Source organism: Canis lupus, chromosome 36, assembly GCF_048164855.1.
Source record: "Canis lupus baileyi chromosome 36, mCanLup2.hap1, whole genome shotgun sequence".
Taxonomy (NCBI): Eukaryota; Metazoa; Chordata; class Mammalia; order Carnivora; family Canidae; genus Canis; species Canis lupus.
The window spans coordinates 15459900-15531988 of record NC_132873.1 but is presented as its reverse complement, the minus strand read 5'-3'; the positions used below and the strand labels follow the sequence as shown (position 1 = coordinate 15531988).

Genomic DNA, 72089 nt, shown 5'->3' with positions numbered 1-72089 from the left:
CTGATTTTTTCCAGAACTTAACTGTGAAGGAAAGAAAAGAGCAGGAGCAAGAACTGGGTGCACAGGGTTGAGGAGTGATGCTTTATTTTTCGTAATAGAGTCATGGCTATTCCATGATTTGTATAAGACTACAATAGGGCTTGGGAAATGTTACTTTAAATTATGATTCCTTGGCATATTGAATATTTTAAGCTAAAGGAGTTTGAGAAAACAGCAGAAGCAGGAAGGTCACTCTGACCTTCTCGCCACTAGTCTCCCCTGCAAGAGATTGTAAGACCCTCATTTAAGAAGCACCCTATACCTAGAGGGAGGGAACATCCTTATCTGCAAAGACAAAGAGATACCAAAAAGAATCTTAACAAACAGGTCTTGGTAATTTTCCCCAGTTTAGTGCACTTCCTCCAAACTCTCTGACCTATCGTATTTCTACATGACTGCCTACTCTTCAACCTGAGCATAAAAATACTCAGGGCTAACTGTTTCCTCAGATCCTCATTTCCTTATGAAGGCTTCCATGTCACATAAAATGTGTATTTAAGAAATTTGTCTGCTTTCTTTTTGTTAACTTTTCTTTGTGTCACTTTAATATTCAGATCCAGCTAGGGACCCCAACGGGGTTGAGGAAAATTTGTTCCTTCCCTACAGCGATTGTATTGAATTGTGACATCCTTCTCCCACGCAGGTATTTACCGACACCCACGGATTCACAGAGGACTTAAGATCCTCCTGGGAGATCTTGAGCTGTATCCACAATGGGGATTCAGATTATACTGATACATCTCCCAAATGGTATTTGATTGGAGAGGGGGGAGCAGAGACTGGAATATTTGACAGGACTGCCTTTGAGAGAACTCTAAGAGTTACATTCTGAATTAGTCATTTACATAGAAAAGAGTGTGCAAGGCACCACGTGATATACTGGTGCTAGTGTCCACACTGAGAACATTGGCAGGCAGAACCATCAGCAGTACTCTGCACCCCAGCATGGAGCCCTAGCTCAGCGGAGGTGAGGCCAGCAATTAGACATATTGCAAATTCAGCTGGAATCTTCAGAGGCTGCTGAGCTGGAGACAACAGTGCCAATAGCTCTCCAGCAGTGGATGATAGAACCTCGACACAGGGGCGGGGAGTGGGCTGGGAGCGGCAACAGCAACGAACACAGCTTTTTCATGAATATTATAAGATCCCCCTTCCTTCTGGGGATCTCAGATATACTGGAGGCAGAGGTGGGTGGAAGTTGGGATTAGAATAGTGGTAAGGTGCAGGAAAACATTTGTGAAATATTTTTTTTTTAACCTGGTACAATTTGAGTTCAATCGTGAAGCTGATGAAAACTGAGAGCATTTGGGTTGCATAATATTTTTACTTATTTGTAATTTACTTTTTGTGTCATAGAAACTTATATATGTTTATTAGCTGTGTTTGAGTAATTAGGAGGAAGAGCTTGAACATAAAAGAATGTAAGTGAGGTAGGAAATAAACCAGTTTGTCAAGATCCTGGTCCCAGAATCTGGGGTAATGGTGGAGAGATAGGATCTATAAAAGGGCACCTTCTCTACAGAATCGGGGGGAGGAGTTGCAGTGGAAATGGATTTGTAAACATGGATTGGACTTCCTCAGTGCTAGCAGGGGCTGTCTTGTCTGGGGAGAGATAAGGAAGACAAGAGTGGACTGGGGTTCTTGAGGAAAGCCAATGAAGGCTTAACTACTCCTTGTGGGGAATTGTGGTTGACTAGACAACTATAAAATAAATTCTGAGTGGTGCCAAGGGCCCCACTGGAGTTGAAGACCATGAATTTTAAGTGACATAGCCTCGCTCAACCCCATAAGTCTTTAGGTTGGGTGGGCTTCCGTGGTACTCTGAATTTCCATATGATAATTACTTATCATACTATGGTGTAGTTGTTGAACTTCCCTGCTCCATAGAGGGGACTCTTTTCTTATTTTCTTATTCTCACTTTTGTATTCTTTTCTGAGTCTAGTATAGTTTCTTCTACTGTTTTCAATGCATAGCAGGTGCTCAACAAATATTAGCTGAATAAGCACCAGCAATATGGCCACTGTGAGATTTCTCCCATCACTCTAAGATGCCAGGATAGTGAAGCAAAAGAGATGGATGGTGTAAATGGTCCAGAGTGAATAGAAAATTTTCAGGTGGGTGGTAGGAGGGTGTAAAGATGTTAAGGGTGCTGGCAAAAGCCTTGTTGACACATGCTTCGTGAGGATTGAGTTGGACAGGATTTGAGAGGTGGTGCAGGCCAAGGTGAGGGAGAGGTCTGGGGTGAGGCCATGGGAGTGGAGTGTTTATGGCAATCATTAGAGCTGGAGCAGGGCTGAGATGTGACCTTGGCAGGTCCAAATGTGCTCCTGGCCTTGTATTCTACTTCTCAGTGCATTCCTCACAAACTAGTGGGAACCTCCCACCACCAAGAATAAGGAGGAGGAAAAAGTTTAAACAACAAACAGACCCTACTTGAAAAAACAGATTTGTGAGTGGGAGAAGAAAACAGACACTGGAACTTGATTTTTAAGTGACAATCTTGACCTTCAATTCTTACAGAGAATTTTTCTTTCAAGTAGTTGATGTGAGATTTACCAAGTCATGTCATTGAAATTTGCAAATCTTGTAGCCTTGAGTAGTATTATTATCCTGGTTTTGAAAGCTGGGACCATTCCTGAGTCACCCTTGTAGGTCCTGGGCCCAAGATATGGGGGGTATTGTTCAGTAGTCTGACACTGACCTAAAGTCTATCCTCAGGCCTTGCATTCAATTACTGTACTAATAATTAGAACCTATTTCTACTGACATCCCAATCAGTTAAGTTTACTTGTCTGTTTTTTGACCTAAGAGTTTCCCTTTCTAGCCTACAGATACTCTGTTTAGGTAATACCAGGCAGGGCAACAAGAAAAGGTTTGTACAGATTTTGGAACTTTATGAGTGAGGAACACTCACAGGTTCTGGAAGACTGCATTAAGAACGAATGTCTGCTGGGATATAAAACTTCACATCACTCTAACATCTTCTGGACATCTTCTCTGTGGAAAACCCTGAGCAAAGGGAAAATACGTACTCTTCTCCCTCTCAAAAAGTTGGAGAATGGTGGGTATGACACAATTAACTACAAAGGAAGCAGAATTATGGAGGAGCCAGAGGGAAAAAAAAAGGCCATGGAAATTAACAGAGAAAGAAACAGTGCTCTGCGGTACATAAAGGGCCTTCATTAATTACACTATTATAAATAAACAACTTTTATAAGTTGCATATTACTAATATATTTTATATTGATGAATAGTAAAATTGTAATAAAATTATGGTATTAAATTATATAAAGAAAAGTTAGTTCGTAGAATGCCATAGCAATTCCACAGAATATAACTAATACATTATATGAAATTAATACTTGAAGATCAAGAAGCAATGCAGCAGTTGAGAATGGAGTTATTAAATGATAAAGGATGTCACAATTGAATATTAATATGGAGGAAAATAATTTAAATCCATGCCTCATCCCTAAAATTTCATTAAGTTCCAAATGAATTAGTGGGTTAAATTGTATCACAATCAGAAGAAAATAAAAGAGTCTATTTCTCCCACCTATGAAGAAGAGATATGTGTGTGTTAAGTTATACACTTTATATCATTTAATAGAATAAATCTAGGAAATATGATGTATTTCTCTTAGAATGAAAAAATTATAAGACCAACTTATAATACAAACTTATGGTTAAAAATAAATTTTATATATGTATAAAATGATAGCCATTTATTTAGTGCCCGAGTCCTTGGTAACTTGGACTGGCTCACTGCTCCTTCTGCTGGTCTCTGATGGCTTATTCAGGCATCGGGGGTCAGTTAGGTGGTCTGGCCTCTAAGGGTTGGCTAGCTGTTGGCTGATGCAATGGGACACCTGCCTCCATCATCTGAAAGGCTCATGGAGGTTTGTTCATGTGTGGCAGATGGGTCTCAAGCGCAGCCAGAGGGCAAACCCCAATGCACAAGTGCTTTACATGTCTCTGCTTGCATCGCATTGGCTACTGTTCGATGAGCCAGAAGAATCACATGGTCAGTCCCAGAGTCCATGTGGAAGGGCATCGCCAAAGTGTGTGGGATGAGCAAAGGGGCAGAGTGTGGCAATTTTTATAATCTACCCCACATCATAATTGGCAAAGGAGACTGGCAGCTCCACCACAGAGAACAGCAAATCATTATGTGGAAACTTTACAGCATACTAGTGATTAACAAAACACACATTAACGTTGGCTTCTGGCCTTTATTTTGTAGAGGTGGAACCTGAGGCGCAAAGCTTTGTTAAGATGGTGCAGAAGATGACTTCCCAACCTGCTGACCATAAAAGGTCTTTGATGCCAAGTCTAGCAGTAAAGGGAAAATCTGGGTTCAAACTCAGCTCCAGCATTTTCTATTGTTATAACTTGCGTAATATCACTAAGCCTCAGTTTCATCTCTATAAAATTAGGAAAATTTACCTACTATATAGATTATGAGGATCAAATGAAATCATGTGAAACTATTCTGCAAGGATCCTGGTATCTACTCAGTTCTTGCCTCCTCCTTCCATTTTCTATGATGTAATCTTATAGAAGCAGCAACAAAGGAAAGCAAAACAAGAAAAGCTCAAACAAGCAAATAAATAGATAAGCCTAAGGGGCCAAGAAGAAACTCTACATTTGTAAGTAACTGATGACTGTTTATACAGTTATTAATTCATTAATTATTGAGAGCTCTTTCTGGGCCTGGCCCCATGGTAGGCAATGGAAATACACTCCTGCCCTCATCGATAGTCTAATGGCAGAGACGACAATAACCAAAACATCACATCAGTAAGTATGAAATTGTGGCCTTAGTTACTGCTGTTAAAGGACTCTTGATTAGTGCTAATAGGAGAGCATGTAATTGGAAGAGATAGCCCAATTGGGAGTGGGAGGGGGCCAAGAAAGACCTCCTTGAGAAATGAATGGGTTGGGGTATGAAGGGGACAGTGATGGTTATCTAAACCAAGGTAGGGTCATTGGAAAGGGTCAAATCACATGGTCCTTGGAAATGACAAGTAATTATCTTAATCCTTAAAGCAATGTGAAGTTAGGGAAAGGTGTAAAGAAATTTGGGATTTGAAAAGCTTTCTCTGGAATCAGAGTAGAGAACAGATCAGAGAGTGGCTGCAGGCAGGTAAATTAAAAGACTATGGCAGGAGTCTTGTAATTTATAATTTAGTTCAATTTTCCATAAAATAATTGTAGACCTATTCATTCTACTTTGATAAGTCCTAAGGAAATATACCCCCAATACTTGTACATTCATCAGAAGTGATCAGTGACTAACACTAGACTAATAACAATACATTTCAGAATGAATAAAGTTAACTAAATGAGTTTTAGGCAGCCAAGTCAGTGTTAAAATTCATAGATCTTTTTAATGACCAATAGGTCATAATTTTTTGGTCATTATCAATTTTAAAAATTATCTTTCCTTCCCAGCTTGGCCAACTTGATGATAACAACTTTCCAAGCAATATTGGAAGTTTGACCTCCTTATTAGTAAAATTTGTACAGACATCTCAAAAGTCCGGATTACTCCAGATAAAGTTTGGATTTGGGCTTTACCTTGGCTCCAGTTATTTGAAGATACCATGAGCCAAATTAATCTCGCACAAATTCCTAATTAACTGAAGCTTTTTACTTGATCTTCAAGTAACCCTTCTAACTGCCCTTAAAAGGAATAGACCATAAAAATACTGAATGTTGTCAGAAAAAGTTGTGAAAAGCTCTGTAACGGACCACAAAGATTATGGGGCATCTACAATAATAAAAACTAGACAGGGTCTAGGGCACTGTTTGTGGTTATCTGTTTTTCATTGTTTTTGATATATTTACAGATCTGTACATTGTAAAAAAATAAATAACAATCCAAATGATTCTTGTGCATAGAGGTACCATTGAATAGTGTTCAGTGAAAAGAAGTGACTAATTTTGCATCTTTTGTAAATTCATTTCAGCATTCCTGATGTTTCTCGGACTTCTCCTCTGAACAGGTTCTAACTTCTTATTGTCTTTCTCATTAATTCATGCAGTAAATAGAGTCTTTAACCTGCATTCGTTTTATATGAAAGTCTCGATTTTACATTAAAAAAAATTGTCCTTATTCAGTGTCTAGTTTAGGTGTCCTTCGCATTGAGCTGGAGGGCTGAGAGACACACAATTTGACACCCACAAAACAGTTGCAAGCTACACCTAATGGACCAGCAGGGGGTGAGGTGGGGTGGGGTTTGAAGTAAGTAGATTTTACAATAAAGACTTCTGGTTGCCTCTAGATTTGAGAAAAGAGGGAGATTAGGGCTGGAGTAGCTAAAAAAGATTGCAGAGAAAATATAGGATTTCAGGGCTAGGGCTTCAGAAAACCCAGAAAAGATGGAAGATAGAACTTGCTGTGATAAGATAGAGAGGAAATCAGCATGGTCGGTTCAGAGAGATGTGCTCTTTGACAAGGCCTGGATAGAAGAAATGCCCAGGTGGCTCTGTTGGTTAAGCATCTGACTCTTGATTTCAGCTCAGGTTGTGATCTCAGGATCCTGAGATTGAACCCTGTGTCAGGCTCTGCACCCAGCCTGATTCTCTCTCCCTTTTCCTCTACCCCTCCCCCACTGCTCCCACTTTCTGTCGAAGGAAGGAAGGAAGGAAGGAAGGAAGGAAGGAAGGAAGGAAGGAAGGAAGAAAGAAAGAAAGAAAGAAAGAAAGAAAGAAAGAAAGAAAGAAAGAAAGAAAGGAAGAAAGGAAGGAAGGAAGAAGGAAGAAAAAAGGAAGAAAGAAAAAAGGAAGAAAGAACAAAAAAAGGAAGAAAGAAAGAAGATAATCAAGGCGAAATTTTGTTCGGCATCTACTACGTACAAAGCAATGGGTGCCAGAGATTCTCAAGCCTGACTACCCATTAGAATTACCTACGGGAATATAAAAATGCTGCTGCCCAGGCCCCATGATCAGCGATTTGAATGTAATTGGTCTGGGAAGGGAGATGCCAGGGAAAACCCTCCAGATGATTCTAAAATGAAACCAAGTTAGTGAACTACTGTGCTATGCGATTCACAAATGTCCTTTGATTTAATTGTAACCATTCTAGTAACTCCCTAAGAGAGGTATTTTCATGCTGGTGTTCTAGAGGGGGGAACAAAGGCTCAGAGAGACTTGGTGATTTGCCTCAAGAGGCTGCCAAGAGACTGAGGGAAATCCTGATTAGTGGTGGGTGGTTTGTGGAGAATGCTCCAGGTGGAGAGAAACGCAAGTGGAGCAGTAACATAGCATTCCTGTAGGGTATTAAGGAAATGTTCATAGAAGCAAATAGGACCCACAATAAACAAATGAATATAAAGGTAACAAATGTGACTCATTTGGGGAGTCTTATGAAAGTGGGGAGTCTGGGTTGGAGACTCAGCCTTTCTGATCTTGCCTGGGAGATGCTGATGATGCTGGTCCCCAGTGCACATTCTGTTTTTTTTTTCAAAGATTTATTTATTTGAGAGAGAGAGAGAGAGAGAGAGAGAGTATGTGCACAAGTGTGGGGAGGGGCAGAGGGAGAGAGTCTTCAAGCAGACTTCCCACTGAGCTCAGTGCCTGGTACAACACGCAGGGCTCAATCTCAAGACCGTAAGATCACGAAAGACTTGAACCCAAAGCAAGAGTCTAATGCTCAACTAACTGAGCTACCCAGATGCCCCCACATTCTGATTTTTAACTTCGGGTTTTGGATACTGGAATAATCTTGTGCTGAACTTGGCAATGCAGGTTTCTGTGACTCAGTCTTCTTTTCTGTATTTGGGGTCAATAATTGATCCTACTGATAGTGGGGGTCAAGAAAGAATTCTTGAGACATCCTCAGTTCAAAAAGGTGGTTTTATTAAATCATGAGGATGGGACCTGAGAGCAGAAAGAGCTGCCCTGGGATTGTGACAGGTGTCTGATTTTATACTTTCAGCTTGGGAGGGGGGTTAGAGGTAGAGATAAAGGAAATTTCCAAAGGAATTTGGAAATTAGAGTAAATTCACAGGATCCTGGGGGGTTGGGATAACGTTAAGCTAAGATTGCCTTTGCCTGTAGCAACGCATCAATGTAGAGGCAACTGAGTTCCTAGAGGCAGATCCCTCTACCTATTTCAAGCACTTGTCAATGGGCTGTAAGCAGTAAGAAAATTTAATTTTTTCCTTTATCTTTGTTTCCCACATCACTACTATGTGAAGGTTGTTTATGCATTAAAGCCCTCCATCCAGGATGTAGTAAACACTCCATAAACTTTCATTATAACTCTGTAATTTGCTTTAACTTTTAAAAGACTTCCCATTAGAGCAACATGGCATCCTTCTAGGGGTTAAGGAAATGCTAATAGAAGCAAGAAGGACACAGAAAAGTTAGGGTAAGGAATATGCACCCCCCTCTTTGCTGACATTATTTCCACCTATGAAAATAACGAGTATGTGTCTTGTGAAATTGGGTGGCCTAAGTGTACAAGTGTAGAACCGAACTTTTAAAAATGTATTTGGGTTTATTAAACTCCATAGTAGTTTCAATAACTGCTTTTTGTATAAAACGGATCTCAATACATGAAATAAAGTAGGAGTCTTACTTCTGTCTTTTTATTTTAGACACATGGTAGAATTCATGAGAATCCAAATATAGGAATTACATTAAATTAGGGATATTTTATATTAGAAGTCAACTACGCTGGAAAATGTTCTTAGGTCATAAACAGAAAGCTATGATAATATAGATTATATAAGTAGATTTTAGTAGCTAAGATACCGCTCATTTTCAACAGATGCTCATTTTCAAAAATCTGTTTTTCTAATGTATGTAAAGCTGAGAAGCCCCTCCACACTTTGCCCTCCCTGTAGAAAAATTCTTTAGAGAACTTTATGTTAAGAAATTTCATGGTGAAGGAGAAAACAGTTCTACATTTTACTGTCTGGGAGTTTGGGTTCTCTCTTATAGCATATAGTATGGTTATCGTACTGGAATAATCTTGTGCTGAACTATAAGCTGGTTACAGATCCTTGTTATTAGCGTCAACGATAATTACACCATATATCTTTGACAGTTTTTACAATCTTCACAAGGTTTTCACATACATTATTTCATGTAATATGTTCCACAGCTCTGAGTGGGAGGGCAGACAGTTACAATTGTTTATGAAGGAAGACAGGTGAGGTTTGCCCCAAATTACATAGCTGATAAATGAGGAAACAAAATTTAGAACTGAAGGCTTCTAATTTTTAACCCAGTGCTCTGTACATGACCCATCTAGTATTGTATGGAGATTCTGACAGTGAACGTAATAATCTGTAATAATCTGTAGTGCTTTTGTTACATATCGTCAACAGAAATGCAAAGGTGTAGGGCAATGAACCTGGGGGAAAATCCAGAGAACAGAAGAAAGCCTGTTCTAATTGTGTTGCCTTTCTATTAGACATACATATATGTATATTTCAATATATATGCATCTATATTTTACATTTTTCGAGATATAATGGACATATAACATTGTTTAAGATACACAACATGTTGACTCGATGCTCTTCTATATTGTAAACTGATGACCACAGTAGCATTAGCTTCACCATGTCACATAATTGCCATTTCTTTTTTTGTAGTGAGAGCATGTAAGATTTACTCTTTTACTGTATTATATGCAGTATTATTAACTGAAATGACCATGCTATATATGATAACCCCAGAATCTATTCATTTCTCTTTTTTTAAGATTTTATTTATTTATTCATGAGAGACACACACAGAGAGAGGGGCAAAGACATAGGCAGAGGGAGAAGCAGCCTCCATGTAGGAAGCCCAATGTGGGACTCGATCCTGGGACTCTGGGATCACGCCCTGAGCCAAAGGCAGACGCTCAATCGCTGAGCCATCCAGGCGTCCCAATCTATTCATTTCTGACTTAAGTTTGTACCCTTTGACCAACATCTCCCCATTTCCCCCACCTCCCTTCCTCTGGTAATCTTCCTTCCCTCTTTTTCTATGAGTTTGACTCTTTGTTTAGATTTCATATATGTGATATCAAACAGTATTTACCTTTATCTGACTTACTTTATTTAGCATAATGCTCTCATGGTCCATCCATGTTGTCACAAGTGCCAGGATTTCCTTCTCTCTCACAGACACATCTTTTGCCTTTTTTTTTTTATACCCGAGAAATCAGTGGAAGCAGGTTGCAAGATGATAATCCTTTTTACCAAGTTTTCTGGAGTGATGATCCAGAGTGATGAACCAAGTGTTTTTGGTTTTTAAAGATTTTTATCTATCCTTTCATGAGAGACACAGAGAGAGGCAGAGACATAGGCAAAGGGAGAAGCAGGCTCTTCACAGGGAGCCTGATGCGGAACCCTAGGACCCCGGGATAACCACCTGAGCCAAAGGCGGATGCTCTACACTGAGCCCCCGCCCCCCCCCCCCCCCCCCCCGGGGTGTCCCTTGTTTTTGTTTTTTAAATTAGTTGGTGGTTAATGCTGAATGAGATAGTATCCAGCTGGGAAAGAGATGGAAAAGCATCAGAAGGGCTAATTCCCAAGGTAATTGCCCTATCACAGTTTGGTTCTATGCCCACCCCTCACCTAGGCAGGCAGGTGGCTGGAATTTCTGGAGGAAATCCAAGCTCCTCTCTGGGATGTCTTCTTTCTCCTTGCCCTCCCACTTCCATAGTTGGCACTTGAGAGCATATATTTCCTCCCTTTTCCTCTTCCTTCCCATGATGATCTAAATAGGAGATACTTCAGTACAAGGGAAAGAACAAAGTTGATCATGTCCACAAAAAGATTGAAGACCCTACCCTACAGTACTGTGAACACATTAGACAGGGCAAGTAAGCAGTGAGATAGAAAACACTTCTTCTTCTTTTTTTCTTTTTTTTCAAGCCAATTAGTATAGTGTGCTATTTAGCTAGCACGTAACTTTCTGTAGTTTGCTGGCTTTGTTTTGGAAGCTTGCTAAGGATTGGCTGTGTAGGATTGCCCCTGTTCTTCTGAACTTCAGTTTGGTTTCTGCATCTAATTATCCACAAAGTCCAGAAAGATCCCTTTGACTCAAAAACAGTTGTATTCATTTATTTTCATTTGTCCTGGAGGCTGGTTGATCTGGTGTTGGCTGGATCATCTGAGAAGTGGGTGCCAAGATCAACTTAGAAGTGGAAGAGATTTACAGGGGGCAATCATTGTGAAAGTTAAAAGGGAGGGGAAGCAGAAGAAGGCAAGGAGAGCCTTCGGAGCACGATACAGATCTGACAGCTGTGAAAAGTGAAGGGGAAGAAAGGAGGATTGGTTATGGAGAGCCTCTGACTATGGTGCCTCTCCAAGAAGATTGCTACTAGAGGAATCCTGCACAGGTAGAGTGGTGATCCCTTGCACCACTTGCGTGCTCAGTCATTGGTTAGGGGATGTGTCTTATGTAGCACTTAGTCGCAGCTTTAATGCTGAGTCAGGTTCTGAAAGTACTCACAGCCAGAGCTTGGCAGCAATTTTTCTCTTGAAAGCAGATCTCAACAGGGTATAACCATAGCTAACCTCAGCTGGGGGAAGGGAAGCAGATGGTCACAGAAAACTAAATGCCTTGGTGCGTAAGTGAGAGGCTAGATCTAGCCAATGGACTTATGCCATCTGTCAATAGCATGCATATAGATTCATGGATCCATCCCTCCACTCATGCATCCACACATCCACGCATCCATGCATCCACCTGACCACCCATCCACTCATTTATTGCTTAGATGATAGCAGTATTTTCTCAAGCTTCTGTCAGAACTAGAATGTATCCTTGGTGCTGCCATAGAAACCAAATCTGGATTTTGCTTCTTCTGCTATTAAGGCCATAATCTCTGAATGACAACGGGCTTGTGTCTCCACCCAAATCTGCCTGCATCCCTGCTTGTGACCATAAGTCAACCTATTATCCATCTGAGACTAATCCCTTAAACACACCCTAATTTTTGCCTGACTGACATGCCTCTTTCTTGCATCCTACTGATACTTTGTTCCACTGGATGGCCTATTACTCATGTTCTAGCCCTTTGACTCAGTCATAAAAGTCAGATCACCTGGCATAAAAGGAACATGGCAAGCGATGAGTTTCACTGCAATATCCATGGGTTCAGAATCAGTGAGAAAAATTAAGGAACAGCAGAGATGGTGAGCTGGCTTGGCTTCATACCTTCCAATTTTTAGGTCACTCAAGTTGTTTACTTTTGAAATGAACCTGGCCTCTGTTAATAATATTTCATAGAGCCTCTTTCCAATTCATATGGCAACCAGCCATAAGAAATCATGGGCTTCATTTTGAGAGCACATTATTTTGGAGGATGAAGATGGTGGAAATGTCCAGGGTTTGGCATGTAAAAAAAGAGGTTGATTTTTTAAAGAAACATTTCTGCTAATTGGAATGTAATCTTCCTCTGAATCAGTATGTCCCTAAGGTTCTTTCATCTCGTTTATCCTATTACTTATTCTATCAGGGAACATGGGTCTCACCATAATAGCAACCAATTCCCATTTCTTTCCTAGAACAATGTTTATTTTTTGGCAAGTCTTCTCTCATGTGGGCTTAAAGAACCACATGTGTTTGTAGGCATGCTATCAAGTAGTTTAAAGAACATAAAACTTGTGGTAATATTTTTAGGAGTAAATTTTATCGTTATGGCTTTAAAACACAATCAAATAAAAACAAGAATTCCATTAGTAGTTGAATATTGTAATAATAGAGTTGAGGATAAATTTTACTATTATAGGAACTATAAAACAGCAATAATAAAAAACACTATTATTGTGAATAAATTGTTTGAGATGACTAACTAGAAAGCTATAAAACACAACGATAAGGAATAATCTAATCACCAGGAAAGATGTGATAATAATTCATCCTTTTAGTGAGGAGTCCTTGGTTCCAGTTCATTGGCCCTGGGTGCTCTAGGTTACTGTTTTCATTCCATAAGGTTGCAGAAAGATAATCTTTGACCAGTGAGTTGGCAGGAAACCACATATTGCAGTGCAATTGGACATGGGGATTGAGGAAAATCCAATTATCAGTGACTGTTAGGAAAACCCTGTGCAGCAATGTCAAATGTTCTCACAACATACTTTAAAAAATTATTTGCAGGTTTCTACTAACAATTTTATGTATTGTTTGTACATTTGCATGTTTTTCTTATTTTTATTTATGTTCTTTTGCTTCAGAATAACTGCATGGAATTATATATCTATTGGAGAGGGAAGCCTATTCTAATCTTGCTTTTTATTTGAATTACTCATGCATCTCTCTGTCCTGAGTCCATCTTGGTCCAATTCCAAATAGGAGAATGGGAAAAAACCACCCTCAACTCCTCAGTTCCAGTCTCCCTCTGTGGAACTCAAAGCCCCATTAAAACCTTTGCTTCAGACCTAGTATGACTGAGGTGACTGCTCTGACCCTGCATGTGAGTGAGAAGAGTGTCATGGTGTTGCATTTTACCTCTCATCCTGAACGTCATCAAAATTTGAATTCAAGATTTCTGAATTGATGATATCCTAAAGGGATGATGGAAGATCATCACGCTGAAGTTGCTATTATGGTGAGACCATGTTCTCTGATGATTGAGTTTTCTATACTCACTGCCTCCACTTTCTCACTTGGCTTTCCTTCTTTAACCAGCTCCAATCAGGCTTTTGTCTCTGCCACATGTTGACTGAAATTGCTCTTTTCAAGGTCTCCAGGAACCTCTCTATCCTGCTGGATAAGATTGCTAGTTCTCAGTCCTCATCTGACTCCACTTCTGAACAACATTTGGCCCAGCTGGTAACTCCCACTTTCTTAAAATGCTTTTCTCACTTGGCTTCTAGGACACAACAGTCTCGCAGTTTTCCACCTACTTCCCTGGCTGTTCTTTCTTAATTTCCGTTGCTGGATTCCTCTCTTGTACCAGGACCTCTAAATGTTAGACCAGCCCAAGGCTCAATTTTTGTTATTGCCTTCTCGATCTATATTCACACCCTAGATGAGCTCCTCGTGTGGCTTCAAACACCATCTTTTACAAGCTGGAATCACAAATTTATGTACCTCACCCCAACTTCCCTCAGCTCCAGCTTGCCATAGTTGCTGCCCATTTGACAATCCCCTCGATATCTAATAAGCATCTCAAACCTATAAGAGCCAAATATAATTCTTGAATTTTCCTCTCCTCAAATCTCATCCTCCCTCAATTTTCCTCATCTCATAAAAAATCACCACTATTCACTCTCTTTCATGGCCCCAAAGTCTAGGAATTGTCCTTGAGTTTCCTAATTCCTTCACATTTCACAATTATTCCATAAGGAAATTTGTTAGAGCTGCTTCTAAAATAAGCTCCCAGTGTGCCCATTTGTACCGTCACTACGTCTGAGGCCCCAACATCTTTGCCTTGGAATGCTGTGGTATCCTCCCAGCTGGCCTTTCTGTTTCCATTCTGTCCGTCTCTTGCCTACACTCTATGCAGCAGTCAGACAAATTATTTAAAATATAAAACCAAAATCTTTTCAGTGATTTCTTAAAATAATATTCAAAGTCCATACTATGGTCTGTGGTCTCTACAAGATCTATCCCATTGCCTATTTCCTTGACCTCGTCTTCCATTACTCTCGCAGTCCCACTTTACTCAAACACTGACTTTCTTCTAGTTCATTAATGGGACCAAGTTCATTTCTTCCCTGAGACCTCTACATATGCTACTCCCTTTACCTAGCACACCTTTCCTATAACCTTTTTCATGAGCCATATCATTTTAGAACTTAACTTGAAAATCATCTTAAATAAATCAGAACAAACCTCTCCATCTCAATATAGTCTTGGCTCATGATCATCTCTATCTTCTTATTTTGATTTCCTTTACTTGAAATTGTATTATTTATTTGTATACCTGTTTATTGTTCTCTCAACTCTATTTTGAGTTCCATAAAGCAGAGACATGGTCTGCCTCATTCATCTCTGTGTGCTTTCATCTTTGTACTATTGCCTGGGATATAGTGGGTACTTGTTACATTTTTATATGAGTGAATGGATGAATGAATGAATGAGTGGATACAGAGCAAAGGATTTAGACTGAGCCCCCAAATGCCAAGGACTCCGTTTAAGTCCTCTATTTCTCTGCACTAAAGCTTGCCTTGCTCAGTTAGACTTTTAGCAATGATCTTAACTTGAGCTTTTACTTTTTGGTAGTCATGTTTGAGATTTAGGCATATCTGAGTTTGTCTGAAAACATGATGGGGTATCTGAGAGAGTCCTTTATGTGAGAGTACTGTGTGGGGAAATCCACTTGGAAGAGGATTTAAAAGGTTTTCACTGCTCAGATTTGGAAAGACCTGAATTTGTTTAAGAAGCTGGTGATGTGATCTCTCAGAAGAAGAGAAGGCATTTGACTCAAAATAAAGCTTTAAGAGGGGAGTGGAAATCCTAACACTAACCATGCCTACCATATCTGGGGCAGAAGACATAAAATCCTCTATGCCCAGAGAACCCATAGGGAGGGAGGGTGAACAGCAGGAATAATGATCTCCTAAGTACAGGTGACGGGGATTCCTCAATGAGGACTTCACATTGGGAAGAAACTTCTTTCTGGATCTGTGGAACCAAGAGCTTGTATAAATTTGGTTTTCAAGGATAAAGGAAAAACCCAATGGTAGTGTTTACTGCTATATAAGAAAAAAGCTATTTGAGGACATGATAGAGTTAATAAACAACTGCTCACATAGAATTCTGCTGAGACATCCATTAACTGACTTACCTTATCTTGATTGTGTGAGCCTCTGCCTTTATGCGTTCTCAGAGATGCTTGATCCATTGACCTACAGGAGAAAGCCTAGGATTTTCTAGTTCTCTCTGCAGAAGATGAAGCCTCTGCTTGGGACCCTTTGTCTTTTGGGGATCCTGATTCCTGAGGGGCTGGGATATGATGGGTGAGTGTGAAATGGGAAGAGGGACTGACTCTCTTGACTTAGATGGTCTAAATAGAAAGCTTTTTTCAAGATCATACACACTGCCTACTCATACACACTGCCATGAGATGAGAATAATAAAGTCTGTGGAAGTTTTATTATTCAACACTACTCTAATAATCTTTGAATAAATGAATAAATATCTAATAAACATTTTCCAGCACAAAATATGATAAATACCAGTAGATATGTCATATTTTATGATTGAAAAAAGGAAATGATAATGAAAATTCTATATCCTTCATTTACAGTTTCACAATTGGTAAATCAGATTATTCTAATTTTTGAAAAAAAACGTTTAAAGCGTTTAAAATTTCACCAAGATCTAGTTACTGCTAATATTTTTGGATAGATAGATAATTATGTATTCAGTACTACTGCCAGAATTTTTGAGTTAAATTATATTGTAGGAATTTTCCTATGACATTCATAATACATTTAAAACATATTGCAACCACGAATAATATTCCATCATTGCTACCCTGTGGGGCATATGGTTGATTTCTACTTTGCCATTTTTACAAATAATGCCATAGTTAGCATCCAACCACATGAAAGTTTTTTGCAAATCTTTATTTCCCTAATATAATTTAGAAGAGGAATCCCTGGGTCAGAAGCTGAGAAAAATGTGAGAATCTTGCTATGCATGGCTAAATTGCCCCCTAAAAAAGTTGCATCAGTTTACATGTGAAAATACTCAGTTGATTTACTTTGCATTTTGTTGATTTCTAATAAAGTTAAATGTTTTGTCTTGATTATTACTCATTGTATTAGTTTATAAAATGTCTGCTTTTATTATTTGCTTATGTTTGTGTTCTTTCCTATTCATGATGCAGAACTTCTCTAAATATATAATATATATTGAATTCTGTGTGTGTGTATGGTATAGTTTTCATATAAAATGTATATTTTCCTTTGTTCACACATGGTTCATCCTGTTCATTTGATATATATCACCAAACATGCGTGGTTCTTTTGCTTTATAGTTAAAAGAATCTTGCAACAAACTTTCGTAGACTAGGGAAATTTACTCTGATTGTTGCCCCGGATGAATGGTGCAACCTCAGCTTATCTTTTAGCTTGATAGTCTGATTTCAAATATAGAAAGAGAGCCCACGATCTCCATGGCACTAAAATCTGGTTGGACATTGCCATCTAATGTTTTTCATCAGTTTGCTTGGTTTCATATAGATACTGCATTTATCTTTCCGAGATTATTTACAAACTAGAGACAAAGACTTACATATATATTGCAGGGCTTTGATGGGGAAAAAGAATCACCTTGCTTAGAAGTTATCAAGAGCCTTAAAACTTACACATTTGTTTGAAGTAGTAAGTATCCCTGTCTCTGGAAACTTATTTTGAGAAAATAAACTAAATATGGAAAGAGTTTTATGTGCTGAGATGTAGTTTTATTTGTAACATAAATATTATGTAAAATATTATAATGTTTGGAAATGACTTTAATGTCCCACACTAGGTTATGTAAATGTTTACATGTGATATATGACAATGGAATATTATTTATTAGAATAATGATTATGAAAAAATGTTGATAGCATGAGAAAAGGCATGTTTTATGTTAAAAACAATGCAGAATAGAAAATGTAATAAGATACTTAGAAAAATAAAAGGAAAAATATGTACCAAAATGGTCATTGTTATAATTGGTAGTGATTTCCCCCCTTTTTCTTCAACTATTTTTCATTTTGTGAATATTCTTTAATGAAGATTTTTAAAAAATGTTTTTCAAACCCAGGTTAGCTTATGGAAGTGATGTGGCTCAGGCAGTGGAACTCAGACAGGATGGCTTCCATTGGATAACTAAAGTGCAGCTTCTGACTGCACTTGGGGAAAACATTTAAAATCTGCTAGTCTTGGTCCTTAGTGGTTGTTTGCATCTTCATTATTATTTACTAATAGAAAATATGTCCATTTTTAAATGGCTCTGACCAACGCAAAACATAGGTTACTTGTCATTTTTGATACTCTATCCATTACATATGACATAATAATAGTCTAGAAAACCTATGATTAACAAAGATTATGAGTTTTGTAATCTTTCTTTTCAGCATTTAGGGAGGTGGACTCATATATATTGCACACTCCCAATGAAAGTGTAAATCTGTAGAATGAGCTGGGATTTAGCAATATGAACCAAATGCCTTGAAAATACTCATTATCTTTGGCCCACTAATTCTCCTTCTTGGAATGTAACTCAAGGAAATAGACATGAGCACAAAGATTTATGCAAAAAGTCATTAACTCCAGAATTATTTACAATAGCAAAAAACCAAAAGAGGAAATAGATTTAATATCCAGCATAGATGACAATGTTTAATAAATGATGCTATGTAATATATACCTACTGTCAAATATTATGCAGTCATTAAAATTAATGTTTATAAAACCTTTTCATTGATTTGAGGGAATGTTTCTGGTATAATATGCAATACAAGGAAGTGAATACAAAATTATATGTAGACATAATCTGCACTATGTTTAAGAAAAAGTATGCACAGATAAAAGGCTGATGTGAAATATGCCAAAATATCAATAATGACTCAGGGAGGTGGGATTATTGAAGATTATTCCTTCCTTCTCTTTTCTATTTTTTCCCCTCCATACCTTCTAAATTTTCCATGATACGTGTATGTTAATTTTAGAAGAAGGAAAAAAGTTTGAAAATACATTACTATCATGAAATATTCATATAACTGTATCCTTCCTACGTATTGAAAATACAAAATTTGCCTCAGTGTTCATTAGATTTTTGCCTCTTTATACATTCCAATCAAAATTCCACTAGACTATCTTAGATCTACAGTGTTTATTAATAATGTACCCAAGGATAATTTTCTCTGTTAAACATTTTACGAATTCCTATTCAAAAAGAATACACAAAGTACAATAATCTTTTCATTTGATTGGTGAGATGAGACTGGTGATAATTTGGGGGATTAGCTAGCTTTTCCTACCTCTGCATGCATTATGCATTACCCAAGACATTGCCTAGAAACAAGGAATTGCCTTTTCTAAGTATATGGTTTAAACATTGCTTGAACTAAGTATTTGGGTTTCTGAGATTTAAGTATTGTCTTTAATCTCATGTAAAAATGATAAGCATTCTTAATAGCAGAGATTTTCACTCAGATCCCATACAGTTCTCTTTTTTTGCATGTTACATGGACCTCGTCATCCAATACTGGGCATGTTATATGGACCTCGTCATCCAATGCTCACACATTTGGCAGATATTAGCAGGGGGAAAACCAAGTATTGGTTCTTGAGGGTATCCAGTTACCGTTAGTTTCTTCCATTCTATATTGTGGAATTGCCAGAGAATACCAACCCAACTGAAACAGGAATTCACTGGGACCAGCCCTGCTTTTTGTGTAATTCACTTTCTTACTCCACTGAGTAGGTAACTATGATAAATAAAGATGCAAACATTTGCTGAACTATATGAAGGATGGAACAGAGTCGCTCTGAATAGCCACCATCTCTGTCTCAAAAGTGTTGTAAAAAGCCTCTCTGATAATCGCATTTCTGGGCAGGACAGGACAGGCAGGACAGCCAATGTGAGGAAGGATGAAGGGATGGCTGAAAAGATGTCCTTCTCAGTTGCTTCATTTCTTCTCCTCTCTCCTTTCTGAAAGAAGCATTGGAATTGTTTTCTTTATTGTGTGACTTTATAATGCTGATACTTATTTTGCTTTCTTTTAGTCCAAATCATAGCTGGACAATTTTTTAAATGGGCTAATATTTTATGCTGATTCTCTAAGGTATAATTAAAGCATAATTTAGCCTATATAACAAAATCTTCAGAACAAAACAACAACCCGAGATAATAAAATTTATCTTAAGGGTTTTTGTCAGGATTAAATAAGTGTATATATCAAGTTTTTTTCCTTTTTTTTTTTTTTTTTAATGATAGTCACAGAGAGAGAGAGGCAGAGACATAGGCAGAGGGAGAAGCAGGCCCCATGCACCGGGAGCCTGATGTGGGATTCGATCCTGGGTCTCCAGGATCATGCCCTGGGCCAAAGGCAGGCGCCAAACCGCTGCGCCACCCAGGGATCCCTATATCAAGTTTTTTGAACAGTGCTGGCATGCATGATTACTAGGACAATGTTGGTTGCTATTACTGACTGCACTTGAGCTAGGAATTCTCCATCCCTATCTTCAGAACACTTAGTGTACCATTTAATTGGTAGTCAATCAGGCAATTTTCATATCGCACTTTATGCCTTATTATTTAATGGCTGAGTTATTTTGTTTTTCATGTATTTATTTATATCTATTCCCTTAAGTAGATTTTAAATTCTGTAAGAAAGAAATCTACTTTTCCACTACTATTATCTATTACTAATTTTGCCTATAGTACCAAGAGTACCAACCCCTTGGGTTACTGAATGGATTAAATAAGATGAAACTATAAATGCTTTTATCAGTTCCTAGCATATAGCACTCAATAAAGGTTAACTGGTATCATAAAAAATATATATTTTCTGATTATTTGATAAAGACATGAACTATGCTCCTGAAAATTTATATGTAGATTAAATTTTTATTAAAGACACCAACGGTTGTACATATTTTCTTTTTAAATGATTAGATGTTTTGTCAATCAGCCTCAACATACTGCTTCCACCAGTATGTGTATTTTATACTAGAATTGCTCTCTCTGAATGAAGCACTCTTGCTTATTTACAAAAAAATTAAATGAATGATAATTATTAGAAATAAATCCCTGAATAACATGGAGAAACATATTGTTACTCAACTATTATATTTTAAATAACATTTGCTTCTTTTAATCTCCTTCTAAAATTCAATTTCATTATTTTAACTGATTATTTAAACAATCTTTTCTCATGAGATTTTCATTCGAACAAGGTACATAAGGTAAAATTCATTCAACGATGTAATAAAAACATTTACAATTTTGAGGGTAAAGAACTTATTAAATCAAGAATAACATTTCTTATTAATATTAGTAATTTTTATAAATATTAGCAGCAATTAAAAATAATAAATGTAGTTCCAAGTTTAAAGTCATGGAATTGTGTAGGGAAATTGATTTCTATTATAGTGGTACATGGTGCTAAATGAACCAAATTAAAAAACTAAAATCTAGTCAATACATTTACTGGAGTTATGTAGCTATAAATGGAACTTGAGTTTTTTTTTTTTTTTTTTAATTTTTATTTATTTATGATAGTCACACAGAGAGAGAGAGAGAGAGGCAGAGACACAGGCAGAGGGAGAAGCAGGCTCCATGCACCGAGAGCCCGATGTGGGATTCGATCCCGGGTCTCCAGGATCGCGCCCTGGGCCAAAGGCAGGCGCCAAACCGCTGCGCCACCCAGGGATCCCTGGAACTTGAGTTTTAATTAATTCTATCAAAATATTTTGTGGTTTGGTATTGTTTGAAGACAATTCCACTTAGGTGACTAAATTATTCTCCATACAATTTATTTTAAACTATTGTAACTGAATAGTGTTTTGCTTTGCTTTGTTTTGAACTCCTGGTGTGTCTTAACACTTATTAAGTATTAACTAGGTGTCAGAATTGTGCTAACACTGTAACATGGATTAATTTATTTAATCTTTGTATGAATCTTTTGGAAAGGTATGGTTATTCCCATTTTACAGATAGGAAATGAAGGTTTAAGGAAAGAGAAGATATAATATCACAAATGTTCAGGGAGGAAAAATGAGAAAATAGATAAAAGTCATTGAAACATTAATTCAATCTCTGACACATATCCTTGCAATGCAAGGTCACTATCCAAATGTTCACGCCACAGCTTCTCCAAAGGCTCACATCCTGCTGCTATTAACATAGTAATCACTCCATACATATTTCTTGGGTAAATGAATTATCAGCTAGTATGTGCTAATAATGAAACTATAATCCTAGTTCTTGACTAAATAAAGCCTTTTAGCTAGGGAACTAAAACATTCATCAAACATTTGTGTAGCATAGAGAGAAGGTACTAACTGTATGACTTACTGGCTCTGTGACTGTTTGCAAGTTACTTAATTGCTCTTGGCCTCAGTTTCCTAATTTATAAAACATGGATGATGATGCTTCACAAGGTTGTAATGAGAATGAATTATATAAGGCACATTAATATGTTATCTTAAGTGCTGACACAATATCTGGCATAGAGGAGAGGAGTTGAATAGTTTTAGTTAACTATTTGCTGGGATGCCTGGGTGACATAGTCAGTTGGATATCTGTCTCTTGGTTTGAGCTCAGGTCTGATCTCAAGGTCATGGGATCGAGCCCACTATGGGGCTCCACGTTCAGTGCAGACTCTGCTTGGGTTTCTTTCTCCCTCTCCCTCTGCGCCTCGCCTCCACTCTCTGTCTCCCTCTCTAAATAAATTTAATTAATTAATTTAATTAATAAATAAAATAAACTGTCAAAAGATAATAGACAAGAGGAATGGAATAGTTTTATTAAACTATCAAAAGATAAACAATAAGTAGACAATCTGAATAGGCCTATATCTATTAAAGAGATAAATTTCTTTATATAATTCTTTTTTAAAAAAAAGATTTTATTTATTTAATTCATGAGAGAGAGGAAGGCAGAGACACAGGCAGAGAGAGAAGCAGGCTCCATGCAGGGAGCCTGATGTGGGATTTGATCCTGGGACTCCAGGATCATGCCCTGGGCGGAAGGCAGGTGCCAAACCGCTGAGCCACCCAGGGATCCCTCTTTATATAATTCTTAATAATTAATAACCTTCCAAAAAAGAAAGCATCAAGCCTAGGTGGGGTCTTTGATGAATTCTACCAAACATTTAAAGAAGAAATTATACTAATTCTCTACAATCTCTATCAGAAGATAGAAACAGAGGGAATACTTCCTGATGTCTATGAAGTCAGCATTATCCTAATACGAGAATCAGAAAAAATAAAATGTATGAAAAACACAAAACAAAACTACAGATCAATATCTTACATGAACACAGACATAAAAACCCACAACAAAATATTAGCAAACTGGGGATGCCTGGGTAGCTCAGCAGTTTAGCACCTGCCTTCCACCCAGGGCATGATCCTGAAGTCCTGGGATCAAGTCCCACATCTGGCCTGTGTATGTATGGAGCCTGCTTCTCCCTCTGCCTCTCTTTCTCTCTGTAAATAAATAAATAAATAAATAAATAAATAAATAAATAAATAAATAAATAAATAAAGTCTTTAAGAAAAATTAGCAAACTGAATCAACAATACATAAAAATAATTATACACCACAACCACCAACTGAAATTTATCCTAGGTATGCAAAGCTGGTTTCACAGTTGATAATCAACTAATATACTCCATCACATCAATAGGCAAAAAATAAGAAGTCACATGATACAGAATCAATAGATACAGCAAAAGCATTTGACAAACACTAACACCCATTCATGATAAAAACAGTGAATTAGGAATAGAGGGGAACTTCCTCAATATCGAAAGGAGCAGATACAAAAAAATCTACAGTTAACTTCACACTTAATGGTGAAAAACTAGAAACATTCCTGCTAAGATCAGAAATAAGGCAAGGATGTCCACTCTCACAACTGCTTTTGAACATCGCACTGGAAGTATTTAGATGAATAATGGAGATAGAAGGTACACAGATTGGGAAGGAAGAAATAAAACTGTCTATGTTCACAGATGACATGACCATCTATGTAGAAAATATGAAATAATTGACAAAAAACTTAAATTAATAAGTAATTATAGTAAGGCTATAAGACACTACAAAATTCAATTGCTTTTCTATATACTAGCAATGAGCAAGGGAAGTTTTAAATTAAAAACATATTATTATTTATATTATCACCCCCCAAAATAAATACTTGTGTGTAAATCTAACAAAATATGTACAAGCTCTATTTGAGAAAACTATAAAACTCTAATGAAAGATATCAAAGGAGAACTAAATAAACGGAGAACTGTTTCATATTAATAGATAGGAAAGCTACAGTAATCAAGACACTGTGGTATTGATGAAAGAAAAGACAAATAGATTAATGGAACAGAATAGAAAGTCGAGAAATAGACCTCCATGAATATAATTAATTGATTTTTGACAAAAGAACAAAAATAACACAATAAAGCAAAATACTCTTTACAACAAATGGTACTGGAACAACTGGACATCCACATGCAAAAAAAAAAAATCTAGACACAGACCTTACACTCTTCATAAAAATTAACTCAAATTAGACTATAGACCTAAATATAAAACTCAAAACTCAAAACCCCTAGAGGTTAATATAGGAGAAAACCTAGATGACCTTGGATATAGCAATGACTTTCTTAATACAACACTAAAAACACAATCCATGAAAGATAATTGATAGCTTGGATTTCATTAAAGTTAAAAACTTCTGCTCTGCAAAAGACTATGTCAAGAGAACGAGAAGACAAGACAAGCCAAAAACTGGGAGAAAATATTTGCAAAAGACACATCTGATACAGGACTGTTGTGTTTTTTTTTAAGATTTTTTATTTATTTATTCATGAGAGACAGAGAGAGAGAGAGAGAGAGAGAGAGAGGCAGAGACACAGGCAGAGGGAGAAGCAGGCACCCACATCGAGTCTGATGTGGGACTCGATCACGAGTCTCCAGGATCACCCTGGGCCAAAGGCAGGCACTAAACTGCTGAGCCACCCAGGGATCCCCAGGACTGTTGTTTAAAATAAGCAAAGAACCCTTAAAATTCAGTAATAAGAAAATGAATAACCTGAATCAAAAATGGGCAAAACGCCAGGACATACACCTTACCAAAGAAGATATACCCATGGCAAGTAAACCTACAAGATGATGTTCAACATCATATGTTATTAGGGAACTGCAAGTGAAAAACAGTGCTATACCACTACACACCTATTAGAACGGCCAAAATCCAGAACAGGGACAATGCCAATGCTGATAAGGAAGTGGAGCAACAGGCATCCTCATGTGTTGCTGGTGGGAATACGGAATAGTACAGGCACTTTGGAAGACAGTTTCTTGGACGGTGGTTTCTTAGAAAACTAAACACCCTCTTACCACGTGACCCAGTAATCATGTTTCTTGGTATTTACCCAAATGAACTGGTAGCTTATGCCCACACAAAGCCCTGCACACAGATGTTTATAGTATCTTTATTTATAATTGCCACTTAAGCAATTAAGATGCCCTTTAGTGGGTGAATGGATAAATAAACTGTGGTACTTCCACACAATGAAATATTGTGCAACTCTAAGAAGAAATGAGCTAGTAAGCCATGAAAAGACATGGAGAGATGCTAAATGCATGTTACCAAGGAAAGAAGCCAATCTGAAAGGCTACTCACTGTATGATTCCAGCTACATGACATTCTGGAAAAGACAAAACAATGGGAACGGTAAAAATATCAGTGGTTGCCAGTGGCGGGTGGGTGGTGGGTGGGAATGGACAGACAGAGCACAGAGGATTTTTAGGACAGTGTCACTGTGCTCTGTGATACTACAATGGTGGATGCATGTCATTATATATTTGTTTGAACTCATAGAAGGACTAGTCCAACAGTGGACTTTGTAAATACGTAAACTATGTAAACTATGGACTTCGGTAAATAAAGATATGTCTGCCAATGTAGGTTCATTGAATCCAACAAATGTTCCACTATGGTGTAGGATATTGGTTGTGGGAGAGGTTGTATGTGGAGTGGGACATTTTATATATATATAAAATATATTTACATACAAAATATATTTTATATATATACAAAATTTGTGTTTGTATATTTATATCATATATATTATACATAATATGTTTAATAAAAGTAATTATATCTTGCCATTTGCATATGGGTAGACCCAGAGGGTACAATGTTAAGTAAGTCAGACAGAAAAAGACAAATACCATGTGATTTCACTCATGTAGAATTTAAGAAACCAAATGAACAAAGAAAAAAAAAGAAACACAAAAACAGACTCAAATACAAAGAACAAGCTGATGGCTGCTAGACAGGAGGTGGGGGGATGGGTGAAATAGATAAAGGGGATTAAGAGCACACTTAGCATGAGCACTGAGAGATGAATAACATTGTTGAATCACTATAATGTACACCCAGAACTGATCAATAACACTGTATGCTAATCATACTTTAGTAACATTTAAAAAAATAATTTAAAAAATATTGTAGGCTCTTCAATCAGGCTGTCCATTATTGTCAGTTATTGTCAGTCCCAATAACGCTTTCCCTGTGACTCGATTTCTTCATCTCTGAAATGGGGGTAATGAGAATACCTATCTGTGTTTTCAAGAGAAGTAAATGATATTTAAATTGCTTGAGTGTCTTGTAATACATTTCGGTTCAGTAAATCTTAGCTATTATTTCTTTTACACATTTAAAAACATGTTTATCTACAACATCTTACTGAATTATCCCAGCTTCCCTGCAAGATTGGAATGGCTGTCCTTGCCTCACTCTACAGATGAAGAAACTATACTTTGGGGGGAGACTCAATGGTTGACCCACGTCTCACAGTCAGTAAGTCACAGCAAGAAGACTCTAACAGTGACTTTTCTCCTCCAAATCCTGTTCACAGTGCTTTCTACCACCTTTTTCATCAGCTTTCCACTCCTCGTGGTATTCTAGTTTCTTCACTCCTTTGAGTCTGACTTTCTTTGGCAGATCCCTAGCACAACCCAGACGTGAGGTTGTGGAAGAGACAGGGAGCCCGTGGCAGAGCCTGGACACCTATTCCTATACCAGATATCACCCTATGGAGGAGGTAAGGGAGGACACATGGAGTTTGGGGGTGGCCACAGTCTACTGTAGGAGGGGCGAGGGATGATTCACCGGTTAATATCCATTAGGCTAGAGAGTTTCAAAATGTGAGGTTGAGATTCGCCTGTGCATTGAGTTCAAGGGATGGCAGAAAATCATCTTTTGATCCCCACCATCGAAGCTATAAATCCTGTCATATGAAATAAAAAGGCAAACCACAAGGAAAAGGAGGTAAAGAATCCTCTAGCCAGTTTTGCTCATGTGAACGTGGACTAAAATTAATCCTTACTCTTGTTTGTCAAGTACTTAGCCGGTTTCAGCAGGCAAGGCCAATGTAACACATGTGGGTGTGGGACATGGAGTGGAGAGGTCTCGTGATTTAATCACATTTAGCTGAAAATGTGGCATTTCTTGTAGGATGCAAAGGATGCAGGCAGTAATTCTTAAGAGGGGAAGATTTCTTTTAAAGAAATACTCATATTGCTACTAAAATGAGTTTGGTTGTTTTTGAAACTGGATACAGTAGAAAAAAAATTAGCTACTATATATGCATATTTGTGGGGGGTGTGTGTGTGATTTTATGCAAAGCTTTTTTTGAAGTGTAAATTTCTAAACATAGAATTTTTGGGTTAAAGGATAAGCACATCTACATTTTTATATAAATGCACAAGTTGCCTTCCAAATAGGCTTTACCATTTATTCCCTCAACATTTGGGAGTATATTAATATTTTCCAGAATTTTTTCAAAGAATGCAAGAATGAATTTACACATTCTTCTGAAACATTAACCTCCCCCCACCCCCAAGTACTGGAGATTCTAAAAATTTGAACAAGGTCCAGGAAGGCCTATGGAAAGCTAATGCTCTAATATCAGAGATAGGTCACACCTGGCTTGGCTACTTGCTCTATGACCTTGACCAAGGCACTTAACCTCTATGATCCTTGGTTTCCTCACCTGTGGAACAGGAAATCAGTACTGATCTTGTAGCTTTTCTGTGAAAGTAAATGAAATACCCTAGAGTACTTCTGACTAAACAATAGGTAAATAATTGCTGCTGTTACACTGCTGTTTGTAGCCCTCCCAGGGCTTATGGCACCTTCATCTAGCTCAATGCATCAAGAAGCATGCACAATACCCCTGTGAGAAGTTGTCATTCTCTTCTGTTGACAGAACTGAATTGAAAATACTCCACTGACATATTATTACTGTTACAATAGTGCATTTTATCTTACAGATATTCCATGCTAAGATGAATGTCAATCAAAACACTAAGATTTTCAAATAGAATATGTATTATCCCAAATTAATTATGGTTATTTACCATAACTCTTATTGTAAAGGTATTTCTACTCTACAGAAACTGAGTTGTAGGACTATCCTGTCACATGCTGATGACTATCATAATATATCTTATGTTTATGAATTCTCTCAGTCCACTCACCACTACAGAATCCCACATTATTTACTTATGGATGAAGGCATCAGACCCTTCCTTTCCAAGCATGGCATAAGACTTGTAATTAAATCAACATCCATTCAGATCTCCTCAAATGGATCAAAAATTATTAATTTGGAATTGATTTAGAAACTTCTATTGGCATGTTCTGTGAAGGGCATTTCCAGTTCTTCTCTAATCTTGGCTCCGTGGGCATTAGCAAAGGATATTGTTGGGGCCCAAAAGGATCCACCCAAATCAGCCTGACCTGAAACTGCTGGCATGATTGGCTGCCACATGGAAATCTAGAGGTGTGTGGCCATTTGAAGGATGTGTTATTGGATGATGTTTCTGAAGTGTTATCAGTGGATTATTGAAACTATTAATTCTCAATAACTTATTTGTGAAGTTCAATAGGATGTTCTAAGATCGAATGGCAGAGTAGATCCTTACGGAAAATGGGAGGGGATCAGCAATAATTCAGTGGTTTAGTCTCGTAGTTTGTTTAGCACAGAGTCGTAATGTAGAGCAAATAGTCCAGAGTTCAGTATCTTAATGAGAGAAGCAGTTATCTTAATTAGAGGCAAGCAAACGATTTTCTTATTGATATCCACAGTCCTCCCTGGCTGTTTCAGATCTATCAGTGGATGATCCAGATAAGTGAGAAGTACGCAGGAGTGGCGACACAGCATTTCCTAGGCATGACCTATGAGACCCGGCCCATGTATTATTTGAAGGTGAGTGAGAGGGCTGGGAATTGCCTTACTTACTTAGTTCACTGCCCGTTTACCACTTTCTGTAGACATGTTAATTTACAAAGCATATCCCCAAATTTGAAAGTTATCTAGAACTACAAAAAAAAATCTATTGGTTCTGAAATTGAATTTACCCAGAAATTGAGTGAATGGTTGATATAGTAAGCATGGGGCACCTACCTACTTGATTTTCAATGGGCCATCAAATTCTGAGCTGAGTCAGCCAAAAAAGATATCTAAATATTCCCTGTCTGGGGCATATTTTAAAGAGTAGAACTGGTGTATAATTAGGAAGCAATAGAGATAAATATATAATCAAACACAGGTACTCATAAAAGGGGTAATTTTAAGAGGGAATAAAGATAAAAGTTAGATTAGGAAATATGCTGGCAGTTTGGAAAATGGGTGAAGCTCTAGGGAAAAAGTTCCTTGAATATGATGGATCCAGTCTGGTCTTTATCTCAATTTGTAAGTTTCTCACTGATGAAGAGGAAGACTCCTCATCAGCCCACCTCCCAGTGGCTTTCAGTGAATGGCTGGAGTCTAGGTCATTTACATTCAAAACAAATGTGACTTTGACAAACTTGGGAGTGTTCACTACCTCTTCTCCACCAATGAGAATCCACACTTGCCAAGTTATCCAGCCCACCCCTCTGAAAGAGGAAGAGATCTTTTTGCTGGAGTGAGGCTGAACTGATGTATAAGAATGGCACAGGGAGAAAGGAAAGAAGACTGGGTTGACTGGGAATGGTGGAGTCTCTAAGGAAGAGAGGGATTTAATGAATTCAGTAAGTATTGCAGGAAATTATGCATTTGGATGCATTCGCAGTTTCAGGAAGTTTAAATGAAGACCAAGATTCATTTTTAACACCGTGAACCTTACTTCTGGTATACTTTACCACTGTAAGTGAACCCTATGTGGTAAGGTTTTATAAGATATATTGAGATTTAGCCTCCTGGTTTGTGGCTTGGCCATTTCTGCCTTTATCCATAAATAGAGACTAGTTTAGGGTAGGGAAGCCTAGGCTTTGGGTCGGGGACATCGAGAGTCAGCACATGGGCCTAAGAATAGTCACCCAAGGTACCTGGCAGGGGAGCAAAAGCAGCCATGGAAAGGGTCATAGTGGTGGGTGTCTCTGCCATCACTCCTGCCTCATGCTTGAGATCACAGAGTGGAGGAAGAAAGGGACCTGTAGGGCAATAAAAAACCAAATAACTTGCACAGCAGCTTATGATTATAGCATTTGTTTGGTAACAGAGCACGAATGTCCCCTTCAGATCAGCCAGCCATCCGATAACCCCAAGAAGATCATTTGGATGGACTGTGGAATTCATGCCAGGGAATGGATTGCCCCAGCTTTTTGCCAATGGTTTGTGAAAGAAGTAAGTGTCTTTAGCTTTCTTGTAATGGTTAACCGCCTAACAAAATGCCTGTCACATCTCAACTATGTAGAAAGCACACTTCGCTCACAGGTAGGCAATGCAGCTCTCTACTGAGTTACTCCTTCACCCCAAGGGAAATGGAATTTATAAGTAGCTTCACTGAAAACTGAGTTAGGTATTATGATCTCTTTTTAGTGGATCCAAAATACTTTGTACTGGAAGGCAAATGTATCTAAATGTAGAAGACAATATACATCATGGAAGTCAGAGATGAGTAAAGCCTGGTGCTGCCTTTTTTCAGATAGTCTTGGGCAAATTTTCTAACACCAGGACTCCTAGTTTTTTGCCTGCAGGAGGAGCTTGGAACGGCCTTTCCAAGGAGTCTGCAAGCGCAGATGAAGAGATTTACGGTGTGGAAAATACCTACTCAGTGAATTGTTACATTTTTGCTCCACCCTACAAATTATTTTTTGTGTCAGTCTTTACAGAAGCCACAACAGAAAGAAACCCATAAAGAGTAGTTCTCAAAGTGTGGTTTCTAAACCACTAATATTAACATAACGGAGAACTTGTTAGAAATGCAAATTCTGGGACTTCACCTCACCAACTTCTATAGAGTGGATTAGGGGAAGGGGATGGAGGTGGGGAGGAGACCCAGGCACTCTCTACGTTAACAAGCTCTCCAGGTGATTCTGATGCAAAATAAAGCTTGAGAACCACTACCACAACAAATAGGAAAACTGAGGCAGGGTTAGGGAACAGGAGGGTAGAGGTTCCTCATGCAATCACCTCTTATAATTAAGTTGAAATTGTTAGGAAATTGAAAAAAGACCTCTTCCCCCGAGCATTTCAAATGTTTCTTAAATTTCCAGATTCTACAAAACTATAAAGACAACCCAAGGATAGGAAGATTCCTTAGAAACCTGGACTTCTACGTGCTTCCAGTTCTTAATATAGATGGTTATATCTATACTTGGACAACTGTGAGTACATTGAGCATGGTTCCGGGATGAGTCCATGAACTAGATCTTGACTCAGGTTCATTTTACTGACCTTAGTCATTGTAGCGACGGGAATGTTTTGTGGCCAGGTAAAGAAAGAAACCCCATTTGGGATAAAAAAAATCAACTCAATATTGTTAAGCCACCAATCTACATCAAATTTAGGATGGAGAAAGTGGAGGTCTTGTTAGAATTGAAATCCAGCACGTGTTTTTATGTCTGTTTGTTTTTGACATCTTCCCAGTTTTGCAGCCAGACTTAACTTTTCTCCAAGTCCACCTCCTTCCAGTTGGTGGACTTCCTGTCAGATTGGTATAAAATTCATATACTACCATGTAACCACCCAGTTTTGAAGCATGACAGGTACAAATGATGTATAAATTCTAACCCAACTTTCATTTTCCACTGTGATCATTCACACAGGGGTCAAATGTCTCATAAAGTTTTTAGTTAAAAGAAAACTCTCTCTTTAAAATGTCTCAAAAAGAAGATCACTCCACAAACAAGAATCCCTGTTTCTAGAGAGAATTCATTTCTTCCTTTTTCCCTTTGCTCCCACAAAGTGGTTCCTGGGACCCCTTTTTCTGCAGCAGCTTTTCAGCCTGGGTATTAGTCAAATTCTTCCCTCCAAGCTTGTCTGGAGAAACTTGTCTTTAAGCTCATCTCCACTCATCAGTCTTCTGCTTCCAGAAATGTGCAGAGACCATCACTGATACACCTGGAACAGCCTTTTTCCATCTGCCAGACTATTTACCTTTCATCTTGTATCACTCGGACATAAAAAATGACTCTCTGAAGCTTTCCCTGATTAAGCAGATCACGTCCACCAGGCACTGCTAATCTGCTCATGAGGAAAAGGCCATACTCCCTCCAAGCTGATGGTTTACATGTAGGTGTGCTTGGGTTGGACAGATGTTCCTGTTATTGGGTGTTGCTGGCCCATCTGTGAGACTAAAAATTATATGCACAAGCTTCATTATGTTAAAGGCAAGTTTTTCCAGACAATCGTAGGGACTATTTTTTATGTTCCAGGCCCACCCACTCATCACCAACACTGTGATTTATGAGATCCTAGGACAGAAGCATTTCTATGTTCCTCTGTTACAGGATAGGCTTTGGAGGAAATCTCGTTCATCCCATAATAACGGCACATGTTTTGGGACAGATCTCAATCGAAATTTCAACGTTTCCTGGTGTAGTAAGTACATGTTTAGTTGGTGACTTGATGAGCAAAAAATGGAGAAGAGAAGCTAAGACAGAGGTGAATTACTGGAGATATAACTTTCAAAAATAAATATCTAATTTTGCACAGCTCTCTGGACTTCTGGACCAGTGTTTTCACTCTAAGGGAGGACATTACCTATGCAGTAAGAACCAGCAACACTCAAGTGCAGGACCCTTGTCAAGTGGGATTGACTACACATGGGCAAAGAAGACCTAGCTCAAAGTGAAAAAGTTTGAAAGCTATCACTTTATTTGTAAATATATAAATTTCCATGAAGAAAAGAAAAATAAGAGAATTATCCTCACAGATTATTTTTATAGCAGGGAAGCAGAAGTAAATAAAGCAAACATTTCCTTCTCCCTAAGGCATGTTCATGTTTCTGAATCTCAACATGCCCAGTGAATCAGAAGCAAATAAGGAGGGGGAAATGGTTAAAGAGCAATCTGCTTAAAAACCAGATGGTAAGGGTTAACATTCAGTCTTGGCAGCTGTGTGGTCTTCATCTTTCTGCTTTAGTTTTCTCTTATTTAAAATGTGGTCCGTGGTCATACCATCCAATCAGTAGGCCCCTGTGGGGATTTGATGAGTTGTCAGGTAGGAGGGGCTAACGGCAGTGCCCTGCTTGTACAAGGTGCTCGGCTGCTGGTCCTTATCATCATCACTGAGGAGAACAGATCACTGTGTCCTTGCAAAATAGCTCTAATGAGACAAAAGACATTGAGACAGCCAGACAGACAGACAGGCTTAGGCCAATAAGGCTATGTCAGAGCCTGTCCTAGGAACCAGACAAGTGGTTCCCAAACATCTGCTTCAGGGCCCAGCTGCAGGTTTCCATGAAAGATTACTGAAAATGCCATTTCATTTTGCATCCTCTTTGTGGGCCATGGAAGCGGGGAGTTGGTCTCTAAATCTGAATGTCAGTCCTCCTGCCTTTCTGAGTTCCTCCCTGAATGACTGTCCTCATTCCTTAATGTAACCAGAAGGAACTTGGATAAGCCAGGGCAAGCCTCGATGCCACCCACAGATTGCCCTGAGCAGGGGGGGGGACTCCTCATCCTCCATCTGTTCTAAACTGGTATCACGTTGGCTTCTTCGTGGTTTTCTGGATATCCCAGGTATTGGCGCATCGAAAAACTGCCAGGATATAACATTCTGTGGCTCAGGACCAGTGTCAGAACCAGAGACTAAAGCCGTTTCCAGCTTTGTGGAGAGCAAGAAGGAGAGCATCGTGTGCTTCCTGACCATGCACTCCTACGGGCAGCTCATCCTCACGCCTTATGGCTACACGAAAAATAAGTCCAGTAACCACGAGGAACTGGTAAGACCATAGCACCAGAGCTTTTACAAAAACTTCCGTGGGGCCCTTGCTTTCCTTTCCCTGGTTTCCATTTTCAAGATTTTGGCTCCAGCCCTGCTTTTGTTCTCTCTGCTCTTCCTTATTTTCTTTCTTCTGCTTCTTACACCTTGCCAGACGCCTGCTGGGGAGGCTTCAGGTTAAATGCTGCTTTACCTACATTAATTAACTACCTGTTTCGTAAAGTGTCAAGTTGGGAGACATCTTAGGTATTCGTCTATAATATAAATGAGACGATTATGTTAATAATCTGCAGGAATGTGCTTTCATTTCTGTAAATTCTCTTGAAGCTCCGTTCAGCAATTATAGCTTTTGAACCGTGCTTTAAAGAACTTGCCAGCTGTTAGTGGAATATGGCATATCTAAAATAACATGGCTAAATAATATCTGCTCTCTTCTCTGCTAAACACAATGCTTTATTTTCTTCTAAGCTCTGCTTCTAGTATTTGCTTAGGGATATGTGTAAGGGGAAGTGCCAGCAGAGTCCAAGCCCGGCCAGGGGAAGTGTGCTTTGTTACATCCGGGTCCTCTGAAGCTGTGTTTGCCAGACACAGTTGCTGCAAAGGCCTGGCCTCTGCCTTTTCGTGCAGCTGAGGACACAGACACAAATCAAAGGGAGGGTAAATTTAGGATTGTTGTAATATTCGTTATCTTTTTTAAAACATTATTTTTTCCCATTTTTAATTACGGTAAAATTTGCATGACCTAAAATTTACCATCCTCACCATTTTTAGTGTTAAGTATGTTCACCTCATTGTGCCACTAATCTCCAAAACTCCTTTGTCTTGCACAGTGGGCACTCTATAGCCATTAAAACAATTCCTGGTCCCTGTTGCTTCTGAAGGCCACCATTCTCTTCTCATTTTCTGAGTTTGACTGCTCTAGATGCCTCATACAAGTGGAATCATACAGTATTTGTCTTTTTGTGATTGACTTATTTCACTTAGCACATGTCCTCAAGGTTCATCCATGTTGTATCATCTGTCAAAATCTCCTTCCTTTTTATGGCTTAATAATATTCCATCATGTGTATGTATCACATTTTCTTTTTTTTTAAGATTTTATTTATTTATTTATTCATGAGAGAGAGAGAGAGAGAGGCAGAGACACCGGCAGAGGGAGAAGCAGGTTCCACACAGGGAGCCTGACATGGGACTCGATCCCAGGTCTAGGTCTCCAGGATCAGGCCCTGGGCCGAAGGCGGCGCTAAACCACTGAACCACTGGGCTGCCCTCATATTTTCTATATCCATCATCCATCAGTGCATATTTGAATTGTCTCTACCTTTGGGCTACTGCAGATAATGCTTCTATGAACATAGGTATACAAATCTCTTTGAGATGCCACTTTCAATTTTGGGGGTATATAACCAGAAGTAGAATTGATGAATCATACAACAGTTTTGTTTTTAATTTTTTTGAGGAAAAAATCATACTGTTTTCCATAGTGACTGCACCATTTTCTATTCTTTTCTATTTTTTTAAAATAAGCTCCTCATGGGGCTTGGATGGAGGCTAAGCTCAATCTGCTCTTGAGCTCACAGAGGTCTGGGGACCCACTGGTTCTCTTATGTGTCCTGTCCTTCTCCCACTGAAACATGACCTGGAGAACACATGTCTGAGCATAAAAAGAAAAACCACTATCAGTCTTTGCTGAAGGGAGCCTTTTCTCCAACAGTCAAGAATATCCAGTAGTACCCCAATATCTTTCTCACAGTGTTTTTGGACATTTGTACTATGTGATCATTTTGTAAGATGTGACAATAACTAACATTTGCTTAACACTTTACAATTTACAAAGGGATTTTAGGACCAGTATCTCATCTGAAGACAATATAATAACCTCACTTTGGAAATGTGGAAATTGAGACCTTGAATTAGCAATAGACAGTGATTGGTAGAGCCTGGGTTGGAACTCATGTCTTCAGACTCCAGAGGCTACATTCATTCAGCCTCTTCATACCGCCTCTCTGCTCAGAAAGGACTTGCGACTTCTAGGAGCTCCTATCAACTTAGATGACCAGATGTGTCCTCTTTCCTTCTTTTCTTGAGCTCTAGAAATTTCATTTCCTCAGTAAAGGAAGCTGCAGAAACAGAGATTTCAACTGAGAAGCCCAGAACCCATTTTATTTCCCAGTTCTTGTGGTATTTGTGTAGATGTCTACTTTCTGCTTGAAGGGATCTGTGACAGACACAAATGAACCATCAAAGATAGGCCATTATAGATCCTTAATGGGCCAGGCCTTCTGCCAGCCGAAAAGGCAGCCTGTAACCCCCCCCTTTTATTTATTTATTTATTTATTTTTTAGAGAATTCTGTTCTCTTCTTGGCTCAGGAAAACAGATATGACCATTTTGCAGAGTTTGTATTCAAAGGTGAGAGGGTCTTATGCTGTTGGTTCTCTGGTTAGAGCCCTCTGGCCACAGACTAGAGGATGTGAAAGGGCAGGAAAGACCTGTGGCACTGAAATTGCCATGACTGGAAGGAACTTGAAGGTGGGAATTACTGAGAACCTGTTAATACCATATGCAGAAATGGGCATACTGAATTGAGAAAGGTTGCTTCAATTCTGTATCTCTTACCAATCTCAGGTGCTGAGGAATTAGCATAAACATTCATCTCCAAGACAATAAAAAGACAGTGTGAAAATTTTGCCATCTTGTGTCAACCTCATTGAAGCTAGCTAGCTAGCAGTGGTTTTAGGTTCTTAAGAGTAAGCTCTGATAGACTGCACAAAGGCACAGAATCAAGCCAACTATTGGAGGAGATCTCCATTTTTGGTACTATTTACAACTACCAGAGACTAGTAATTAATCTCTATATATTTACAAAACCAAAAATTTGTAGAAATTATGATAAATATTATACGGCATGATAGACAACTTGGCAATCACTATGTAGGGGAAACATAGCTATATATAGCCCTGTTCTAAATTGCTCTGGAAATTAGAATAGCTATAAAAATTCTAATGTTTTAAGTGCTAACATTCTTTCCATTTGAACTCTTCCCATATCAACTTCTAGATCCCATCCCAAGCTCCTTCCTCCCACACACATGCCAGGGCCTTCATCAACCTTTTTGTGTGCCTCCCTGTGAACATATGCCTATAGGAAGTTCTCTGGGAGTTATTAAGGAGGCTTGAGGTCTTTAGAAATGTAAATTATGTATTACGCAAAGGGATTTTTATTATTTTGACTAAAGCTCCTTTGGACTGAGAAGAAGGGCAGCAGAGAAATTGGCACTCTATGGCCTTGTGTTATAGTGTCAAAAGGAAAGGGAAGAATAATTAGGAGGTCCACCCCTAAGGAGAGAAGTCAGAGTCTCTGGATTTTACTTCACCTTCTTGGAAAGGACCAAGTCTATAAGCTAGGGTCACAACTGTATACTTCTCATAAACGTTATACTTCCTACTCCTATTGACCTCCCCATAGTCATTGCTAATGGAATTATTGAAAAAAAAATCAGTATTTCTTGTGTCAATAAAGAAGAGGAAACTAGGAATAGGAAGACTGTTTCCCATCCCACAGGATTTGAAGGAAAGGAAGTACATAGGATAAAATAAGTAAATCCGAAGAAAGAAGTTGTTGTCTGGGGTGAACTGCAGAAGACAAAAAAAAAAAAAGAAAAGCAAGAGCCATTTGGACAGAACATATAGCCTGGAGCTGATCCACATAACCCAAATAAAAGTTAAGGTCCCACATGGACCACTTAGCATGGAGTTTCATTCAAAGAAATGCAGAAACATATGGGAATTAAAAATAATTAAAAGCAATTCATGTCTCTAGCAGACTTCAAAAGGGAGTGTAGCTGGTAAATCATAGCAACTCTTTCCCCCTCCCCGCCTCATGCTCTTCATTTCACTCACAGATAGCAACTACTCTGATCCTTTTTCTTCACCCTTCATTTTCATTTCTTTAGCAGGATTTCTCTCTCCAGAAATCCCCTTTCTGATGCTCTTATTATTTTCTCTTCTATCTACAAATAGCTCCTATACCTCTTTGCGGTGTTAATGATTCAAACCAACTTTATTTCATGCATTTCTTAAGCCCTTCCTACCCATCATGTCAATTCTGGACAACATGAGTCCAGGAACTAAACCAGACTTAGAATCTTTTACTCAAGAAGAGAGAGAGAAGGTGAATGGCCCAAGACAGAATTCTCAGTCATGAGTAAAGAGGAAGCAAAAATCTTGAAAATGTGTTCACTTCAATGTTTTTTTGTTTTATCTTCACCACACACAGAAAGTCCCAAATGCCCTAAGGTTGCTGCTCACAGCTGCTGTACATGACCTACCACCGCTTACTCCTTTTTCTATTCCTCCTTTTAAACTTCAGCATGCCTATCCCTACTCTTCCCAAGTACCATTCTGTCATACCTTAGGATTCAGTGGGACAATGCAGGGCCAGGAAGGAAGAGATAAGGTTTAAAGTTAGACTCATCAATAGTCAGAAGTTAGGGGAGCCAATGTACCCGTAAGCCCAAGAGCAGTTGGGCTACCTTAAGGGTTAAAGAAAGCAAAGGTGGAGCACAGTCCAGGCAGGGAGTGGCCAAGGGGATTTTGGTGATGTTTGTGTAAAATCAAAGGGGAAGTATTAGGGAGTCTGGAGTGGGGAATACCTGGAGAAGACTGACAGGATACATGAGGAAATTTATCAGAAAGTTAATAAACACAGCCAATACACTTGGATCTCTCAGTGTCAGTGGCTCTGATCTCAGGAAAGGGTCTGCAGAGAGCAAGGCTGGGACAATAGAAATCATCCAGTTCTGAGAGTTTCCAGTGTACTCAGGTGACGGGTGGTAGACATGGGGAAGGGTGTAGCTTCAATCTCTGAAATTCTGTAAGCCTATGAGACATAAATATCAAATACCTATAAGGAAAAATAAGAAGGGAGTTATAAGAGTATGAACAAAAGGCCATGGGGAGGAAAGTGGGGAGAAAGAGGATTTAGTTGGTGTAATGAGGAAAGGCTGAGGAAAGATCAACATTTGAAAAAGTCCTTTGAGGTTGGGTAGAAGTTCAGTAGGCAGAGAAAAGGGGTAAGGCATGCCCAGGTAGAGGGAATATCCAGAGAAAAGGTAGAAAGTCTGAGGAAATGGGCATGTCTGGGGAACAGTAGGAAATCTTGAGTTTGGCTATCATCTAGAGTAGGATATAAAGAATATGGTGTTAGAAAGGTGAGTTAGGGTCACATCATAAAGGATCTCAAAAATGAAACTGAGAAGCTTGTGATTAATTCAGTGGGCAATTAAGAATAAGGCTCTTCAGCAGGATCATGATCATAGTTCTACTCTACAGAAGTTTACCTGGAATCCAGAGGAGATCAATTGGGATAAGGACTGATGAGAGGAAGGGAAACATACTAGAAGATGACAATAGTCCATTTTTGAGGTAATGAGACTGTAATAGGGTGATGGCGCTGGGAATGCAACTTGGTAACCATTTTAAAGAAAGAGAGTCAGAGGTGACTGCAGGGTTTTATGTGGATTTGGGGGAGCATGGTAAGTCAGAAATATGGAAACTAGAATAGCTTTATTTGGGGGGGAATGATGAAATTGGGTGCGAGTGTGTTGAGTCTGAAGTATCAGAAGGCTACCTGGGTATAAAGGTCCAATGGGAAGTTAGAAAGATGGTCTGGAACTCTGGAGATGGATTTGGACAAAATACCCAACCCTCTGGATTGTTGGATTTATTTTTAACACCAGATATCTGTCTCTGCATTTCCCACCTACAGATCCAAGTTGGACAGAAGGCAGCAAATGCATTGAAAAAAAAGCATGGAACCAATTATAGAGTTGGATCGAGTGCAGATATTTTATGTAAGTCGCTTTTTTTTTTGCCTCTTCAATAGTATCTAAGGCACAAAAGAAGCCAGCGGACTTTGGGGAGTGGGGTGGGCAGGAGAGGGGCGGAAGAGCTCCTGGGGTCAACAGGAAGTTGTGCAAATCAAAATGACCAAGGAGAAAGGGGAGTTTGTGCAAATCCAGAATTATGCTCTCTAGGGATAAGGTGTGAGCTAAAAGAAAAAATGAATACACTGGCTCAGACCAGAACTCCCTCTGGCTTCAGTTAAAAAGAGCTCGCAAGTAAGAAGGTACAGGAGTTAGCGGGAAGAATGTTTTCCTGTGACCCTTGGTCGGTTGATTCAGTTCTCAGAGGACCTGTCAGGCTGAGGAAGCAAAGCAGGTAGGGCCTGGAGAAAGGACCTAACACAGAAAAGAATTTAGTTAAAAGGACATTGCACCACTTTCCTTCATCCCCAGCCACCACCTCCTCTACCCACCTGAGGACCACCTGGATAATATTTGCATAATATTAGTACTGTTGCTCATTTTGCTTCTGTTCCTTTATATGTCAGCTCACTTGCCTTGTAGGACTAGGTTGTCTAGTCTTTGATTCAAAGACAAACTTTAAGCAGCTCTCTGCTATGTGCCAGGCCTAAAGCTAGGTATTCTGGGGGGTGGGGGTGGGGGCAAGGGGAGACAGAGAGGCTAAACGAGATGGGATTCCTGCCCTACGGGGGCTTCATATCAATGAGAGGGTGAAGACAGCTCTTGGTGAATCTTTAATATGAAGAAATGTACTCATTTGCTGCCTTGAACCTTTATTCCCAGAAATAGCCATAGAAACCTGTCTTTTCACAATATAACTTCTACCTCTGCCTTCATGTTTTCATTTGTAGATGCCACATCAGGGTCTTCAAGAGACTGGGCTCGGGACATTGGGATCCCCTTCTCATACACATTTGAGCTCCGGGACAATGGTACATATGGATTTATTTTGCCAGCAGCTCAGATTCAGGCCACCTGCGAGGAGACCATGGAGGCTGTGCTCTCGGTCCTGGATGATGTATATGAGAAATACTGGAATTCAGACAGTGCTGGCAAGGTGACACCTGCCACGGTGGTGCTGGGCCTGCTAGTGTCCCTGGTGTCTATTTTCTGAGTGCATCCTACCCAGGTCTGCTCATCCCCAATTACGAGAACGTGGCTACAGGGGAAGTGTTTGTCAGACGTTAAGGAGGAATCAAATAATTTAAAGATACTTTCCATTTCAATAAAGATGAATCATGTTTGCATTTTCATGTGTGTTTTGCTGGTAATTAATTTTTCTTACTTTAAAAGAGTATACTGTTAGTTGTTGCTATAAAAATGCCACACCAAACCATTCTAAATTTCAGTGGCTCGTGCATCTGTAGGTCAGCTGAGAAGTTCTGCTGATCTTGGCCATGCTCACTTGTGCATCTGTGGCCAGTGTCAGGGTACTACCCTGGGGCCTCGAGCCTTTTTTTCTCATCTAAATATTTTGAAAAATTTACTCGTGCTTTTGAATGAGGTTCACTTTTAATTTTGTATTATCGATTAAGTAGCAGCATTCAGAAGATGTTACATAATCTTTCTTTATGGCTCTTGCTGGCTTCATTTATTTAGTATTTTATTTATTTATTTGAAAATCCTTTTTGAGAATCTGCGAGGTATGTTTTGCTAGGCTTTGGAGTTACAGTGGTGAATAAGATAGACATGGTCCCTGTCCTCTTGGAATTTCTATTTCAGTGGGTAAGATTGCAGATGGTGGCTATAAATAATTGGAATAGACACACTGTTGCATACAGGGCAAATCTCAGCTCAGGGGAGCCAGAGCAATCAAGAACACAAATAAATAAACTGAATATTGCAGCTTGTGACAGGTGCTATGAGAGAAATAAAGAGAGGTAAGCAAGGACCGGATTGTACGTATACAGGAATACAGGCATTTAATTGTGCTATCTTGTCTATTAAACTGTGAGTGCTCTTAAGGTAGTGTCTATGACTGTCATTTCCTATGTATCTCTAGGTGACACCTTGAAATGGTGCTAAGCACTTGTCAGGCTTGGAACAAATGTTGTAGCTGTAACCAGCTGACAGAGCATTCTTGGGTGTTCAGTCACCCATTTCTAAATTTCCTTGTTGGTCACAGTCACAATATACTTCTTGGTTGTAACCCTTTTACTGCCTTTCTTTGTCCTCTTTATTTCTTCCTGTTTTGCCAGTGTGTGGCTGATAAGGGTCAGAAAGAAAAAAAAAATGTCAGGGGCAATAGGGCTGAATGAATCAGAGAACAGCTATTTACATAAAAATGCCAACTCCACAATTGTGGCATTGTCAGGAAAAAATGGTAGAGTCTCATCAGTAGTCAGCCTAGCAGGGAAAAAAAAAAACTCGTGTGACCACCAATGCTATGTTCAAGAAGAAAGTGAGGGAGCTGTGCCTTGGAACCTGAGTTATTAGCTTTCATCTAGCCTGTGTTTTAGTTTCTATGACTATCTTTTAACAATTTGGACCTCTAAGTATTATAGGAATTCTGACCTACGAATCTTAATTTATGTCAAAAGATTAAACTTGTGGGCAAATAAAATCGGAAGGGAACAGATGGAAATGCAAGCTACTAGCTTGCCTGAAACTTCTTACAATGGATTCTTCCAAGAGTCTAGGACACAATCATAGCTTTCTTGGGGGGCTTCACATGGCTGTGAGGGCATGAGGGGATCTGAGGGCCAGAATATGTTTTTTACTTCTTCTGAAAGTTTTTTACTTCTTGTGAAAGGATCCTAAGAGGAAGGGTGGAATGGTGATAAACAACCATACTGATCTTTTCAAGGAAGTTTTCAACTTCTTGTCTTAAATGGCAATAGGTTGGGAAAACTTCACAACAGAAGCAATTAATTAAATCTTGAAAGTATCTTGTCTTCTGACTTTGTGGGGCCTGGGATTTGATATTACCCTACTTTAAAGCTAAGAAGTTGCCTTGTTACTGTTTCATGAATGTTGGAAGACAGGAGACTGGAGTCAGAGACACAGGACAGCATTACTCACAGCACAGTAAGCAGCTTGAGCATCAACATATTTACATTGGTTCATCTTGCTCTCAAGTTCCAGAGGAGCCTGGATGACACCTGCTAAGGTAGTGAGTTGTGTTATAGGAGAGAAATACTGAGCTTGAAGACTTTGCTGCTTTTATAGCAAGCAGTAAGCAAGCCTGCTCTTTATCCCAGTAAGAGACACTTACTCATTAATCTCTGTTGCTTGCTTCCTTCAGACACAACTCTGAGAAATGGACCAGAGCCTCACATCCTTAGCATAGCCAGCAAGATGTGGAGGAGCAAGAGAAGCCCATAGATGACTGCCTTCTAACAGGCTTTATGTATTAGGTTGAATCATATGAAATTGTTGCTTTCATTGATCAAAAAAAGTCCAAGTATTGGTGATTTTATATGGTTCAACATAACTTCTCAGTGTTAATAAAGGTGCCTCCGTGGTGCCTTTTAAAACATTTTTTAGAAAGTTTGAATATACTGCCTTTTCTGTTACTATTTCTTTCCTTCTACCAAATTCTGTTGGTACTTTTTTCCATAACTGTTCCTACAAAGGATCTAAATCTTCTTGACTTATAGGTAAATTTAGAGTTTAAAATGATGCAAAATGATAAATTCAGATGGTATCCAAGCCTCTAACTCCTATTTTTTTCTACATCAGTGTCAAAATGAGTTATATTTTTGTTTCCACTATGTATGACCAAGCTCCCGTTTCCCTTCCTTTTCTCATGCAGTTTAACCATCTTTTGATATGTTACTAAAAATACATTCTTCATATCACCCCAGTATTATTCTTATCTTGTGCATATAATTTGAATCTGGCATAAATGTATCATGGCACTAAGGGAAGCCCACTCTCCAAATATATAAAATTACAATACTAACTATAAAGGAGTTAAAAATTAAAATGAATAATTATTAATTTCTGTTACACTATGAAGTGATTGAAATACTTTATGTATATCACCTCGTGTAATACTCATAAGAATATGGAGTAAGGGGGCTTCTGAATGGTTCAGTTGGTCGGGCATCTGCCTTTGGCTCAGGTCCTGATCCCAGGATTCTGGGATCAAATCCTGCATCGGGCTCCCTGCCCTGTGGGGAGACTGCTTCTGTCTCTGCCTCTTTCTTTCTCTGTCTTTTATGAATAAATAAATAAAATCTTCAAAATAATAATAATAAAAAAGAGTCCTGAGCTAGGTACTTTTATGTATTTGATGGAAAAATTGAGACAAAGAGAAGTAGCATGCCCATGCTCACACGGTTCTTAATAATTGTTGATTTATCAAATAATTATTGAGAATTTCATATTTATAGGAATTTGCTGGCTCTAGGATATCAGAAGCACTGTCCAGTGGCCACTGTCAGTGCTTCATCCAGATCCCTTCAGGCCCCTTCTCCTGTATCTCTCTCTCTGTCCTTGACATGTTTTTTCTCTAACAGCTCACACATAGGTGACTCGTCTTCTGATGGCTACCCTTTGGCTACTGCATATACTTTTCCTGCAGCCACAGAGAGTGAGACACATATGGAGTTTGCACTCACCACCAGAAACCCCTAGCACCTGCCTGGATTGGAACTGACAAGTATAACACCCTGTCCCCTTGCAGTAAGTTGGGGAAAACATAGAAGTATAACTCATGTTGCAGAGATTTTGTGGCATGAGGTTGAAGTTACCCTCCACAGAAATTTCTCTGAGGTGCATGGCTTCTTCCCTGCTCCTGTCCTGCTACTCCCACTCCTTACCAGCTTATCTTGGGAGCACCTCCTGAGTAAACCATTTGTACATGAATCCTTACTGGTGGGTCTATGTCTGGGGAACCCAACATAGGACACCTCCCTTGGGAGTTATTACCAAAACAAAATATATTCTTAATTTCCTAAAATGACCATTAATAAAAGTCATACTAGGATTTAATAATCAGAATATGTCTGAGGATTATGAATGTCCTATAGACAGAAATATTCTTATGTTGAAGATGTTATCATTCTAGAATGTGAGGAATCTTGTTTCAGATAAGACTTTTATTTCAGAAAAGCATATACATTTCCAGTTTTGTCCTTATTGAATGCAAAGAAAAAAAACGATCAGCGTTCATGGACTTGTAAATTTTGAAGTATCTGATGTTTTGATAAAAGTTTATTGGAAAATAATGCCACTTAACCACAGTTTCCCACTCTGCTAGAGTGAAGACTGCATAGTCTTTTCTTAGCTCCCAAAAAAGGAATTTTATTTCTTTCTAGGAGTCATTCATTTAAAATAATAATAATAAAAAGTAAGGCTCCAGAGAGCTTCAATGGTGAGTGTATTAACTCCTTCCGAAGTTGCATGTACTTTTTCCGTGGAGTTCTTATTACGTTTCTTTCTGAGAACTTGTAATTTTTTTAAAATATATTTGAAAAAAATAAAAAAAACATTTGAGCAAGTCACCCCGAAAATAATGGTGCAAATCAAAGGTGAACAGTGCTTTTGCTCTTCCCACAGATGATGCAAAAGCAACCACAAAAACACAGAAGAGGCAAAGAATAATATGTATTCATGGGTTTGAACTCCCTGAAAACCCAATTAACTAGATAGAGGATCATGAGACGTGAGGTAGAAAGTCAAGGTGGAATCAGGTGGTTGAAGATCCTAAATGTGGAACAATTTGGATTTTATTCCTATAGGCTGCTCAGAGTCCCGATGTTTTTGCACAGGGAAGATAAATACATGCACGTTGTGTAAAGTCTGGGAGGATGAATTAGAAGGAGACAGTTGGAGTGGAGAAGTCTGAGGCAAACAGTTCGGAAAATATACTGTGCACATATCAACTGAATAAGACTCAAGTGGATTTGGAGGCTGTAAAAATGGAAACAAGGGACAGAAATCAGAGGTGTTTTTCAGAAAGATTCAATATGGGGTCAATTTGAAAATGGATATGTGGAAAAGGAAGGTAGAAATTACTGCCTGTGGACGATTAGAAAAATTACGGTGTTATCAGATCATGAGAACTTGCCTTAAGTCAAATTGGTTTCATCCCTACCTAGAAAAGGTAGAAGAGACCAATGCTGAAAGTGAACTTATAAATTCATGGAAGCCAGAAGGGAAGCAGTATGAAAAAATGAGGAACCACTAGTTTTAGACAGGAAATAGGAAATGCCAAGTTGTCATGTTGAAGTGTCAGTTGAAACTTAGGTTTGCTTTCCAACTTTAGAGCAGGTCTCTAGTCACAGGCAACCCTCATTTCAACTCATGTCTCAAAATTTCCTTCAATATGGAAACTTGGTAAAAGCTTTTAAAAAAAGTTAAAAAACATAATATCCACGAGCTTCTTCCTGCACATACGCTAATGTACCCTCTGACATTTATTTTATAATTAGGTTTGCAAGTCTATCACTTTAAAGGTTGACTATTTTCTCTAACGCAGTTGCTTCAAAGACTTGTTTTGCAGCAGAATTCCTATTTCAAATAAAAATGTACCTTAAAGCGTGATATATCAATCAGACAAAATCAGAATTGCTGTGCTGATCTGGGGAGAGGGATGCTGGTGGGTCTAGAGATGCCCCTCAGCCCCCTCCCACAATTTCTCCGAAATCCTGAAGCACTTTGTTTTCTTTCTAGTCCCTTACTGCTCAAAATGTGGTCTATGACACAGTAGCTCCCATCTCACCTGAAAGCTTGTCAGAGATTCAGATTCTTGGGTATCAGAATTTGGGTTTAACAGGATTCTTAGGTAATTCATTGACCTTGAAAATTTAGGAAGCGCTGCTCTAGAGTACACAAATCACTCAGGAAGCATGATAAAACACAGATTCTTGGGCCACACCAATAGATCTGTGGCAAAGCATAAAATTTCCATGTTTAACAAGCTCCCCAGTGATACTGCTGCTATTGGTTCTCTACGATACATTGAGTAGCAAGAGGCTAGAGCAGTAGTTTTCCAATGTTAGCATGTATCAGAATCATCTGGAAGGTTTGTTAAACATGGACTGGTATCAGGGCCCTATCTCAGTTTCTGATTCAGCAGGTGGGCCTGAGAATTTGCATTTCTAAAAGATTTCCTGGTGATGTTGATGCTGCTGCTCCAGGAAACACAGTTTGGGAAACAATAAATTAAAGCCCTTGGCTCATAATCAGGATAAAACTACCTCTAGGTAAGCAAAGAGTACCTTGATTGATTGATTTTAAAGATTTTATTTATTTATTCATGAGACACACACAGAAAGAGAGGCAGAGACACAGGCAGAGGGAGAAGCAGGCTCCATGCAGGGACTCGATCCCAGGATCCCGGGATCATGCCCTGAGCCAAAGGCAGACGCTCAATCACTGAGCCACCCAGGTGCCCCACCTTGATTTATTTTTTGAGTAAAAGGAGGTGAACTATGAAAAACAAAATCTCTTCCCTCAAAGATCCTTGAGTTTAGTTGAAAATACAGAAAAGTAAACACTCACTTAAGGATAAGTAGTGAAACGGAGGGCAAGTATATGAAGCTAAGAATAAAAGAGCCATTAACTCAGCCTCTGTGTGAGGTGGGTTGGGGCCAGGGAAGATTTCACCTGGTCGTCTTAAAGCTTGAGCAGGGGATCCCTGGGTGGCGCAGCGGTTTGGCGCCTGCCTTTGGCCCAGGGCGCGATCCTGGAGACCCGGGATCGAATCCCATGTCGGGCTCCCGGTGCACGGAGCCTGCTTCTCCCTCTGCCTGTGTCTCTGCCTCTCTCTCTCTCTCTGTGACTATCATGAATAAATAAATAAAATCTTAAAAAAAAAAAAAAGCTTGAGCAGAACTTGGAAACAGTCTAATTGTTTAAATGATCTGCAGTCCGTGAAAGACACATTCTTTAATTTGAGATCCTAATGATAGCCATGGATTTTCCATTCAACTATGCTTTTGTAACGAAAAATATTCTTTTAATTTAAAAATGTCTTTTATGAAGCAGAACAGGGTAGGGTGGGTTAGGGTGGAAAAGTAGAGTTGGGAGTCAGGGGGCTTGCAGGGGAGCAGTGGAAGCAGGGATAAGTCTGAACAAACCCTCTCTCAAGCAGGAAGGAAAAGGTTAAATCTCAGTGAAGAAATATCTGATTGTTTATGGATCTTTGCCTCGTAAAAAGTCAGGCATCTGATGTCAGCTGTTGTCCCCAATAACAGGAGGAAATTCCCAGGACCCTGCTTCTGAGGGAATGGAATTCTTAAGCCCTAGGACTGAGGAGTGTGTCTTCTTCAAATCGCCCACAGGTTCCTAGCCAGATTTTTTTTTTTTTTTTTTGATACAAGGGACTGGAACCTCAAACAATCTGGCTTCAAACTTAAAAAAGGGAATTTATTGATTTGTTTAATAGAAATGTTTAGAGGGAGCTCAGGAACAGAAGGATCTGGGAATTCCAAAAATGTTTTCAGGGTTCATGATTTTTCATATTTTTAATTTTGCATCAGATTTTTTTCAGTTGGTTTTACTGAAGCAGGTTCTTCCCCTCTGGGGCCAATGACCCCTAGCAGCCCTAGGACTGTATCTTAGCCTCTCTGCCACTAGGAAAAGTGCTTTTCTTTTCCAATAGTTCCAGTAAGATGCTCAAATAGGGACTGAACGGGCCTCCTTGGATCACGAAGTGGGACTATGTTGATGTCCATACCTGGGCCACTCATAGATCAGCTCTCCTAAACCATGTGGATTGAGACAGAACATGAAGTCAGGCATTCGCAGTGTAAGAAGAATGAGTGGACGCTGGTCAGTCAAAAAGCAAAGCTGGCCACTCTCCCAGGGAGAAGCCAGAACTTTGCACAATCCTAGAATTTATCCCAACAGATTCAGAGGATCAAATTCTCTCAAGAAGGAATTCAAAGTCTTTCTTGAACTGTGGGTTGGGCATATAACCAAAATTAGGTTCGAGGTTCCCCAAACCAAAGCCCAAGCCCATTCTAACCATAATGTCTACTTAATTGTAGCAACAATGTCCCTGGGGCTCAAAATCTGTGCGTAACTATTTTCAAGGACTGATCCCAGGTTTCATGTGTAGGAAACAATATAGAGCAGTGTTAATGGCAGAAATTCTGAAACCTGTTGCCCGGGAGTAAAGTGTAGTTTAGTCCCTTCAAGGCTATCTATCTGGGGAGGAGCTGTGGATCCTGTTTGTGTTTCAACTGTCTTAGTGGTAAAATGGGAATAGTAAGCGGATCTACCTCATAGATTTGTTGAGACAATTCAATAAGATAAAGTTTACAAAGCACTTTGAAGGGTGCTGACTTTCCACAACAAAGTCACTTGTCCATCCTGGGCCACCTCACTAGTCACAGAGTAAGTGCTCAATAAATACAGGGAGTGAAGCCTATTATTTCTATCACCTCAGTCCTCAGCTCTCATGGGAAATTCCAAGATATAGGAAGGGAACTCTTACCATAGAGTAACAATAAAAAGGAAAGCACTTTTGAGTATATTGAGCTGCTAACTGTCCTCCCCCATGATGACTTGCCTAGCCTAGGGTATGTCTGATGTGATGGTCAATGACTAAATACTTCCAATATTCTCTCTTTTATCTCCTGGTTTCTTAGCATTCAACTTTTCTGGGATCAGAAGATGTCTCACAGTAGCATCATTGAAAAGGAATTTGCTTTTCAAGAAGGATAGCTGGTATGGAAATATGGAGTGGAGGAGGAAGGCAAAGTGTAGATGAATGACTCTGGAATGCACCACAGGGGACCCCATATCTTGTCTACCTGCTGGGCCTCAGCACCTACTCTAAGATGTAAGCCTCACTGATGTCACCAGGAGGAGAGAGCTTGTCACCTTTCTCTTGTAAGAATCTTCTCTTATTCCTTTCCCTCTTACTGCCTTTCCCCTTGCTGACCGCAGAGTCACTTCTGGTCCTCTGTGGGCTCTCTGGGCTCCCTTCCCCTTTCCCTCTGTAAAACACGTTTCTGTATCACAACAGTGAGGCATACACATGTCTGGTGAGGAGCAAAGAGCAAGTTATCAGTAGTTCCTTAAGAATTATTTCAGGTTAGGGGAATAAGGAGATGAAGAGTAGAATCATTGTCTAAGGTAATCCAAACAGATTGCTTCCAGAAAGGAGAGGAAAAGGAAATGTCATAAACCTGGTGTGAAGGTACTAGATGGCTGAGTGATCAGTCAGCTTTTTTGCAATGACCTCTTTACTAGCTTTCACTGGCCGCTTGCTGGGGGGTGACATTTGGATGCCTGGCCCTGACAAGGGTTCATATCCCATGAGATTATCTGCAGTTGACATCAGCAATATAGCTCTGAGTTGAGGTTACAAAGTTACAGAAACTAGGTCATCCATTCCCTGGCAGGCAAAGGTTTCTTACCTGTTCAGTCATCCACTCTTTACCCAATTTTATTTTATTCCAATGTCATTAGTTTTCATGGATCATTTTAAGCCATTGTCCCATTTCTTTCTGTCTTCATCTGGTTCATCAATGTTGGCTTTGCTCTCCTGCTGCTTCTCTTGAGGTCAGACCCTGATGTTTCTGGCCCTTATATCTTTTCCAGCAGAGTACAGTGTTTCTGACTTATCTAAAGTTAAGCATGCTACTACAAGGGGTAATACCTCCCAAATCACTACTTAAAAGTGACTTTGAGGCTCAACACTTTTGACCCTTGCCAATATAGACAGAAGACAAAATGAGACATTCTCTTCATTTGCTCTGTAACGGTGATGTAAAATATGAGTTAAATATTCTGTAAATAGTCAACACTGGGTAATGGATTATTGTTGCCAATTCTTTCTCTGTCCCGTTTCTTATTCTTCCATCATTGCTTCTTATTAATAGCTTTTCTTTTCCACTCTCATTTGTTTGCTGATAGTAATTCACTCAATCTATCAGGAGACAAGTTGCATCTGTAAGATAATAATAGTGGCCCTTTGTTAAGTCCTTGTGATGTAACATAGCAGTTAAGAACTTAGGTTTTTTGGCCATCGGAAAAGACGAATACCTACCATTTGCTTCAATGGGGATGCAACTCGAGGGTTTTATGTTGAGTGAAATAAGTCAATTGGAGAAGGAAAACCATCATATGGTTTCACTCATATGTGGAATATAAGAAATAGGAAAAGGGGCTATAAGGGAAAGGAGGGAAACTGAGTGGGGAAAAATTAGAGAGGAAGACAAACCATGAGAGACTCCTAACTCTGGGAAACCAACAAAGGGTTGCAGAAGGGGAGGAAGGTGGGGGGATGGGGTAACTAGGTGACAGGCACTAAGGAGAGCACTTGATGGGATGAGCGCTGGGTGTCATACTATATGTTGGCAAATTGAATTTAAATTTAACAAAAGGGGTAAAAACCCTTAGGTTGTAAGCCTTGTTCAAATTCCAATCCTGCCCCTTAGCTACTTGGGTTCTAGCTCTTCATGTTTCCCTACATCTACTTTTGCCATGGTTTCATCTTGGGAAGGGTGGGCTTCTCCATTCTTTGAGTTTGGGCTCACCCATGTGACCTGCCTTGGCTAATTTTGAAAGGAATTAGCTCCATGCTACTTCTGAGCCTATGACTTAAGTGGCCTCATAAGTTTCCACTTTGTCGCTTTCATCTCTACCAGCACCATGGGAAGAATATGCCCCAGCTAGTCCACTGGTCCAAGAGGATGAAGGAACAGAACCACCCCCGCTGAATTCAGCTTAGCACAGCCAACCTCCTGAAAACCCAAAAAGGCATGACATCTATGACTTACTATTGTTTGCCACTGAGAACGTGTAGTTGTTTGTTACACAGCACAATTGCAGCAACAGCTAGCTGAATCTTCTCTTAGTTTCCTAACTTGAAAAGAAGGGATCATAATTGTACCTTTGAATAGGGTTGTTGGGGACAGTAAATGAGACAGTGCATGTGAAGTGCTAGACAAACTGCCTGATACCCAAGAACAATTAATGCTTCCTTGTTATTATCATCACTGTGTGCCAGGAGTTGATGTGCCTTCTCTTTATCTATGTGTGCTTCAGTTTTCCCACCTACTATGTGGAAAGAAATGAGGTTTAAATGTGAGAAATTTTGAAAAAAAGTTGAAAGCACCCTTTAAATATTAAAATCCATCATTTCTATCACCTTCAGGTGGAGAAATAAGAGTGAGTTCCCAGTAGCCTGCTGAAATGGGCCAGAAAGAAGCAAAACTGGAGAGCGAAAACTTCCTTGAAGGCTCAGTCAGAATGGGCTCATGTGATCATACAACCTCTGCCATCAGATTAGGAAGGGAAGACCAAAGACTTCCTTCTAGGAATTGATGATAAAGATGAAAACAAGGAGCTAAAGACTGTTTTTGGTTAGAAACCCGAACCCTAAAAAAAAAAAAAAAAAAAAAAGAAACCCGAACCCTGGGATAAAGCCTGCATGTCACTATTTCATCACTATTTTAATGTAGCATTTATAATCCATCTCACTCTTTGCATCATGAGATTTGTTCCTTTTTTCATACACCAGAGTCCCCCGGAAGGGTTGTGGGGCTACTACCATGACCTTCTAGGAAGAAGTGGTGTGTGATCTTCCTGTCACATAGAAGGCTGTGTTCCCGAATTACTCTCATTAGGGTTTCTCTCCAGGGGTGAAGACAAAGGACGAGCCCAACCAGGTGCCATGGCCGAGCCCTTGCTTCTACTTTGTTTTCCTGGAACCAGGCTGAAGCAAGGTGTTATCAGAGTTTTTCCCGTGTATGCCTCTGCAAGTCCAGGATTTTCAAAGGAAAAACATTTAAACCTACTTTCGATATAAGGCCAGGAAATGGAAGGGAAGGGGAATTTCCCCCAGCCATTCCTTGTAGGTGCCAACCCACAGGTCAGCTCATTTGCAGATATTCCTGAGGCCCCTTCCTTTCCCCCTAAAATAACCAGGAGACCCAAAACTTAAAACCAGTCTTGCAAAAGAAGTCTAGCTGCAAAAGGCATTTTAATTGAGTGCTGTTAAAATCACTTTGGCTTTGACGTCGGTGGGGATGAGCTTCATTAAATCATATGCAGAATGCGTCTGCATTTTTCTGGAGAAAGGATACATACGTTTTCAGATTTTTCAAAGGGTCTTCAGAAAGATAAGAACTACTGATTCAGAGGGTTGCTAGTTAAATTTAAGCAATTCAGTTAATTAACTGAAATCAATTAATTCAGCTAATGAGAAGATTTTTGTATTTGTCTTTACACAGATAATCATTTATTTCAAAAGAAAGCTGTTAGTACAGAAAGCCTATTCTTGTTCATGATGAAGAGCCTGATATCTTCCCAAATGCATTTCGTTCTAGCCAAAATCTGACAACTACCCGGCTCTAATCACTAAAGCCGTGTCTTAGAAAATCCACTGTTGCCTCACAGACACTGTTGGGTGTGCCGGCCTTCATATGTTGGGAGTGTAAACGGACACTCATAGGTGCTTTTCTGGGTCTCCAGTGATTTCTGAAAATATCTCATTAGTTATCCCAATATGTCTGTAAGGTGGAATTTCAATAAGCAATTGCCACAGAGCAAAGGCTGAAGGACGCAGGGCTTTCTGGTCTCTGATGCTCTGCCTGAGAAGGTGACTTCCTCCTGGAGTCCTCAGTACTGTCCTTAATGGTGTAAATAAGGCTCCTGCTTTTTCTCAAGATCCCGAGGGCAGGATTGTACTGGTGCCAGGCACTCATTTATAGGAAGCAGCGTCTGTTACCAGCCTCAGGAGCAGAAGGCAGGAGTAGTAATCACAGTCTCAGCACCAGTGGCCTCCCCAACCTAGTTATTTGTTTTTAATTAAGATGACAATACAACACCTTTTCATTTCCTTCAGGAATTGGCGTGTTCCAATTTGAAGGGGCAGAAGAAGAAGGTTCTGTGTACCCAGACCTTTGGTGCTAAAGATAGAGGGCCATGACCAAGGCCTTGTTTTCTGATTTGTGGCGTTGGAGGAGCGAAGACAGCAGGCCTCATGTATAGAGGGTTTTCCAGGAGATGGCAGTGCTCTCTAAGGCTGGATCCTGGCTCATGCCTCCTGCATCAACCAAAGAATATTGTAATTGAGACATAGCATTATAATGCATTCCGGACCACACAGCTGCTGGAGTGTCACCTCAAAATGCTTCTTACCAGTCTCAAAGTCACTGTAAACAGGGTAGGGAGATGGAAGTGACACGGAGGTGGGGGAGGAGGAGGGAGGGGACTCTTGGAGACACCAGACAGCAACAATTGGCATTGCTGTCAGTGGAGTTTCAATACCTTCAGGCCAGGAGCTACCCTGATACATATTTACAACTCTTCCTGGGTTCACCTCTGAAGACCAATAAAAGGAAATTGAAGGACATGTATTGTCTGCATTTTAATTTCCAGGTTTACAAGAAATATTTCATTATTCTAATTCAGGAGGAAATAAAACACCTTTCCTTTTTAAATGAAAGGTCTCCTTGTTCGGGGTGAAGAGCATAGCCAATCAGCCTCTCCCCTGAGAGGCAGAGCTGTTCTCAAGGCTGGGCCCAGATTCCACACAGCTAGGGACACACAGCGACGTGAGGATGATGGGGAGGAGGGAGGGGGAAGGAGAATACTGGCCATTGACCAAACCACCGCGTGTGATGCGCAGGTAAGAAATGTACTCCTGAAGCTGACGGCATTACTGGTGTGGCAGACAGAGACTGTACTTCCCAAGCCCGGACAATGACATCTCAGGACAGACCTAGGGACAGAGAATGAAACAGAGGGCAAATATCTTTCCTCTGAAAGTAGCTGTTGGCTGAGGTGCTGGTTTATGCAGGCACATTTATAGGAATGAATGAGCCCAATAATGTCAGGGCCAGAGGGATGGCAAGGACTCTTCAGTAATGTCACAGAATTTACTAACTGGGTTCACAGCTTGAGAGCTAAGTCTCTATTTCCAGGGTTCTTATTTGTATTTTTTGTTGTTGTTTATAGCTCCTTGGACTTTGCCAGAGACCTCCATATGGGTGATAGAGCGGTAAGATCAGCCAGGTGGATTGCCTGGGAAATCTGTGCAAAGGAAGATGATACTTAAAGCAGCAACAGCCTGTCTTTCAATGTCTTTGAACTCCTCCAGAGTCTGTATGTGATTTCCTTTTAATTTTTGTAGAAAACTAGTTGCATTTTGTCTTCCTTTACCCTCTTCCAGTGGAACTCTGTTCTATATTCCCCACAGATCCTTTTCGTCCGTTGAAACTCTTTCTTCATTCCACCCTCTTACCTAATTCTGACAGTAATCCTCACTTAGAGCCTGTAAAGTGTAGACAATAAATGCATGGAAGTGGTGTTCCCATGCTCTGCCGATAGCACTTGAAGTACACCTGCCTTTGCCCCAGCCAAGTGATACTTTAAAAGTTAGGAAACAGACCAAAAAAAAACCAAATGAAAATTCATAGGTGAAATTCAGTTTTGAGCACTGGGATGATGTTCTTTCAAGAGGCCAGCCTTTCCTAAGAGAAACCAAGCTGCTTTCTGGGCAAGTAGGAGGAAGTGCCTATTTTGCAGAGAGGAAGAAAAAATTCAGAGTGCAGAACTGAGCTATTCAGCATGTGCGTTAATAGTAGTAGTTAATAATCTAGTGAAGGAGGCAGAGAGACGGAGGCCAGGAGGACTACAGAATGGGCACATATTCAGGGTGGAGACTTGGAAGGGAACAGGGGTAAAACAAAGACTCCTCTGGGTAGTGCAGGAAAGAATGAATAGTTCTGACTACCACAAAAGAAGGAGAGGAATGCAGTGGAGACCATGAAGGTGATGAAAATGATCGGGAAAAATCTATGCACATTTACAACGAGGCAGAAAGGTCCTCTAACCAAAGTAAGTGAACGCTGGGCAGCTCACTGAGGAAACACGTTAGCTCTCTGCAACCTGTATGATAACAGGTGTCCCCGATGGAACACACAAGTAGAGTCCCAAGACATGGACCAGCCCTGGTGGGACACCAGTTACCCATCCTGCTGGGAAGAATGCGTGGTGCATGCTAAGCTCATTCTTGTTTCACTTATCTGAGCTGGTTACTTCTGTTTACTTCTTACAGTGTTTATGAATCTTCAGAATTAAATTATTTTCCAAAAAATGGCTTTATGTTTGAGTCTCAGTCAAAGGAATCGAGCTTTTGCCTGATGCTCAAATATCTGAATCCATGTAGTTCCTATTGACCATCTGGCGGAATTGTTATATCATTAGCCATATTTAAACTCGTAAATATCAGCCAGGAAGACTGAGGAGGAAGTGCCAGGATTGTACAAGCTATTCACCAAAAATGGCGTCTCCACTGTACAGAAATGGTGCAAACCTAAAGAGCACTGCATTCAAAGTCAGCAAGTGCATGGGACAAGGGTCTCTCTCCTCCATTACAGAGAGAAGTATGCGGTGAGGTTGACAAAGAAAAGTCATATCACACAGCTCCAGAATGTGCAAGCCTGCAGCTTTTGAATGTTTGGACATTAGAAAGAGCTAAATTTCACAGGCCGGTGCAGAAAGATTGGTGGGAAATACACTGAGGCATCTTTTATGCAAGAATATTTCTGACCTAGGTTTCTTTGTGGTTCCTGTTGGTGGTAATGTTGGTATTGAGTCAGCGGCCTGATCTCCAATAAGCATTTTCTCATGTTGTTGTTTTTTTTTTTTAACTTAAACACATAGGACTAGGAACCACATCTAAAATTATCTGGCCCAAATTCTAATTATTTTAACAGTGGAACTCTATGTAAAAAACAAACAAGCAAAAAAAAAAAAAACAATCTTAATGAAACTTTATCCATTTAGGGTTATTTGGTTGTAGAGCTAACTAAAGCATAAGAGAATTTACTGGAAATACATTAGTGGTTTCAGATGATTAAAGGAAAAATGGAAGCGTAAGACTGGGAATATACATAGTAGCAGGAGATGCAGTGGTCTTGAATGAACTCTAACCATTTCTTTTGTCCTTATAGTCACTGGTCTAAGGGTCAAAATCTGAGAAGAATCTGGTTAAGGTTGGGTCACATGCTTGGCTATATCTGGATGATGAGAAGAAAAATCCATCAAACATACACACATCACAAATAAAACAGATGAAAACAGTTGAGGAAAGGAAAGGGGGGAAATACAGAATCCCATCCCTAACCTTTTAGAGAGGTGTTTGCGGCATTCCATGGCACAGAATGAAAACAACTACTTTGGTTCATCTTTCGGCGATGTGGTATGATGAGACAATTTATGGTACCCCAAATTTTCAGAGAATGAATTTCACAGTGTATTTTCACAATTTCCTCTAGGAATTCTTGATAATCATGATTACCTAACATCAACTCCTCAATATTTGCTCTTAATTCCTAATGTACATCAGTACAATCCCAAATTTATGTGTTTCCATTACTGGTTCTGTGATGTGATTATACTTCCTCACCTCTTCTGAAGTTAGCTGTGACCAGGTTTTGGCCAAAGAAATGTCAGTGAAAAGGATGTGTGTCACTTCTAGGCAGAAGTTTCAGGAGCCAGTGCACAATTCGCCATGGCTTTGGCTGACTGCTGTTCTGCTGATCAAGCATGCACCATTAACCCGGGGCCCTGACTGTCATAGGAAGAGCTCCCCAACCCAGCCCTGCTGGATTTACTGAGATACGCCACTAAGATTTTTGAATTGTTCATTGTTGCAGCCAATCCTTACTGATAGATTGATTATCTTTTATTCTGAACTCATTGAAGTAGAGTATCTGGTCTCGTCTCCCAAAAGAAGGTCCTACTCAGAATCATGGTATGTTTTCTTTGGTAAAGACTTCAGGGGTCACAGGCTTTGCTGGGCAGAAACTGAGGTCCAGTAAATTCTTAAAATTAGCATGCTAATCCTTAATAGTTGTTTAATCGAACCCCCTCTAAGGCAGGGATCTCCTTGGCAACATCTCTACTTTGAAATTAAACAGACATGGGTTCAAATTCAGACTCTGCCACTTATAAGTAATACAACCTTCAACAAGTCACTTAACCCTCTAGACCTCAGGCTACCCATTTCTAAAATGGAATAATAAGCTTTCTGCCTTGCAGGATTATTGTGAGGATTTGAGGTAGTATATATAAAACACTTACCATGGAACCTGGCATGTAGTGGGTATTCAATAAATGGCAGCTAGTATTATCATTGTCAACCTTCAGTCTTTCTTGGATACTTGCAGGGACTCGTAGACTCTTGGCAGTAAGGCCTATTCCCTCACATTGGGCATCTCTAATGGTTAGCAGGCTCCTTTTTATTCTGCAGAAATCTGCTTCTGCCTCTCTCTACTACTTAACACTTCATGTACTTCTTTTACCTTCTTGAACAGCAGAAACCAGCCTTATTTCCTCTTCTACATGACAACCTATTGAGTATCTGAATACAGCTATCTTGCTACCTCTAGAGGTCTTGTCTCTTCTAGTCAAATCATTCTTGGTTCCACTTCTCATAAGATTGTATTTCCAGATAAGCCATCTAACCTGAGAACTAGGTTTTAAAATCTCCCTGTCTGTAGTGTCTAGTAAATAGTCACTGCCAAATCACTTTGCTCCCTGGCTGTGATTGATTGGTTCAGGGCTTCCTTGATATGAGTCAAAGTTCCTTCTCTTGGAACCAAAATGGGAACAATGGAGTCCAGTTCAATCTCCTCAAAGTGAGAGAGAAATATTCTGGTATACTTCTGTTCCCCACCCCACCCCCCAAGGCCAGATGAGTAGAGAAGAAAGCAATGTAGCAAGTACAGAGGAGAGAGAGAAGAGGAAAGAAGCAACAGCTCTTGCTGCTCATACTGTGAACAGCCTTCTACTGAGACCTGTGTACCTTAGGTCCTCTGAAGCACCCAGTTCTTTGTAATACTTCCTCCCTTTTACATTTAAGTTACTTTGAGGATGGGGCCTCCTGTTCAGTGGAAAACGTAGTCCTAATTCTTTTGAGTACCTTCTAATTCTTTTTTTTTTTTTTTTTTTTAGATTTTATTTATTTTGAAAGAGAGAGAGTCAGAGAAGGGAGGGGCAGAGACAGAGGGAGAAGCAGACTTCCTGCTGAGCAGGGAGCCTGAGATGGGGCTTGATTCCAGGACCCTGGGATTATGACCTGAGCTGAAGGCAGATGCTTAACCCACTGAGACACCCAGGTGCCCCAAGTACTATCTAATTCTTGTAATACATTAGCTCATGGAACCCATCTTGAACAAAGGTTCTTGGCTCCCGTTTATTTGTTAGTTTGCATTTTTATTTTTCTGCCTCTATACAGAATGGCCTCTGTTTTAAGTCAGGTTCTCTGGAACCTAAATCTGAGGCAGAGATCCAGGTGGTGTATTTACTAAGGGGCAGCTCTTCAGGAAGAAGTTGTAAGGGAGTCAAAAAGAAGGAGAAAAAGACTAGAGTCCAGCCTTCGCCTGAGGCATAGGGCACTTAGGAGACAAAGTGGCCACAAAGGTGTCTCAGTTTGAGGAAAGGGAGTGGGGCTTTTGCATCACATCAGTTGGTGATTGGCTGGGGTTCAAGGAGGGAGACAGGGATTAACATCCATCAGCCAATCGCAGTTCATCTCCAGAGAAGGGGGCAACTTTAAGCTGTTAGTGGCCCACACTCCTAGCAGCTGGGAAAAGGTGCCTGTAACCTGGTGAAAGGGTTATAGGTAGGGCACAGATTATATCTAGGACAGCCTTCTTTGATTCTAATTATTAAATCCACCTTCCTGTTCGGGCTTGCTCTTTCAAGGACAATTCCTATTAGACCTCTCTGAACACAAAACCCCTCACCTGATAATTAACAGCTGTCCTTTTCTGCCTTTTGTTGTTATACTGGTTCTTTCATTATTCTGCAAAATATGCTGAAATTAGCACCAAAATATTAACTGTCAATTGTAGTTACTGAACATTGTAGTAGGTACCTGGGGTTTTGCTGCCTGTATCCATTTCCTTCTTTTCATGATGATAGCATCCTAGATTTCCCTTGGTAAAAAAAAAGCCCCACTCTCAATGGGAATGACCTCCACACTCTTCCAGAAATGAGCTCTGATAAACTTAAGCCAATCTGCAAAACCGACTCACCCCTTCCCAGGCACGAAGGTTGCCTTAGTGATGAGCATCAGGTTTGAGCCAGTAAAATGCAAGAATTTCTCTCGAGGTTTCATGTGAAAATGCTCCTTTAGTCTTATTAAAGACTAGAAAAGATGCAGTCTTAGTTACTGACTGGCATGGGAAAAGGATGTGATGCTCTGAGCTGTGAAACCATTTTTGGAACTTGAACCTGGGACCGACCTGAAGGAAGGATCTGACATAAAAGGTGGACAAAAGGCTTTCAAATCAACAGAGCCCAGAGGATACCATGAATCTGTGCTTTCAACCACATGGGAAGCCCATATACCCCTAAATCTGTCAGTATGTGACTCTTCCATTAGTTGCTTATGCCAGTTTCAAATGAATTTTTGTTTTTTGAAACATAAACTATCCTAAGTGATAGACTGCAGGGGGTGGGAGGAGAGATGGATCATAGTCGGGGAATGTCACCACCTACTCATTTTTGGCAAACTTTCACGTATAAACCCTCCCCTCAAGTTCCCTCATCAAATTCAAAAGCAGGAACAGTTGATTCAGCATCTCTGATAACCTGTCATACACAGCATCCTAACCTAGAAGCTGGGTGCCTAGCTGTCCACTGCAGGCATCTAGTTTTAGGATTTGGTTTCTGATATGCTGAACCATTGATATATCAGCTTCATTTGGAACACCTCCAAGAGCTAGCAGAGTTTTGCAGAAACATTCCCTGAAATGAGAAGAAAATGACCTCTTTCATGGAGGTTTCTTCTAAAGTTTATTAATAAAACATGTGACTGAAACTGTACGTTAATGAACTGCTGAAACTACTTTGGAAATAGTAAAATTGCACAAGATAGCTTAGGGGTTACGTGTATCATTTCACACTGTGGCCCACACTGTCCTAGAACTAGTTCCAGGTGTGGGGTGGGTGCAAGAGTCCCATTCTGGGCCACTCCTGGACACCAGGAGTCCTGATCTGGTCTATTTCTCTTTATCTTTCTTCCTCTCCAGAATCCTCCTAGAGCTCTTTAACATGAGGGCTATTGTTTTTGTCTCATGCCTGCAGGTTACAGTACCCCTGGATGATTTTTTTAAATAATAATCTCAGTTATTATCATGGTTAGATATCTCTTTGTTTCTTTTCTCCATCTATGGTGCCTAATGCTATCTTTGACCAGATGGAGAATGCAATTAAAATAAATATAATGTAATATAAAAATAAAACAGAACATATTGCTTTTGCAGGGCAATCTGGGCCCAAGATTTTCTGCAGTGGAAATTACTGGCTAAATAAACCTATCTCCTCATTGACACAAAGCTGAGGAGAGAGATTGGTTACAACAACAAAAAAAGAAAGAAATGTGATTATTTCCTAAATCGAGGCAAGAGAAGTTTTGCCCAAATGCAAAATTATTGAAGTAGAAAGTTTCTTTATTATTTTTTCTTTTTCTTTTTACATTAACACCATCAGCAAATTCAATAGCATCACAGTCTCGGTGCTACAGGGGATGAAAAGTTGATAAGAAGAATCATCTCCCTAAAGAAGCTTCCAATTTACTGGGGAGAATACAGGTGCATGAAAGGGGAAATAGAACTACATGACAAGTGACCTCAAACAAGTGATTGTTGTAGCTGTGTTTTGGCAGAAGCCCTGCTCCCTTGGATCACTGGATGAGAAACTCATCTTTCCCAACAAGACACTTCCAGTGCAAGGAGGCTGGATAATAACCTTGACCACTTAATCATCATAGACACTGCCTCAATAAAGATATTTTTAATACAGATAACAAAAAGACTCAAGTGTGTGAACATGAATATTTGTTAGAAGAATCCATGTGTATCTCATAGAATGCAACAACCCTTGTGCTCCAGCAAAGAAAGTAATAGGGGCTAGACAATCTGTAGAACGAAGGGTGCTATTGCCAATCTTTCTGTGACTGTGGTGCCATTTGCCTCCACTTCTTTCTGAGCACTTACTTTTTTTCTCTCTTCACACCAGCTCCTTTCGTACATGGTGGAACATCACAGACCCAGCCCTAAAACCATCACCTCCTAACATCAAGGTGCACAAGAAATGTATTTCCACCCTAGGTGTCCAAACACCTAGAAAAGAGTCTCATTGGCCCAGACTGGGTCCACTGTTCATCTCTGGTCCAATCAGCTATGGCCAGTAAAAGATGTGTCAATTAATACAAACATAGCAACAAAAGCCCACCCATTTGGGTGAGTAGCCAGCTCTTAGAAAAGTGAAGTAGAAGCTGGGAAGACACAAATCTGGGTACAAAGCATTATATTAATTCCTGGCAGTTTCGTACTTTCACTTGTGATCAGTTCTGTTTTATAATCCCATAAAGGATCTCTTTATCTTAACTAGAGTTTATGATTTATCATCGATATATGTAACTCAACCTCTTAGAACTCTGTTTCCCATTTCCAAAACCTGAGAGCAGGACTGACATATGCATATACCAGAGCCTATAGCTTTGGAAGAGCTATATTATTTTATTCAACTGCTCTCTTTATTAAACCCATACAGATACTGCCAACAGACATATGAAAAGTTGTTCATCATCACTGACCATCAGGGAAATGCAAATCAAAACTATAATGAGAAATCACCTCACACCTGTCAAAATGGCTAAAATAAAAACACAAGAAACAACAGGTGATGGTGAGGATGTAGACACAAAGGGACACTCGTGTTGTTGGTGGGAATGTAAACTGGTTGCAGCCACTGTGGAAAACAGTTAAAACCACCCTACGATTCAGCAACTGCACTGCTGGGTATTTACCCAAAGAATACAAAGACACTGATTCAAAGGGATAATGCACCCTTATGTTTATGGCAGCATTATTTACAATAGCCAAGATATGGAAGCAGCCCAAGTGTCCATCAATTGATGAATGAATAAAGAAGAGGTGGCATATATATATACAATGGGATATTATTCAGCCATAAAAAAGAATGAAATCTTGTCATTTGCAATGATATGGATGGAGCTAGATAGTATTATGCTAAGCAAAATCAGTCCGAGAAAGACAAATACCATATGATTTCACTCTTATGTGGAATTTAAGAAACAAAACAAATAAGCAAAGGGGGAAAAAAAGAAAGAGAGAGACAAACTAAGAAACAGATTCTTAATTACAGAGAACAAACTGATGGTTACCAGAGGGGAGGTGAGTGGGGGGAACGGGTGAAATAAGGTGATAGGGATGAAGGAGTGCACCGAATGATGTATGGAAGTATTGGATCACTGTATTGTAGACCCTAAACTAATATAATGGTGTATGTTAACTGACTGGAATTAAAATGAAAGCTTCAAAAAATTCTGTACACATACTAATGTAGCACATCAAAGTTAGTAGAGGTAAATTTTTATCTGAAGGATTTAAGTAGGGACATTTGGGAAAGGTTAGAAAGCCATATTCTCCTTGATTACATGCCAATAAAAATGTATGAAAAGTCATAAAAAGAGAGGAACAAATGGCAATGCCATGGAGAAATCTGATCAGAAGCCTCACTGAAGTAAATGGAAGTATTTCTGTTAGTATCTTAATTATACCTAACCAGTTATAGATTTTTTGTTCTTGTCCATCTTGAGTATTTTGACTGTTGACAGAGGATATTTGAGAGAACAAGCTCTAACATTTCTTGAACATGTACTACATGAAAACCATTTTATGTAATATAAGAAGAGCCATACAATCTTTATATTAATCTCATGAGGCAGTTATAATTGTCATTATTTTGTAGATGAGAAAAATTAAAGTTTAGGGAAGTTGAGTGGCTGGTCATAGTCATAAGCTAGAGAGGTATATTTGTGCATGAGTAGAATATCCCAGCTCTGTTCACTGCTCAAAATTTGCCTCCCCATACTTATATCTCAAAATTTGCCTCCCCATAAGTTTAGATGTCTTTGATATGATGGCTACATACCCATCCCCAGAAGGAATGACTGAAAATATAAAGGTTTTAGGTCCTCTGAATCGAGTGGATATGGAGCCTTAGGAAAATCAGTTCACCCCTGCAAGCCTATTTTCTTTCTTTATGACAGCAGGACACTACCCACGGAAGAGCTCAAGCTGCAGTCACCATGTCAAAGGATTGAAAAAATGAGGAGTTATAGAGACCAGTCAGGGTGTCCTCAGGACCTCACAATTTTAATTTTGACACTAATTATTGGAGGATTAACCAAAAAGTAAAACAATATCCTCTGTTTCCCTTTACTTCCAGTCTCTTAGAAGACACGTTGGAAATTTCAATGAAAAAGTTTCAATGGTAATAAAAGGGAAAAGTTTCTATTGTTTAATAACTTGATATTTTGGCTCTTGATTGAATCATCAGTTATCCCACTGCCAGGTCCTTCTTTATCTATGTGCCACTCTCCCTCTGCTCCTCTCTGAACATGCCTGAACATGCAGTGGAGTCACTTTCTGAGGAGACCCTTAAGTCCCGCTTAGGAGAGGCACCATAGTAGTGTGTTCAAAATACACTGTATCAGAAAGCCATGAGGCCTAGGTTCTGGACTCAACTCTGCCATCACTGACCTAGTACCTGGGGAGTCAGACCTGCATCTGGCCTTAGTTGCCTCATCTGTAAAGCAGGAGGGCAGGAGAAAAATGTTTTCCTGGGCTTCTTCTAACTTTAAGTTCCTTGACCCTGATTGAGAAGTGAGAACACTCCTCAAGGTTTATCTGGTCTCCTCAATCAAGTCTTTTTGCCCTGAGAACACTAACAGGATTTTCTTCAAGCTCCTGTCTTTCCTGCTTTTTGAGCCTAAGAGATGTGAGGTCAATACACAGGGACAAGCTGCAAAATCAGTGTAGAGCAGAGAAAATGATACTCCATTTCTATGTTATTTTATTGTGACATTCTGTGGTTCATTTCAAATGTTTTGTTGACTTGTTCTCTAAAGAGGCATGAACTTTAATGAGTTCCTTTTCATAGAAAATGCTTGAGTCCCCAGGGCCACCATGGAGCATAACTCTAGGTATGAAAGATCCCTCTGGATTGTGCAACCCAGGAACTTGCTAGAGGGGTGATGGGTGAGGCATCTGCAGCATGATTTTGACACCTTTGCTCAAAACCATTACAAGGAGTCAAAGGGCACAAACTGGTTAGCACTCGGTTCAGATATTTCATTTTCAATTCAGAGATTTCAAATTCTAACTTCACTACTCACTTGCCATTAGGTCTCAGGCAAGGTATTTACGGTCTTTCTTATCGGCACAAAGAGAGCATTTATTTCTCCTTCACGGGATTGTTGTTGAAGATAAAATTTCATCTTTCATATAAAATGCTTAGCAGAGTGCCTAGTATATAGTAAGTATCAAAAACTATCTTAGTTAATATTATTATCTCTTAAAATACATGCACACACACACACTAAATTCAAGAAAAAAGCATTGTTTTGATTATAAAACACAAAGACCATATCCCTATTGCATAAGCAAAGCAATTATGATTTTTCATTTCTTTGAGTTTTCAAGCAAAACTATGGGTATAAAATTCAGAGCAGGGCCAAATTGAATTTCCAGGAAAGTAATATCAGAGAAGCTTTTAACAAGAGAGGTTTGTTGGCTGAAAGGCATAAACACGTCTTAACCTTGGAATCAGAATGGGAGCAGACAGTGTGGCTAGTCCCTCACTACTTATTGATGAACTTCCAGCTGCACGAAGACCAGGTTATGCCTGCCAATTTTAACTCCATTCTGTGTCTTTGTTCCCTGTTACTTTATTTCTTTTCCTTAGTGAGAATATTCTTTTTTTTTCTTTAGTGAGAATAGTGAGGAGTATGGGAAAACTGGGTGCATTCATAGAATAAAACTATCGTGGGGAATGTGGCACTGAAGGGGTGGATCACGTTGGATATGGTGGGCATTCTATTTATATGTAAGATAATCTGTTTTCATACCAAAGTCACATAGAAAAATACTATAGGGGTCAGAAAGACAACATAACTAAGTGAAATGGACTGGCTTGGGGCTGAGGCAAACCAGAAAACACATATCCTCTCTGAAGAAGGCAATCACTATTCTGCTCCAGGCTGCTGTGGCCATGTTTATTCAGTGCCACTAGACCTTTCCATTTTAAAGAAGTTAGGAACTCTGGACTCTCAGGTCAAACTTTTCAAATTCTTAATTGATGGCAACTCATTTAAAAAAAAATAATAAAGTAAAACACCACTGGAGTCAAAGTCTAAGCCACACAGTTGTAGCCCGTTGTAACACCCAGCAGTAATTATAGTTCAGATTTTGCAGATAATTGGTGTATGTGTGTGGGGAGGGGAGGGCCTGGGTGAAGTGACAGCAGTTAGACAGACATCAGTTTCTACTACATTGTTTTCACCAAACACATTTGTACTTAGTCATCGAATCTATACTTAAAGTTACAACTTTCAAAGTTTTGCTCCCAGCCATAAGGGAGCAACTGGTACCAGAACCAGATTTGCCCTCCCATCATAAAACAAGTATAAAGATGGTCAAAGGATATGATGTATTTGTTTTTTAAGCATCAAGCAACAGACAATGAAGAATTGCAATCCTTGAGAGAAGAGAAACACACAAGGCGAATCTCTTATCACTTTCTTGGGGGGCATTTTCCTGTCACAATGTAGAAATGCAGAGCTGAGATAGAATGGCCATTTAGCTGAGTTGAAAAGGCAAGGTCAGAATTCTAGACTGCAAAAGTATCTAGAATTTTCAGGAGGGTGTACTAGAAAAGAGGAAACTCCAAAAGAGGGTGTTCTAGAAATCAATGTAGGAATTCACTCTTGAAATTAAAAATGATAAAACTGTATTTATTTTGTTTCATTGCTTAGGTACATATAAAACACATGGCCACAATAGCACAAAAGATAGTGATAGAATTTTATTGTTGAAACTCATACATTTTATGTGAAGTAGCACAATATTAACTGAAATTAATTATGATAAATTAAATATGCATATTTTTAACCCTGGAAACATGGTCCTCAAAGTTTGGCTTGCAGACTAATCACTTCGGCATCACCTAGGAATTTATTAAAAATGCAAGTTATTGGTCTCTACACAGACTTACTGAATTAGGAACTCTTGGGAAGAGGGCCATCCATTTTTGTTTTGCTTTAACTTGTAGGTGGTTTGAGAATCATGGCCTTGGAGCAAGAAAAAGCAAACCAAAAAAATTATAAAGATGTGTTTTTAAGGTGATAGCAATGGAAAGGAATAAAGGACTCTTCAACTAATTTTATGATGCCAGTATATCCCTGATGTGAAAACCTGAAAAAGACATTACAAGTAAAGACAATTACAGACCAAGATCACCTGTGAGCATGGATGCAAAGACCATAAATAAAATATTAGAAAATTGAATTCAAAGGCACCTGGGTAGTTCAGCGGTTGAGCATCTGCCTTTGGCTCAGGTTGTGATCTTGGAGTCCTGGGATTGAGTTGTGCATCAGGCTCCCCGTGGAGAGTCTGCTTCTCCCTCTGTCTATGTCTCTGCCCTTCTCTCTGTGTCTCTCATGAATTCAGTGAAATGTGAAAAGAATAATACATCATGACCAAGTGAACACAGGCTGGTTTAATATTTAAATATTTAACATTTAAAGTCATTCAATATAATTCACCATATTAAGAGATAATAAAAAGAGTAACTATATGATTATCTTAATAGAGGCAGGAAAATATTTGACATAATTCAACACTTATTCATAATGAAAACTTTTAATAAACTGAAAATACAGTGAACTCTTCTTAACTCAATCTATATCTATCTATATCTACATTTTTTTACAAAGAGCCTAAAGCTAACACCACATTCGATGGTGAATCAATGGATCTACTCCAACATTGGGAGCACGTAAATTCCACTTCATTCAAATTGAACTGTAAGTCTTAAGGCAAGAAAAATAAAGAGCATAAAGACCAGAAAGGAAAAAGTGAAACAAAGTTTATTCACATACTCATATGATTATTTATGAAAAATATTTTAATATTTTGAATATATTGCTATATACTACCAACAATTTGACAAATGAAATTCTAAAATATTTAAAACAACATCAAAAAATCAAATTGCTGAGAATAAATCTAATAAAACCTGTACTGGGTCTATTCTTATGAGAAAATAAATAAAACCTAAAAAAAAATAGAGAAATATACCATGTCTGTGAATTGGAAAAGTCACTATTGTTAAGATGTCAATTCTCTCTAAACAGATTTAAATATTCTACACATTCTCAATCAAAATCTCAACTGACTTTTCTTTGTGACAATAGACAGGATAATTTAAAAACATATGTAGAAAAAATGCAAAGGGTTTAGAATAGCCAAAATAATTTTGATAACCTGGGACAAGATGTGCTATCTGTTTTAAAAACTTACTATAAAGGTATAGTAAATCAATAGTGTGGGATTGGTGTCAAGATAGACAAATAGATCACTAGATTATAACAGGTCCAGAAATAGACCCATATTAAGTCACCTGATTTTCAACAAAGGCACAAAGGCAATTCAATGGAGAGAGGAAATCTTTTCAATAACTTGTGCTGGATAGCCTTATCCGGAAAAACAAAGCAAAACAAAGCTGTGACTTCTACCTCTCACTATACACAAAACTGATTTTAAATGGCTTCTAGACCAAAATATAACAGCTAAAATGTCAAGTTTCTAGGAGAAAACAGAAAACTATCACTGAATTCTAGAGTTGGCAAAGATTTCTTAGATGAGACACAAAAGGCACTAACCATAAAAGAAAAAAATTATCGGGTAGACTTTATCAAAATTCTAATTTCTCTCCTTCTCAAGAAATACAGGTAGGAAAAAAAAAAAAGAAATACAGGTAGGTAAAAAAGCAAGCCTAGGAAAACATATTCACAAAAGCAAGCCTAGGAAAACATATTCATGTTAGTTTTATTTGATAAAAGTTCTCATCTATATTTATCAAAAACTTCTACAAATGTGCAATTAAAAACAACCAAATTTAAAAATGAGTGAAAAACATGATCAGACATTTCACAAAAGCAGATGTATGGATGGCTAATAAACATGTTGAAAAGTGCTCAGTATCATTAATCATTAGGGAAAACCATCAAGGAAACTTCCAGAGTGATGAAAATGTTCTATATCTTGATTGAGGTGTTGTTTACATAGGTATATATGTTGACAAAACTGATTGAACTTTATACTTAAGATTCAAAAAAAAAAAAGATTCATATCTCACTGAGTATATATCTTATATCAACTTAAAGGAGTACAAATGGCTTGCATTTTTTTCTAGCTCATTTGTTGCTATTCTAGTATTCATACTTGTGAATAGATTTGGTTTTGTTTTCTGGTTTATTTTGTCATTTATTCATTCAACATTTACTATGTATCCAGCTTTGGGTTTTAGGGAAACCAGCTTGTCATCAATTTGGGTATGATGGGGCAGAAGGCAGTGTGGCCTGAAATTGACTTTGGACTTTACAAGATGAACACAGAGGGAAAATGACTGGGGCATAAACCAAGGAGTTGACATTGGAGATGGAGAAAAGAAAAAAGGAAACTTATTAGAGACGTATTTGGAAGGTATACTCAACAGGACTGATTAGATTGGGGGGCAGAGTAGGGAGGTTCAGTCGAGGGAGAGCTGTAGAAGTACACTTAGGTACCTGTCTTAAGTGACTAAAGATGAATGATGGTATCCAGTGATCAAGAAAGGAATAGAAGAAAGAATAGGTTAGGGTAGGAAAGGGATATGGGTAATAGGCTAATACAAGATGGTAAGTTCAGTCCTGCACAGATTGAGTGAAGGTGCCAGAGAGAAACCCAAAAGAAGAGGCCAATCAAGCAATTGGGTATAACATCAGAACACTGAATGCTAATTACTTTCTGCTTTGCAGTAGAAATTTGGCTTGGTCCCACAGTCCTTTTTCAGTCTTATCTATAAAATGGGCTCAGTCCATCTGACTACTGTCACCAAAATATTTCAAGATTAATGGCAAAATTTTGACTTGGTTTGTATTTTAAAAAAATCATCCCCAAACTTCAGGTCAAGCTCTAAGATGTGCTCTCATGGTGGGAATCAAAAGCATACGGTGTGTGGAAGCAGGTGGACCTTGATTTCAATTCCTCTCTGCCACGCAGGAGCTGGGTGATCTCGGATAAATTAATTTTTACATACCAGCTTCAATTTCTTCTCCTACAAAAGAGGATTAGAATCCTATTTTGCAGCAATGTTGGAGTCTGTGTGGGAAAGTACCTCTCCCAGAACCTGGCACACAGTAAATGCTTAATACATATCCGTATACCAGTAGCTTTGCTTTCAGCTGATGAACGGATGACGTTTCACCAAGAAAACAGACCTAGCTAAAAGGGCAAAGTATGCCAAACCCTGGACTCCGTTTTCCTCCATCCCTCTTCAAAGCCCAGGTCTTTCTCCCCTTTTTGCATCATCAAAATCAGCCCTCAGGAGAGAATGTGACATCAGTCATTAGCCTCTCCTTGTTAATGAGCTTACATCATCTCTTCCTCCCTTGCCAGGGAGACTTCACATTCCAAGCCTTCTATGTAACAATAGAAAGAATGGCTTTGTTTCTGGTTAAAGGTTCAGTGTGCTGGTGAGGAAGGAGGCTGTGCAGAGCGGGGCCCTTTCCTGGGACTCCTGAATTCCTAGCCATGAAAGTAGCTAATCCTTTCTTTTCTGCCTCCCAGTTTGTAGTAAACTGAAGGAAAGCCCTATTTCACCAGAGCTGGTGTACAGACAACCCAACCAGGCCTCTGCAGCTCTACTCTCCACCCTCTCTGCCTAATCACCTCCCTGGCTGTGTAGTTTTATTTTGGATTTCAATTATTATATTATTAGTAGTTGTAATTCTCCATAAGAGACAAATAGGGGAAAGGGGAGTATTTGTCTATTATTTGTTACTCTTTAAGCTAAATGTCTACAGGTTAATTAAATTGAAAAGTATTCCCCCTGGGATGTTCCAGATCCCTGGTGGTCCAATAAGGTAATAAAACCATGGTGAAACTGAAAGCATTATTGCATGGTGCTTTATTCTCATCAGCAATGGCATCCAAATACAAATTCAGTCAATTATTGGGTGATTCAGAACAGGTTTTCTGGGAATTTAATTATCAGAATGGTCTGTGTGGGCACCGTGGTTGCTGTGGGGCAAACGAGCTGGAGTCGGCCAAGGGCCAGTGGTCTCATGTCCTGACTAAACACATTTACCCAGAAAGCAACTATTGAACAAAGAACTCTGCTCTGCTTTTATCAAAGAAAGTGTCTACCACAGCAGCAACCTCTGTTAGGAATGTGTGTGTGTGTGTGTGTGTGTGCACGTGCACGCGTGCGTGTGTGCACGTATTTAAATCACCTCATTTTCTTTGTTTCTCCAACCTCCCTCCATTAATTCATTAATTTGGTAAGTCTTTGTAAGCATCCTAAATTCCCCCAAACAATAGGACAGATGTTATCAGATCTGAGCAATAATGAAATCAATAAAGACTTTGGAGGGGAGCAAGAAGAAAGGTACAGGGTAATAGCAATTCTTCCCTGAAAGCAATCTAACCCATTTTTAATTTAATTTGGAGTGCCATTATTTCAGGATTCCAAATGCTAAGGCCATTTTAATCATGCAGATCCCATGTCTTATTGAGTTGTGGCAGAGAATTACTCTTCTCTGTGACCCTGAGTTAGCAAGGACATGCTGGGCAAACAGCCAAGGTGCTATAAGCTCAATAATAATAATAATCTATATTTAAAGTTAGCATGATGGCTATTAGCCATTGGCTCTCCTGATAGGAGGAGTGTCACCTCTTCACACCTTATAGCTGTTTGACTTAGCACTTTCTTTAGTGAATGAGAAAAATCATCAAATAAGCTATCTTTCTTGCAAGAGAGGAAAGAAGGCATAAAACACAGACTATAGAGAAAAGCTATGAAGTAATTAAACATATAAAAGAGAATGCCTGTGGGGGTGAGGAGGGATTTGGGGAAAAAATGGAAAGAGACTGACCTTGCAAAGGAGGGCAAAAACCTCCCTTTCCTGGAGGGTTGTCTGAGGGTGTATGATGAACCAGAGGTTTATTTTGAGCCCATCTGCTCTTCACCAAAAGAAAAAAACTTGGTGATCTACTTTCTGTGAATAAAGCAAATAGATATGAAATCCCACATCATGTTAGCCTGCATACTAGGTTTGGATTCTCTTTTCTAATAGCTATCATTTACTGAATCCATATTGTATGCACGGAGTTAACAAGTTCTTTGCATGCATTATTAGCCTTATTTAAATTTTCACCGCCAGACTCACACTATGTATTTTCCACATTTAATAGACGAGGAAACGGAAGCTTTAGGAGGAGATATATAATTTGCCCATTGATAGCAAGAGGCAGAGCTGGAATTTTTATCTGGA

General features: G+C 39.3%; 1 protein-coding gene and 1 long non-coding RNA gene across 3 annotated transcripts; one reads left to right on the top strand and one right to left on the bottom strand.

The window, feature by feature from the left end:
- Positions 1-15773: 15773 nt before the first annotated feature.
- Positions 15774-41010, top strand: CPO (carboxypeptidase O). 2 transcript variants are annotated; one of them, XM_072812577.1, is made up of 9 exons: positions 15774-15960; positions 26679-26778; positions 28846-28947; positions 30244-30348; positions 31221-31331; positions 32457-32547; positions 33690-33892; positions 39661-39745; positions 40609-41010. In XM_072812577.1, exons 1-9 carry the CDS (start codon positions 15893-15895, stop codon positions 40869-40871), a joined length of 1128 nt encoding a protein of 375 aa, XP_072668678.1. In that variant the 5' UTR covers positions 15774-15892; the 3' UTR covers positions 40872-41010. The 2 variants fall into 2 exon arrangements, with proteins under 2 accessions (XP_072668678.1, XP_072668679.1); XM_072812578.1 differs by having other exon boundaries at positions 15941-15960; positions 28827-28947.
- A 7050-nt stretch (positions 41011-48060) lies between these two features.
- LOC140625421 (uncharacterized) lies at positions 48061-71485 on the bottom strand. Its single transcript, XR_012024763.1, has 4 exons — positions 69854-71485; positions 67071-67200; positions 50077-50609; positions 48061-48411 (listed from the first exon to the last, which is right to left on the bottom strand). It is a non-coding gene; the product is annotated as an uncharacterized lncRNA (long non-coding RNA).
- Between the last annotated feature and the right edge of the window lie 604 nt (positions 71486-72089).

Excerpts from the sequence above, each read along its gene's own strand:
- CPO (XM_072812577.1), top strand. The coding sequence starts at position 15,893 with ATGAAGCCTCTGCTTGGGACCCTTTGTCTTTTGGGGATCCTGATTCCT. Across the intron at positions 15,961-26,678 it reads GAGGGGCTGGGATATGATGG|ATCCCTAGCACAACCCAGAC; the intron begins GTGAGTGTGAAA and ends TTTCTTTGGCAG. Across the intron at positions 31,332-32,456 it reads ATATCTATACTTGGACAACT|GATAGGCTTTGGAGGAAATC; the intron begins GTGAGTACATTG and ends CCTCTGTTACAG.